This window comes from Hemitrygon akajei, unplaced genomic scaffold, assembly GCF_048418815.1.
Source record: "Hemitrygon akajei unplaced genomic scaffold, sHemAka1.3 Scf000216, whole genome shotgun sequence".
Lineage (NCBI taxonomy): Eukaryota > Metazoa > Chordata > Chondrichthyes > Myliobatiformes > Dasyatidae > Hemitrygon > Hemitrygon akajei.
This window is the reverse complement of record NW_027332100.1, coordinates 1-72,089: the sequence shown is the minus strand read 5'-3', so window position 1 is coordinate 72,089 and position 72,089 is coordinate 1. Positions and strand designations below refer to the sequence as shown.

At 43.7% G+C, this 72,089-nt stretch overlaps 2 pseudogenes; one reads left to right on the top strand and one right to left on the bottom strand.

Moving 5' to 3' along the window:
- The first annotated feature begins 38,742 nt into the window (after positions 1-38,742).
- LOC140724436 (uncharacterized) lies at positions 38,743-39,408 on the top strand (annotated as a pseudogene).
- Positions 39,409-46,073: 6,665 nt separating this feature from the next.
- Positions 46,074-67,085, bottom strand: LOC140724435 (uncharacterized; annotated as a pseudogene).
- Between the last annotated feature and the right edge of the window lie 5,004 nt (positions 67,086-72,089).

Genomic DNA, 72,089 nt, shown 5'->3' with positions numbered 1-72,089 from the left:
TTAAAGAAGTTACACGCAGGTTAGATTCAGGAGAATCGTTGGATTTGTGTACTTGGATTTTCAGAAGGCCTTTGAGATGGTTCCGCTCATGAGGCTGTTTAACCAGTTAATATTCAATGACATAAGACCATAATTGTAGGAGTGGAATTAAACCATTTGTTACACCGAGTGTGCTTCGCCATTCCATCATGGCTGATCCAATTTTCCTTTCAGCTCCAGTCTTCTGTCTTCCACCCACATCCACTCATGTCCTGAACAATCAGGAATCTGTCACACTGTGCATTAAATATACAGAAACACATTTGTCTGCACTGATGACAGTGGTAAAGAATTCCACTGATTCACCACTCTCTGGCTGAAGGAATTCTTCCTCATCTCTATTTTAAAAGGATTGCCTTCCATAACATCCTCTCCACACCCACTCTATCAAGGCCTTTCACTATTCCATAGTTTTCAATGAGGCTACTCCTAATTTTTCTGAATTCCAGTGAATACAGACCCAAAGCCATCAAACATTTTTCAGACGGCACGCCATCCAATCTTGCAATCACTTTCGTGAAACTGATCTGAGCCATCTCCAGTCAAACAAGGGGCCGGAAACAGCTCATTACACTCCAGGTGAGACCCCACCAGTTCTTTATAAAGTGTCCGCATTATCTTCTTGCTTTTATATTCTGGTTCTCTGGAAATCCACGCTGACATTGCACGCCTTCTTCACCGCAGACTCAACCTGCAAATTCCCCTTTATGGACTGCTACACAGGACCTCCCGTGTCCCTTTCCCACTGAGTTTCTGTTTGTATTTTCCCTCCGTTTAGAAAAGAATCAATGTTTTCATTTCCCCTACCAATGTGCATGACCAGAGACGGTACTAACTTCCATCTGCCATTTCTTTACCCATTCTCTTAATTTATGTCGGTGCTTCTGTAGCCTCTCTACTTACACAAAGCTCCCTGCCCATCCACCTCTCTTCATATCGCCTGCAAACATTGCAAATAAAAGCGATAAATTCCATCATTGAAATCATTGGCATAAAACGTAAGAAGAATCGGTCCCAACATGGAGCCCTGTGGAACCCCACTCTTCACCAGCAACCATCTTTTCGATTATTTGACACTTGTCCCAGGTTTATGGAAACTTAGTCGGCTGTGTACGTTCACGTGCTGATTTAGCTCAGACAATAAAAGCACTTATCAATAAATACAAACTCCTTCTGTACCTAACTGATCATTATTGCTGATGGGTAATCCTTGTAACACATTCTTTCAATTGTGACAGCTACATCTGACATCATCCGAAAGTCAGCACATAGCAGCATTAAACAATGAGGCCGACACAGCAGTACTGATGTCAGTCTCCATAACGCCATGATAGTTCACACGAATAGAGTGGCTGGAAAGTTCACACGAATTGAGAAGTAGGTGTGTGAGGTTTGCTCGTGCCTCAGGGTTTAGCAGCCGGAGCTGAGAACAAAAGGGGAAAAAATAATACCATTGATAATAATTTACCTGTTTAAAGACAGGATATAAAATTGTAGCATCATGCATCCCACAGCTATTCGACACTCACTTAGATAATCACAATATAATTACAGAAGAGCAGAAAGTATGCCGTGAGGGTGTGAAAATATGTACAGATAACTGATGATAGATTCTGTAATTCTAAATCAAGCCCGAATGAATATGTGAAAGCTTTCATGTGGTTATGTTGACTATAAAAATCATTCAATTCTGCCCCACACTAGAGAAACATGTCATTTGGACTGGACAACCACAGAACATTAAACACAATGAAAGGTGCAGTAGAGCGAGTAGAGCAGCAAGGTCCGATACTCCCGATGGATGGAAATGAAACAGATAAACACCTGGGATATCAAAATGCAAACGAATTGGATCATAGTGTGATAAATGGAAATAAATCACTTCAGGGCTTAAGAAAATGCGCCAGAAAGAGCTCAATAGTGAAAATATTACAAAGGCAACACACAGGTTTGCTGCAAATACATTATATTTGTTTGTCAAAACCTATCTGGAAAACTGATAAAGAAAAATTACAACTGAAATGAAAATTTTAGAAAACACTACATGCACTTGAGAGCAGGTACCTCGGACAGAGGCGGAAGAGAATTAACAGACGTAATAAGTTTATACACCACCCAGATGAAACTCAGAAAGGTAACTTTTCATCAAGGAAGACAAGCTTTAGTAATCAACGCGAACATGTGGAATTCTGATATGGAGACCACACCATTAAACTTAAATGAAAGTACAATATGATAGATAGATAGATAGATAGATAGATAGATAGATAGATAGATAGATAGATAGATAGATAGATAGATAGATAGATAGATAGATACTTTATTCATCCCCATGTGGAAATTCAACCTTTTTTTCCAATGTCCCATACACTTGTTGTAGCAAAATCTAATTACATACAATACTTAACTCAGTAAGAATATGATATGCATCTAAATCACTGACTCAAAAAGCATTAGTAATAGCTTAAAAAAGTTCTTAAGTCCTGGCAGTTGAATTGTAAAGCCTTATGGCATTGGGGAGTATTGACGTCTTCATCCTGTCTGAGGAGCATTGCATCGATAGCAACCTGTCGCTGAAACTGCTTCTCTGTCTCTGGATGGTGCTATGTAGAGGATGTTCAGGGTTTTCCATAATTGACCGTAGCCTACTCAGCGCCCTTCGCTCAGCCACCGATGTTAAACTCTCCAGTACTTTGCCCACGACAGAGCTCGCCTTCCTTACCAGCTTATTAAGACGTGAGGCGTCCCTCTTCTTAATGCTTCCTCCCCAACACGCCACTACAAAGAAGAGGGCGCTCTCCACAACTGACCTATAGAACATCTTCAGCATCTCACTGCAGACATTGAATGACGCCAACCTTCTAAGGAAGTACAGTCGACTCTGTGCCTTCCTGCACAAGGCATCTGTGTTGGCAGTCCAGTCTAGCTTCTCGTCTAACTGTACTCCCAGATACTTGTATCTGGGAATATAGGGAAAATAATAAAATTGTCACTTCAGAACTGAAAGTTATCCGATGGAAGAACATGACCTTCCACGGAGGACATCCCCAAGATCTGAACAGAGTCGATGTCGACAAGGAAACGTCGAAGGTTTGGCTCAGAGTTGGAGTCCTTTTCCCAGGAACGGGGCAACACAAGGTGGTGAACTCTGAACCAATATAAAATACAGAAGAACAACAAGTTCAAGACGACAATGTCACGAGAAAGCAGAAACAATCGATCGCAGCACAGGATCCTGCAAGAGATTAACTCAGTTTGATTACTGATATAGGTGAAATCAGGTGGCAAGCGTCATTCACCAAATTCTTGCTTTAAAATGCTAACTCCTAAAAGGCAGCGTACGTTACTACAAATAGAACCTAATCCAGTTTTAGAGTCGGAGATCTACAATTACATTAAGGCTGGTCCATTATTACAAATAGGGCCAATACGTGACGCCCGTCCGTCAATCACCCCTCGTACCTCATCCTCAGCACGAACACTCCGGTTCCCACCCCCGACAAATTAGTTTAAACCCTCCCGAACTGCTCTAGCATACATTGTCTAGTATACATTGTCCCAATAGTAATATTCACAACTGGTCTCATCCCAAACACACTATACAGTATTTTTAAACAGTTCGGCCTTCACAGCAATATTTATGTAAGTCTCGAGAAAGCCACAATAATAAACAACTCTAGAATGCTCCTAAAACTCCCCGCAATTAAGAAAATAAGTGCCCTCGGCTGTGGACATGCCGCACGTTTGACCAGCTTGAGCTGAGAAAAAAAAACTTAAATAGTAATCAGAATGAAAAGCTTCATTATGCGTGTGATAGACGGGGTTGGTAATGTTGATTAACTCCCACTACACAAAACATCTCTCAATGGCGTGTTTCTCACACAACCTCTGAGTTGTCTAGCGCGTCTGAACAAGCCCAACTCCTGACCTTCACATGAGGTTTAACTACTAAGCCCGGCGGAACAATTTCTATGGACAGGATGAGGAGCAAAGGCGGCTCACCATGGCTTCGGACGGATGGGGCTTGTCAGCCGGGGTTGGCACTCATCATGTGATGGAAAATTCTGTACTCAAACCTACGACAAAACCCAGTCCTGGGGAAAGCTTCGGTAGCAAACTATGGGGAAATGTTGGGAACAAACAACTACGTGGCAACAACGTGCTCTGCGTGTCCTGTTGCAATGGCTTTGCATATTGGCTTGTGTATCAGGGAGACAACTCGGTCGCATCAGCCATGGTCAACACTGGCCAACGGAGTGAATCATGAACAATGGAAATCAGAAAATAAATAAATAAATAAATAAATAAATAAATAAATAAATAAATAAATAAATAAAAGTAGATAGGGAGTCAGATATACAGGGAAATAGATAACTTGATAGATGAATACATCACATCAATATTACGAGAACATGACTTTCAGAGCCATTGAAAGTGTGTCCGTGGTTGTGGAATCTGTTCAGTTTTGCGGTGAGTGAAGTAATCCGCGTTGTTTCAGGTGCCTGATGGTCGGAGTGAAGAATTGTTCCAAAACTTGGTCTTGTGTCTCTTTCCGATGGCAGCCGGGATAAAAGAGAATCACCTGGAAGGTGGGCGCTCCTGATTACGCCATCTGCTTCCTTGTGACGTCACACGTTGTAGATGTGTCGCTAGTTTCCTGTGTTTTCATCTGTCGGGTGTGTGGAGCTTTTCCTGTGATGGGATGGGATGCATCCACTACCTTGTGCAGGTGTTTCCGTTCTGCAGCATTGGTGTTCCCATACCGGGCCGCCATGCAACCGGATCAATACTGCACAGTGCGGAGATTTACAGTGCAGTCCAAGCCCAGATTAGCAAACCAATGGCAAACGGCTCCTTATTCTATAACTCAAAATCAAATTTCAACATGCTTTCATTTTCACAATCTTCCGGCGTGTTGGTTCCACCGCATTTGGGTCTGTCGCGGTCTGTCACGGGTCGGGTGCCTGAGAACTGGATGGTTGCTAATAAATTCTGTTACCTGAGAAAGATTCTGGGACTAAGTCCTTGAACATGACGTCAGAAGTGGGAACATTATTAGCAGATTAGCTGAGGGATCGAATATGTAAATATTTGGTTACACCGGGTCTGATTAGGTCTGTGCGTGTTACGTAGTGCCTCACCAATCTTACAAAGTTTTTCGGGGAGGTGACCAGGAAAGCTGATGAAGGAATTTCAGTGGCTCATGTCCGTCTAGACTTTAGAAAAAGCCTTTGTCAATGTCGGGCCTGAGAAGTCGGTCCGGAATGTTCCGTCTTTTGGCACTGTCAATGTGGTAGTAAATTGGATGCAACATTGGCTTACTGCAGGGGTTCCCTTCCTCGTATCCACGGACCCCTCGGTTAATCGTAGGGCTCCATGTAATAAAAATATTGGAAACCCTGTCCTAGAGGCAGAATCCAGAGGGTGGTAGTAGGTAGTGGCCTCTCTAACTGTAGTTTCTGGTGTACCGCAGGGATTGCACTGGGTCCATTGTTGTTTGTTAAAGATATCAACGATCTGACTGACAATCTGATAAATTCACTCTGCAGATTTGCGAATGATACGGATATTGGATGAGTGGTAGACAGCGAGAGTGGCCGATGGTCTTGAATACAGGTAAGTGTGTGGTGAATAATTTTGGGAGGACAAACCGTAGTAGGACTTACACTGTAAAAGGTGGAGGTGTGGGGCATTGAGTACTGCGGTATGACAGAGGGACCTGAGAAGACTGATCCATAATCCCTTGAAGGTGGCGTCGCAGGCAGATAGGGTTGTAAAGAGAACTATAGGCACATCAGCCTTCAGACATCGAAGCAACCAGTACAGGGGCTGTGATGCTATGCTGAAGCTGTATAAGACGTTGGTAATGCCTAATATCGAGTATTGTATGTGTTCTGGTCACAAACTTGCATGAACGACATCAATAATCTTGAAGGAGTACATAGAAAAATTAGAAGGATGATGCCGACACATGAGGCGGGGAGTTGGAGGGAAGGATTGAGTAAGTTAGGAATAGTTTCGCATTCCTCCAAGCGTTGGAGGAAGAGGGAAGGTTTATACGAGATGTTCCAATTTATGAAGGGTATAGATAGCGTAAATACAAGCAGGTATTTTCCACTGAGGTTTGACTGGAGTAGTGAGTTACGGGTGAAAGGTGAAATATATCAGGGCAATATGCGGCGGGACATCATCTTGAGGCAGCGAGAGTGTGGAACGGGCTTCCAACGGAAATGGCGGATGCAGGACTGATTTCAACATTGAAGAGGAAATTGGATCCGACATGAATGGGAGGGTTATGGACGGCATGGTCCAGGTGCAGTGTCCACGGGACTAGGGAGAGGATCGGTTCGACGCCGGAGGATGAGCCGAAGAGCCTGTTTCAGTGCCGTACTGCTCGATGACTCTGTGATCAAATGCCACTGCGGGATGTTCCCCAGCGGGGTAAGGGTACTCCCGTCAGGGTGGGTGTGGCGAGGCATCAATATGGGACCACTGACCATTTCTCTCATAGTCTGCTGTAGGCAGAAATAATTACCGCACTCTTGTGCAATTCTAGTCAGTCCGTGAAGCAATGATTTGGCAAAACAACATATAATATTCCAGAAAACAACTTGGAATTAGCTTCTGAATTTGGCGGCTCTTGATTTGGCCTTGAGTAAGCTCAGAAACTCCGGTGACTGAATCTCTGAGCGACCGGCACGATGGTGAAAGAACTTATCATGTCGGCAGCATCAGGAGAGGAATATGGACAGTTGCCTTTTCGGGTCGAGACACTTTAACTTTAATCTTCATAGAATCCATGGTGTACAGATCTTCGAGGAGGGGATCGCTGCGCACAATTAACCATTTTATTCTCATGCACATAGAAAGCGGTTCGACAATTAGTGCCAGAATCCTCCCTGATTTACCATCAATCCGCTTTCCCCGGCACTCAGATATTTGCGCGGCTCTAATCTGAAGCCAGTGCACGCCCGGAAGCTCAGTTACAGATGCTGGTTCATAATGCTGCGTTCTTTCCAATGCGTCTCTCCTTGGACCGTCACTCTGTTCCTGATGTGCTGTAGCGGAAGTGACGCAATTGGCCTGTTGTAAATGATGATATATGAAATATCAAAGAACCCCCGGCTCCCTGTTTCTCCATGTTTCTCTATCTAAACAGGAGAACAGCGTGCTTCAGGAATAGCTCGGTTTAATTATCCTGATGCTTTACTATGTCCGTGTAACATAGAAACACAGAAACATACAAAATAGGTGCAGGAGTAGGCCCTTCGGCCCTTCGAGCCTGCACCGCCATTCAGTATGATCATGGCTGATCATCCAACTCAGAACCCTGTACTCGCTTTTTCTCCATACCCCTTGATCCCTTTAGCCAAAAGGGCCATATCTGACTTCCTCTTAAATATTGCCAATGAACCGGCCTCAACTGTTTCCTGTGGCAGAGAATTCCACAGATTCACCACTCTCTGTGTGAAGAAGTTTTTCCTCATCTCGGTCCTAAAAGGCTTCCCCTTTATTCTTAAACTGTGACCCCTCAATCTGGACTTCCTCAACATCGGAAACAATCTTCCTGCATCTAGCCTGTCCAATCCCTTTAGAATTTTATATGTTTCAATAAGATCCCCCCTCAATCTTCTAAATTCCAGTGAGTATAAGCCTAGTCGATTCAGTCTTTTTTCATATGAAAGTCTTGCCATCCCAGGAATCAATCTGGTGAACCTTCTTTGTACTCCCTCTATGGCAAGAATGTCTTTCCTCAGATTAGGGGACCAAAACTGCACACAATACACCAGGTGCGGTCTCAGCAAGGCTTTGTACAACTGCAGTAGAACCTCACTGCTCCTGTACTCAAATCCTTTTGCTCTGAATGCCAACATACCATTTGCCTTTTTCACCGCCTGCTGTACCTGCATGCCCACCTTCAATGACTGGTGTACAATGACACCCAGGTCTCGTTGCACCTAACCTTTTCCTAATCGCCCACCATTTAGATAACAATCTGTTTTCCTGTTCTTGCAACCAATGTGGATAACCTCACATTTATCCACATTAAATTGCATCTGCCATGAATTTGCCCAGTTACCTAACCTATCCAAGTCACCCTGCATCCTCTTAGCATCCTCCTCGAAGCTAACTCCGCCGCCCAGCTTCGTGTCATCTGCAAACTTGGATATGCTGCATTTAATTCCCTCGTCTAAATCATTAATATATATTGTATACAACTGGGTTCACAGCACTGAGCCTTGCGGTACCCCACTAGTCACTGCTTGCCATTCTGAAAAGGTCCCGTTTCCTCCCACTCTTTGCTTTCTGTCTGCCAACCAATTCTCTATCCACATCAATACCATACCCCCAATACCGTGTGCTGTAAGTTGACACAATAATCTCCTGTGTGGGACCTTGTCAAAAGCCTTTTGAGAATCTAAATATACTACATCCGCTGGCTCTCCCCTATCCACTCCACTAGTTACATCTTTAAAAAATTCTATAAAATTCGTCAGACGTGATTTTCCTTTCACAAATCCATGCTGACTTTGTCCGATGATTTCACCTCTTTCCAAATGTGCTGTTATCACGTCTTTGATAAACGACTCTAGTATTTTCACCAACACCGATGTCAGACTAACCAGTCTATAATTCCCCGGTTTTTATCTCCCTCCTTTTTTAAAAAGTGGGGTTACATTAGCCACCCTCCAATTCTCAGGAACTAATCCAGAATCTAAGCAGTTTTGAAAAATTATTCCTAATGCATCCATTATTTCTTGGGCTACTTCCTTAAGCACTCTGGGATGCAGACCATCTGGCCCTGGGGATTTATCTTCCTTTAATCCCTACAATTTACCTAACACCACTTCCCTACTAACATGTATTTCCCACAGTTCCTCCATCTCACTAGACCCTCGGTCCCCTACTATTTCCGGAAGATTGTTTATGTCCTCGTTAGTGAAGACAGAACCAAAGTAGTTATTCAATTGGTCTGCCATGTCTTTGTTCCCTATGATCAAATCACCTGTTTCTGACTGTAAAGGACCTATATTTGTCTTGACCAATCTTTTTCTTTTCACATATCTAGACAAGCTTTTACAGTCAGTTTTTATGTTCCCTGCCAGCTTTCTCTCATATTTTTTCCCTTTCCTAAATCAGCCCTTTGTGCTCCTCTGCTGGACTCTGAATTTCTCCCAATCCTCAGGTGTGCCTCTTTTGCTTGTTAATTTATATGTTTTTTCTTTGGACTTGATACTATCCCTATTTCCCCTTGTCACCCACGGGTGCACTACCTTCCCTGGTTTATTCTTTTGCCAAACTGGGATGAACAATTGTTGTAGTTCATCCATGCGATCTTTAAATATTTGCCATTGCATATCCACCGTCAACCATTTAAGTATCATTTGCCAGTCTATTTTAGCTAATTCACGTCTCATACCTTCAAAGTTACCCTTCGTTAAATTCAGAACCTTTGTTTCTGAATTAACTATGTCACTCTCCATCTTAATGAAGAATTCCACCATATTATGGTCACTCTTACCCAAGGGGCCTCGCACGACAAGATTGCTAACTAACCCTTCCTCATTGCTCAATACCCAATCTAGAATGGCCTGCTCTCTAGTTGGTTCCTTGACATGTTGGTTCAGAAAACCATCCCGCATACATTCCAAGAAATCCTCTTCCTCAGCACCCTTAACAATTTGGTTCACCCAATCTATATGTAGATTGAAGTCACCCATTATAACTACTGTTCCTTTATTGCACACATTTCTAATTTCCTGTTTAATGCCATCCCTAACCTCACTACTACTGTTAGGTGGCCTGTACACAACTCCCACCAGCGTTTTCTGCCCCTTAGTGTCGTGCAGCTCTACCCATATCGATTCCACATCCTCCAGGCTAATGTCCTTCCTTTTCTATTGTGTTAATCTCCTCTCTAACGAGCAATGCTACCCCATCTCCTTTTCTTTCCTGTGTATCGCTCCTGAATATTGAATATCCCTGGATGTGAGCTCCCATCCTTGGTCACCGTGGAGCCATGTCTCTGTGATCCCAACTATATCATATTCATTAATAACTATCTGCACATTCAATTCACCCACCTTGTTATGAATGCTACTCGCATTGACACACAAAGCCTTCAGGCTTGTTTTTACAACACTATTAGCCCTCATACAATTATGTTGAAAAGTGTATTTATGCCCCATTACGCAGTTCATCTCTGTTTAGCAGCTTAATGCGCACTTTTACCCTGAATCAATTTCTTTCTGAAGTTCAACTTCGAAAATCATCTAGTAACTCTGTAACATATTTAATATCGTTACTGCTACCTATTTGCATTAAAAAAGATGTTGATACAATGTTTTCTGTTTTTCTCTGTCTGGTACAGCAGCGGACAATGTCTGTAATGCTGGGGTCATTGGTTTGCATTTCGCGCCGCATACTCGCCAACATCTGTGTTTGCGACTGACTCCGGTAACAGTGCAAACAGTGAGGGTCTGCGCCAGAAATCATTCATGTTAATGTCCAGTAAAAAATAAATCTCCGCAAGCATAGTGACAGTGAATCACATGAAAGGTGCGTCGTCACGGGGAAGTAACAAGACAGAGACTCCACTCGCAATGTGAGAGTGGAATCAGCGCTGATGAGGTGGACTCACCCACAGGATTACAGACTCCTGTCGTCACCAGCGATGCGCAGATAATGTCCTGTCATTACACGGAGTAGTATGACAACATCGCATTTGGTGTTGCCATCCCAGCATCGGCCGTCTCTTGAGGCTTCATGACAGGTGTTGCGTTCAGTTCAATGAAATCAAGCGTGTTATTTCCCCACTGGCATTACGGTTCGTCAGAGCAGAGATATTTTTGCTAACTAGCGGTAGTTAGCACCAGTGACTGTACAAGTTATTTTCACTATTAGTGACCGATTTTTCTATAAAAAGTACGTCATTCTGTGCTTCAGCTACATTGAGGACGGAAACATCCAGACGCGGTGGACTCTCAACAACGTGTGATCCGTGAAGAGTTTTACCCAGTAGGCGCGAAAGAAATTCGCTCTCTGGGCGTTGTTATAACTGTTTGAGTTTATTTACTGGCTATTTACAACTTTTATGAAATTTTGAAATTGACAACATTCCAAACAGAACACCCTTGGATCAACAATGTTTCCAGACAGGGATATTTGTTACACAGTCATTGTAATTGTCGGTATCCCGGGTAAGTACCTTTGCATTACTTATACGGAAGCAGAGACCTCACGCCGCTCTCAGCTACTGATGAGTGAGTGAGTGAGTGAGTGTGTGTGCCTGTCTGTGAACTGCTGATTGTGCATCGGTGAACAGTGGCAGGCATGCAATGATGTTTGTCCAACGGAGCAAATTATAAGAGGTTAGCGCGATGTGCTGGGGAATTAGCTCAAATGGTAGAGCGCTCGCTTAGCATGCGAGAGGTAGCGAGATCGATTCTCCATTGACATTTTGTATTCAGAGGATTCGTCGCATCAAATCCCTGAACTTGGAATGCACAAAAGATGCGGTTGGCGCAGAGCGAGGGGAAAGTGTCTCAGTCAAAGGGCCGGGAGAAAATGTCGTAGGTTTGCTGCGTTGAAAGCAGATAGGAGGAAAAGCTGACTGGCAGCTGGTGTTTCAGTAATGCATGAGATACAGGCGACGATTCAGGCACAAATCAGGTGAGTGGTTAGAAGGACATTGCCCTGGTTACTGGGTGAAAAGAGAAAGCTGAGTAACCTTTGATTTGAACGGGCAAGGACGATCAAAGAGCTGTGTTGGAATCGTAGTGTCCCTAGAATTGTCAGAAGCGCGGTGATAGGCGTCATCCCGTGGCCTGTGGCCCCCAGTGCTGGAAGGACGAGATAGTTGCCATAGGCCGGCTTTTGCCATAGGTCGACAGATGCCAGGCTGAAATCTGCATAATGATTGTCGGTAGGAGCCAACGTGAAGAAACTTGGTGTCGCTTTTCCTTCGATAACTCAGTTAGTAGAGCGGAGGACTGTAGAGGAAATGGAGTCATCCTTAGGTCGCTGGTTCGATTCCGGCTCGAAGGATCAGGACTTCTTTTACTGCGCCCATCATCAATTCCATACCACAGCCTCGCCATGATTGAAATTCCCCCGCGGACGTGGCATTTATGGACAAGCAGCTGGAATTTCTTTTATACCATGTTAACATCATTTTGAAATTATGCTAAAATCTTTCGAAATCTTTGGTAATATAATGATGAATTTAACTGTATTAATGAATATAATCCATAAATGGCTAAACGCTAAACTAACCACATTTACATTGAAACATTTTAGCTTCAGCGTACGTGCATTGTCATTGTTTCAAGTTACAACACTGTCACAAATGGTCACAATGAAGACAGAATGGAAGTCGGTCGCTCACTGTTCAGAAACCACCATCGCCGTCCCGTCAGAACATTTCACTGTTGCATCCTCCCTGTCAATTGTGACTGTCTGACAGTGTTTACGTGTGTTGTGTGTTATGTTTTGTCATCGTTTCATTTGCATATTACAGATTCTAAAAAACATTACAAGTGCCGAGCACTTTTAACACCGGGTAACAATGTTCTGCTCAGAGCAATGGTTTGTCCCCGAAGCAGTAAAATAAAACAGAGGGAAGTTTGCGGTGCAAGATCTTGTTTCCAAAATCTGACCTTGTAATCGAATAGTAACTCAGACTTTCGGAAAGAAGCGTAGATTCGCACTTCAATTACACTCCCCCTCTCCTTGGAGATACCGCGCTTGGAGTTCTGTGAACAGTCTTGGTCGCCCTGTTATAGGAAAGGCAGAAGTCCGCTGAAAAGAGTGCAGACAGTATTCACAATGATGCTGCAGGGACTCTCGGTGTTGAGTTACAGGGAGAGGTTCGCCCGAGGGGCATTTTATTGAGGGCAGAAATGTAGCTGGATTCCGAGCGACGTTTCCTCACATAGAAGTTGCTCTGTGTATTGAACAGCCTGAGAAAGGAAATCGGAGCAACAGAGTCGTTAACAATATTTAAAGTACACATGGACAGTTTGACGAGTCTGATCCAATCACGGACAACGGTATCAGGTGGCCACGTCGGTCGGCATGGAGATACTGGGCCGAAGGACGCGTTTCTGTGATCTATCATTCTTGGACTCTACTCATCGCTGCTGCATCGGTGAACGTGAAGAGATTAATGTGAGCATGCGCTACTGTAAAACGCTGTATGCTGCAGTCACGTGTTCAAACAAAGTATCTTTTTATTTCCACTGATATTGTCCAGCAGAGATTTAATTTCAAGAGAACAATTGACGGCTGTGTTTCTACAAAAAATACATTTGAATTTTTTGATTCTTATTTTTGGCCATTTTTGCTTCACTGCAGTTAACCTTGTGGCGATCATCATTCTCAGCCGAGGAAACTGCGGTCTCTCCAAATGCGTCACGCGTTACCTGGTGGCGATGGCTGCGGCGGATGTAATGGTGGTGATTATCGAAGTCCTGTTCTACCAGATGCGTCAAGCATACGGATTTCACAGATTCCTGGACACCGCTCCGTTCTGCCTTGTCCACTATGTCCTGTGTCACGTGGCCGTTGACTGTTCCGTGTGGTTTACTGTCGCTTTCACTTTCGATCGCTTTGTGACCATTTGCTCCGCCAAATTTAAAACAATATACTGCATTCCCAGAATTGGGGGTTTGGTGATTGGCGCAATATCGATCGGTTTCTCTTTGAAGAACATCCCATTTTATTTCGTATACCTGGAAAGAGCAGCGTTGTTGGTGAGGGGTGACTGGATCTGTTTCAGTAGGTTCGTACTTCTTTTCTCGGGATCGTTTGAGGGGTTTTATTGGGTGGACCGTCTGCTGAATCCGCTACTTCCTTTTTTCCTCATTTTGACCCTCAATGCTCTGACCGTCAGACAGATACTGGCGGCGAGCAGAGTCCGCAGGGGACGGAAGGGACGGGGAAATTGCGGGAAACAGGGGGATCCGGAGATGGAGAGTCGGAGACAATCCATCATTCAGCTCTTCAGCCTGTCGGCGAGTTTCCTTCTCTGTTGGTCGACAACCACTCTGGTCTTCATTCTCATGCGATGCCTCTACACAGACCTGGAAGTGTCAATCCGGCTTTTTCAGGCACAGTTTTGGGGTTCTGTGATTCAGAATTTCAGCAGCTGCACAAATACATTTATCTACGGAGTGACCCAGACCAGATTCAGAGAGCAGGTGAAAGCTCTTCTGCTCTCCCCCATTATCTCAGCTTTGAATTTTTTTAGAAGTCTGTACCGCTCAGATGAACGCGTCAAATAATGTTCCAATATCGGAAGTAATCGCACACCTGATCCACAGGGATGGTAATAAATTGAACTCCCTGAAATCGTTATTCTCAGTGATTACATTTCTTCCCAGCAGGACTGCATCGCCTTTCATTCAGACTCTCCTTTCCCATTATTGATAACGGCGTTTGATTACATCCCTCCCGTAGCAATGTATGTTCCTTTGCAGATTAAATCACCCGGGTATCTAATACCGGGTATCTAATATTGAAAACACATATATCCATTCTCGAGGTGGGTATTACCTAAAAGTTTGCAGAGTGCTGGTCGTGGCTCCCGAACCGGACACCCAACGTTCATTCTCTCTCTCTCTTGTTCGGTGTTTTCGCTAAATTCATTTCTGCAGGGTGATTGTTTTTTTCTTTCTCTGTCTGGCTAAAGCTCTCTAGTTTCGGCACAAGTCGAAGCCCACAGTATGAATGAGAAATCATTTTGCTTCGGCCCAACTTCGCTCTAATTTGACAACACATCGGGGCACATTTCCCATTGGCCTGACAGTATTTCCACACAGTGAATACAGGCTGTCCTTGCTACAGCAGGTTTGCAGCACTGGCCCTTCACAGTAATGGTGTCGAACATGGGGAACGATCAAAAGCAAGTTTAAAGACCTTACGCTTTGTTCCTTACACTGATTCTAAAATGTATACATTCACATTGAGTTCGAACCATTACTGCCCTGATCATTCAAGCTAATGTCCTGCTTTATATATTCCGGGTTTCATTGTTTCCCAGGGCTGTTGGACTGTGATGATATTGAACTGTGACCCCTTTGCAGTGCCACGTGTCGCACGCAACTGGGTTGTAAACAATTCCTGTGAATTGAAGGCTCCGAGTCTGTATTCGCGGGGGTTCCGAAGAATGAGGCGGGATCTGATTGAAACATTTCGAATGTTGCAATGCCTCGATAGAGTGGAGTTGAATGGGCATTTTCCAGTAGTGGGGGAGATTAGGAGGGGAGGGCACAGAATTGAGAGACGTCAATTTACAACACAGATGAAGATTTTTTCCTTTAGCCACGCACGGTAAGTCTGTGAATCGATTGGCACAGTCGACGGTGCAGGTCAAGACACTGGATGGATTTAAGCCGGAGTTTTATAACTTCTTAGTTAATCAGGGCGTCAAAGGTTAGGGGCGCGAAGGCAGAAAAATAACAATAAATCAACTATAACGGAATTGCGGTGCGCATTCTACTGGCCGAATGGCCTAATTTTTTCAAGGGTTTTATGGTCTTATTACATTTATTCTGATTCAAAGACACATCACACCGGTTTCTCAAGCTTTCAACGCCTGTTCTTAGATTTTAAAATGTAAGTTCAAAGTCAGAATCATCTGGCGACTTTCTGTCTGGTTTTCCTGCTGGACTGAATATATTCATCATCATTCTCCAATTTCAAAAGAGCGCGATACGTCTGGAAATTCAGCCGTCTGTCCTTGTCCCACTGACACGTTGACAGCTGTATATTAAAATCAGCACGAACAGTACAGATTATCTATTAACGAACGATCAATTAACTATGTTTGACTCTACCTACCCAGGATTAACTGAATATAAAGCTGACGTGCTGATTTTGATCTCTGCCCGGTTTGCAGCATTTAAAGACACTTTCCGGAGAAACGTCCCAATCAGCGGAGCGACTTCATATCTCGATCGAGTCCCCGCTATTGAAATTGCTCCTTCGTCTAATTCGGGATTTCTGGAAAAATACTACGCAATCCGAATTGGTGTATCACTGATAAAGCGTTAAGTCAATGAGAAGTCGTTTTTAATCACTGAAACTTCAGAAACGTCTCGAAATTCCTGCACCTGTCGTGCCTCTTTGTTTCCGTTACTTTTTCCTAGCGAAAGTTACAGAAAGGGTGGGGTTGCCGTGTGTTTCAGTTTAGTGATCCCCATTTGAATGTTTTAAATTTGATATGCAGCAAAATCCTGAATTCACTTCCACTTGCAGGTACCGGCAGAGTTTGATTACTGATTTAAAATTCAGGCCGATTCCTTTGAATATCTCGTTCCTGACGTGAGTAATCTGTCTCTGACTGACAAAGTCGTGTCCCTTGTTTGTATTGCTTAAGAAAATAATTCTGAAATGCCGAAGCTACTGGAAGATGTTGGGTCTCTCGCGGCGCCTTTTCTAATTCTACCTGCATGATCCGACGGTGAAATGAGCCAGACACAATCGGTTATGGTGCTTTCTAATGGCCCAGTGGGGTTAAATGTCTTTTAGTGAAGACAACACATTCAATGTTACATAATTAGAGCAAAGAATCGTTCAGTGGTGATGCAGCCCCGCTCTCTGAGTTTACCCGTAGGTGTAGTGTTTGGAAGTAGGGAGTGTCAGTGCGATTCCAATAAATGTAAACTCATTTCATTACAGTGTTTTCCGAGATTAAAACGGACGAAAGATAAAACCAGAAGAATGTAGAAGAATAACTAATAGCAATGGAGATCTGATCTCATAACCGGCATTGTGGACAGAGGAAATGAGTTAAATCCAGATTTTACGGAGTTGATCGCTCTCCTGCAGTTCCGTTTCCAGCCCCTCGCTCTCCAATGCCATCGTTTAACCCCTTCACACATTTCCCCTATCGCGTGCTGCAGGATCGCTGACACAGTCGGCAACAACCACAAATATCAATTGTAAATGAACGGAATAAATTGCTTGTACATGCCAGTCGGCAGTGAGAGAGGTCTCGTTGTTGTTGCTCAGGAACAGGCCGGACTATAGTTTTACAAACGTGAACCAAATGAAATGTACAACCACATGTCGCTACGGGACTAACTTCCCAGACAAAGTGAGAGGAGGGACTTTATTCTGTTGATTTGTTTCTTCGAATTCAAATTTCCAGCAACGTTCTTAGGCTATGAAAGCATTCCCCATGCTCAATGCTGACTATATGACGGGAAGTCATTTCCACCATATTTCACGAATATCGCGGTCAGAGGCGATGTATAGATGTTTATATTCCGTGGAGTGAAGGTTTTAGAAGGAAGTTCGTACAACTGATGCACTTCTTGTCGAATTACAGGTTCCACACACAGAATTCTGGAGGAACTCAGCAGGCCAGTCAGTATCTATGGGAAAGAGTACAGTCGACGTTCCGGGCGGGAAGCTCTTGCTGGTCTGTTCAGGAATATCATATTGAACGGATGTGATAAAACGTGCCGGTCGCCTGTGATCACACTGGACGAAAGGTCATGCGTTACTCCACCTATTCCTGAAGGGGGCAGTCACGGGTCATTTATTATTATGAAGCTGCCTGGTTTTCATCTTAGATACTATCTTCAGTCGGATTAATGTGTGCCCGGCAATTTTGCTTCAGAAAGGTCAATCACAGTGTTATTTTTTTTATTATTTATGTTGACTTCTTATCTTGACAATCAAACGATAAACTTGCAACATAATTGCTAAGAGTGCTTGCTATCAGTGATACGGGTGATTTGGCGAGAGGGGTGAGATTATCCATGGAAGACGGGAGGCTGTGATGGAATCTGCCGGGATGATATAGAAGTTTTGAAGAGCATCCAAATGCTAAGAACGTTGGCTTTCAGTTATATGGACGATTTGGAGAGTAGAACTTACAATAAATTATCCTTGGAAGAAAGAAGATGTGGGGAGTCTGCCGGGATGATATGAGAATTTGGAAGTCAGAATCAGAGTGGGTGTAAGGACTGTGGACGGTCGGTACCGGAAGAATACAGTGACTGTGGCTCGAAGAATCTGACCGAGAATCAAAACACATTCCACACAGAGGATGGAGATACGGGGAAGGGGCTCAATTTGAATTCACTGGGACAATTGCGATATATTAGAACAAGGTTGTTTTAAAAATCGCTTCTTAGTAAGACGGGAGAGCCCTTCAGTGAAGCAGAAGATGCGTAAGCTAATGCATCGGGGCAGTTACTGACTCCCAAAAGCTGCTGGATAATCGGGTTGCCATGGAGATTTGATATCGTGCAATTACGGGGAGCGCGACTCTGCAGAATCAAGCCCTGAAATGTTGCTGCTTCTCCGGACCGGTGAAGGATTCACACTGGACTTCCTCAGATGTCAGTAGCGTTTCCTAATTTTTATAATCACTAATGGAGAGCGGGAAAACTTTGGGAGGACATAACCATGATATAGAGGAAGGTTAATGGGAAATATAGCAGGTGAAATAAAATACTGAAGACCGTGACTCCCGATAATAAAACACGCCTCTTGCACGACACTCTCACACTGACTACGCGTGTCTCCAAGTAGCTACAGATACTGATCTTCGGAATCTCTCAGCCCCCACAGACACCACAACTCCTCCTCTAACCTCTTCCGATCACCCAGCGCCTTCCGGACGGGCTGTACCCACATCCCTCCACCAGAGACCGTTCCCCCTCAGCTCGCCTGCTCATTAAACACACCCCCCAATAAACACACGTCTCCCCCTATAACCTGTCCGAATGAGCCCAGTCCTCCAACACAGAAACCCCCCGAGACCATTCCATCAGCACAGGCCCTTCGCATTGAAATCACCGACACCCTCCCCACACGTTTTACATACATCCAAAGACCACACACCACCTCACTGTACCCTCCTTCTGAATCTTCCTCTTCACCATCGACACCCGGCAATGTCTCTGATCCTCCCCATCAGCTTGTGCCAGTGGGTGTTCCACCCAGACTAATGGGCAGGCTGAGAGGACGGACCCGGACTTGGAGCAAGCCCTTCTCTGCCTTTGTCCGGGAATCTGTCCTCTTGGAGTGACCATTTAATCCGGGCCGAGTTCGCCCACAATACCCTACAGCATTCACCGCCGGGTATGACCCCATTCGCATGTCGAATTGAGTTTCTGCCCGCTCAGTCTCCTGATCAGAAATTAGATGTCGGGGTCCCCTCCGCCGAGTAATTTGTTCAAAGGTGTCTCAAGGACAAAGACTCAGAAAGGAAGTTCAGCCGGGCTGCGCGCCAAGGCCAACAGACACAGGCGGCTTGGCCCGTCTTTCAATATTGAATTAAAGATCGTCCACTCAAAATTGAATGGCGGAAACTAGCCCCTCCCTTTATCCGTCTCTCTAAAGTCGTGAGGGAAACTGCCCCGGCAACATACACATCACATCTTCCCCGTTCTCTAAAAATTCATCCCGCCCTACATGTATGGGGATTTAAACTTGTACGTTGTCCCTACTTGGCCCCGAATCGGAAGCCACACATGCCTCTCCCTCCGCCCCTCTCCCCGCCCCTCACCACTGGGGATCATTTCACTAGTATGGGAGGGATGTGGTCCGGAGGAACCAGGGATATTTTGGATCCTGTCCTTAATTCAGAATTCCAAAGGACATTCCGGACAGTACTGGGCCATCAGATGCCGGCCATGGTGGGATGGGATTTGCCGCACCCTCGGGTCGGCGGTAGAGTATTCTCAGCTCTCTGTTTTTTCCCTTTGCTGTTTTTGTAATCCTCTGCTTAGTTGCTGCCTGAACTGCAGAGTTCCTCCAGCATTTTGTGTGTGTGCGTCTCTGTATTTGCAGCAACTGCAGAATCTCCTGTGTTTTATATCTGCCTTTGCAAGAGGATTGTACTTTGGCATTAGATACACTTTGATATTGAGTATGTGAGCCGCTTTCTGCGTTAAAGCAGCTGCCGAGTTTTCTATACACAAAAAAAAAACTGAGGTTTGGACATGGAACTGGCGCCTGCAGAAACTTTTAATGGCACAGTGATTACCCATAAAGCTCTACATTTAAAATTTCGCCTTCGCTGAAGCATCGATCATATGCGCAGGCGCGATGGTTGTGACGATGGCGAATTTCACGCATGCGCACAGTTCACAAAAGGCCTCGGGGGCACGGCTGCTGGATCGGACGCAGGTAAGCGTTATCTGCGGGCGACTGTCCTAAACACCGACTGAGGGGCAACTGCTGTGAGTTTCCCACACCGTACCCCGCAATCCCGGGATAGCCCTGCTCACCTCTCTCTCAGCCCCGCAATCCGTACACGGGCCCCGGGGAGCTTCCGGCTGATGAGGGAATGGGAACCAATGGATCTCTCAGACAGAGCTGAGCTCCAGCTATCTAAATGCAAGGATTAGGAACTGGGAGAAAGGGAACCAAATCTTTTACATCACTAGCTGAGAAAATCACCTTTGTTACACTTCTAATCACAAACTCTGCAGATGCTGGAAATCCAAGCAACACACACAAAATTCTGGAGCTAATTCAGCATTAGTACTCTTTTCCATAGATGCTGCCTGGCCTGCTGAGTTCCTCCAGCATTTTGTGTGTGTGTTGTTTGTTCTACCTCCTTTTGTTCTCGACTTTTCTACCCGTGACGACATGTTTTGACCCATTCTCCCTGGGAAATTAATGATATCAAACACCTTTGCCCTTGGGCTACAAGTAGCTTTCACATCACAAATGTGCCAGACTCCAGTGAGACAGACTACTGCCCTTCCCTTCATATTCAGTGGCATTGCATTCACTGAGTTCACCACCGTCAGTCATTGGGGGAGGGTTCAGAGAGAATATTTATGTACAATATGGAAACTGGTGTTACCTGTGTGTTGTGGAGATGCAAAAGCTGCTGGAGAATTTGCAGGTGGGAAGAAGTGGAGTGATATTTGGAAAATGTGACTTTTTTAAAGCATAATTTAGCAAGCGAACCACATATGGACAAAGTGCAAGCCTTCATTACCCATTACAGGCCTGCTACATAGGTTCTGTGAGAGTGCAGATGAACTGGATCGAACCCAGAGGAGATCCAAGTTCTTACCTCTCTATATAAAATTCACTGTGCACATGTCACTGGGTAAAAGAATGCACAGTACATGATTTATGTGCACACTGGTCATTACAAATTAGAGGGGACATTGGTTGGAAGGTGAGGAGACATCCAGTGTCCCTGATGCCCTCACCTACAAGATGTGTGTCCAGTTGCACTTTAAGGAGTTGGAGCTCGAAATGGATGAATTCTGGATCATCCAGGGTTGGAGAGGGTGATGAATATGACATGTAGAGAGGTGAGTTACTCCCAAGGTGCAGGACACAGGAAATGGGATGAGAGTCAGGAAGGGGAATGAGGTTAAATAGCCATTGCAGAGTACTCTCGTGCCCATCCCCCCAAAACAACAGGTGGACCATTTTAGAAGCTGTTGGGCGGGATTACCTGGCAGAGGAAAGTCAAAGGGGTGATAGGGGATTCGTTAGTTAGGGGAACACAACAAGAGGGGACTAATATCCTAGTGGTTAGAGTTGCTAGTGGTAGGGTGGGGGTGAGGGCTAATGTGGTTAAAATAAGTTGTAGGAGGGAATGGGAGCCAGAATGACAGAACAGATAGTGGAGAGGGTGAATTGAATTGAATTGTCTTTATTGCATCGATTCTCCCTATACATTACGTCTCCATCTAAATGTGCAATGTGTCATATATAGTCATTTATGATAAATAGTTTGTACATAAGATAGTTAATATAACATACAAATTCAACTGTATCAGCAGGAATTAATCAGTCTGATGGCTTGGTAGAAGATGATGTCCAGGAGCCTGTTGGTCCTTTTGCTGTGGTACCATTTCCCGGATGGTAGCAGCAGGAACAGTTTGTGGTTGTGTTGAATTTAGTCCCCGATGTCCTTTGGGCCCTTTTTACACACCTGTCTCTGTAAATGTCCTGAATAGAGGGAAGTTCACATCTACAGATGTGCTGGGCTGTCCGCACCACTCTCTGCAGTTTCCTGCAATTAAGGGAAGTACAGTTCCCATACCAGGCGGTGATGCAGCCAGTCAGGGTGCTCTCAATTGCGTTCCAGTAGAAAGTTCATAGTATTTGGGACCCCAACCCAAACTTCTTCAGCTGTCTGTGGTGAAAGAGGTGCTGTTGTGCTTTTTTCACAACACAGCTGGTACGTTCACACGAGGAAATCTGCAGATGCTGGAAATTCAAGCAACACACACAAAATGCTGGTGGAACACAGCAGGCCAGGTAGCATCTATAGGAAGAAGCTCTGTCGACGTTTCTGGTCGAGACCCTTCATCAGGGCACCATGTGATATCCTCGGTGGTGTTTATGCCAAGGAACTTAAAGCTACTCACCTTCTTAACCACAGATTGATTAATGTCAATAGGGGTTAGGCTGTCTCCATTCTTCCTATAGTCCACAATCAGCTCCTTTGTTTTTGTGTGACAACGAGGGAGAGTTTGTTTTCTTGACACCAGTCAGATGTTGTTCAGACCTCAGACAGAGTCAGCAATGAAATGGTTGAGCATGTTGCGATGAATGTGCTGAGCTGTGTATATCACAATGCAAGAAGCATCGTAGGAAAGCCCAATGAGCTCAGGACAGGGAATTATGATATTGTAGACATTATTGGGACTTGTTTACACCCAACAGTCTGAGGGATTTAGAGGAACAAAGTTGTAGATAGATTGTAGACCATGTCAATAAGCGTAGGTTGATTCAGTAAGTGATATTAACTTTCCATATATTGACAGGGACTCCCATACTGTAAAAGGACTAGATGGGGTAATGTTTGTCAAAAGTGCCTTTAATCAGTACGTAAAATTCCCAACTTAGAAGTGTGCAATAAGCTGTTAGGAAATGATCCAAGGCTCGTGACAGAATTTAGTGATCATAGTGCCATGAGATTCAAAATAAAGATGGAAAAAGAGAGGTCTGGGCCGCAGGTTGAGATTCTAAATTGGAGAACGGTCAATTTTGATAGTATCAGAAAGGATCTAACAAGTGTGGTTTGGGACAGGCTGTTCCCTGGCAACAGAGTACTTGTAAGTGGGAGGCCTTCAGAAGTGAAATTTTGAGGGTGTAGAGTTTGTATGTGCCTGCCAAAACAAAAGTTGAGTGATAACTGGTGCAGGGAACCTTGGTTTTCAAGAGATATCGAGGCCCCGGATATTTTGTTCCTCTAAATCCCTCAGACTGTTGGGAGCTACCAAGACCCATTAATGACTACAATATCAGGATTCCACACACTGAGCTCATCTGAGTTTTTTTAGTTGTCTGCTGTTGGTTTCTACAAGTTTTTGCTGTATTATGTGCCCTCTCTCTGGCTTTATGCTGGCTTTGGCTTCTCATTTTAGCTACGTTTGTGTCCTCCTGTCTTTCTAATATTTCCACTTCTGTGGAATCACTCAGCTCCCAAATTGCTCCCAGAAACTCCAGCCATTGTTGCTCCGTTGTCACTCCTATCTTTCCCTTCCAAACAAGTTTGGCCAGCTTCTCTGTCATAGAAACATGGAGAAGTTCAGTACGGAAATGGGCTATTTAGCCCATCTAGTCAATGCTGAAAAAACATTTAAGCTGTCTAATGCAACTACCTGCACTGGGACCATCACCCTCCATACCCCTACCATCCAGGCTCCCATCCAAACTTCTTTAAATGGTAAAACCGAGCTCATATTCACCACTTGTACCGGCATCTCATTCCACACTCTCACAACCATTTCAGTAAACAGCTTTTCCACATGTTCCCATTAAATATTCACCTTCCCCACTTACCCATGACCTCTGGTTGTAGTCCCACTGATCCTCCGTGGAAAAAGCTGCTTGCATTTAACCTATCTATACTCTCATAATTTTCTATACTTCTAACAAATCTCCAATCCAATGTATAATTTCCTTCTTTATGTTTAGAGCCTTTTTTAGGTGTATAAAATGATGAGGGGCATTGAGTGTGTGGATAGCCAGAGGTTTTTTCCCAGGTTTGAAATGGCTAACACAAGGGGGCATAGTTTTAAGGTGCTTGGAAATAGATACTGAGGGATGTCAGGGGTAAGATTTTTACACAGAGAGTGGTGCGTGCGTGGAATGCACTGCCAGCAGCGGTGGTCCAGACAGATACAATGGGGTCTTTTAACAGCCTCTTAGATAGGGACATGGAGCTTAGAAAAACAGAGGGCTGTGTGCTAGGGAAATTCTAGGCAGTTACTAGAGTAGGTTACATGGTTGGCACAACATTTTAGGCTGAATGGTCTGGAATATGCTGTAGATTTCTATCTTCTATTTTGAACAGTGAAGTAACTACTCTTCTTTAATCTGTATAGGGTCCATGATTTCAATGCCACTTTTCCACCCTCCCATGGACTCTTTGATCATCTCCTGAGTAAACAGAGATGGAAAAATATTTCAGAATTAAGATATCCACCATCTGCTTTGGTTCCACACGTGGATTGCCATTCCGGTCTTCCAGAGGACCAACTTTGTGCCTTGCAATCCTTTTGCTCTTAATCTATCTCTAGAATCTCAGAGAATTATCCTTCATCGTTTCTGCGACAGCAACCTCATGCCTTCTTTTAGCCATACTGGTTTATTTCTTATGTGTTCTCTTGCATTTCTTATACTCCATAAGATTCTGCCTGCCTCTCCCTTTGCCATAAAGCAGACTGTCCCAATCCACAGTTGCCAGATCCTAGTATCTTAATTCCAGGTGTTGATCCATGCCCTGAACACATCTGCCTTTCCTACGCTGCTCCTTGTATTGAAATATACAGGGCTCAGTATATTCACTGCATCATGCTCAACTTTTTCATTCCTGACTTTGAGGACTGAACAACAACCATCTCCACAAACACTCCACTCTCTGTTCAGTTATTCAGGCTCCCATTCCCCCTGTAACTTTCGTTTAACCCCCCCCCCCCCACCTTACCACCACCTGCCAGCATGCAGCTCTATCACCCCTTTGGCTTTCCTCTCCCAGATCAATAAAAAGGAGGTGCATACCAGGTACAGGCAGATGGGAACAAATGGGGTACTTATGAAATACAGGAAATTCAAGTGAACACTGATGAAAGAAATAAAAGAAGGCATGAGGTTGCCCCAGCAGACAAGGTGAAGGAGAATCATCAGGGATTCTGCAGATATGTTCAGAGCAATAAAGATTACATGGGAAAAAAATTAATCCTCTGCAAGATCAGAATGCTAATCCATATGAGGAGACAAAATAGATGGGGAGATTTTTTCTGCATCTGTATTTACTCAGGAGATGGACACAGAGTTTATAGAAGTGAGGCAAAGCCGCATCAACTTCATGGACCTGGTGCAGATGAAAGAGGTGGAGGTGTTTGCTGCCTTAAGGCAAATTAGCGTGGATCAATCCCCAGGGCCTGACAAGTTGTTCCCCGAGACCCTGCGGAAGGCAAGTGCAGAAATTGTGGAGGCCTTAGCACAGATATTTAAATCATCCTTAGTGACAGGTGAGTTACTGGAGGATTGGAGGACAGCCGATGTTGTTCCGCTGTTCAAGGAAGGCTCTAAATATAAACTAGGAAATTGTACATTAGTGAGCTTGACATCAGTAGTGAGAAAGCTATTGGAACGTATGTGCAGGAACCAGATAAAAGTATTTGGATAGATGTGGACTGATTAAGGATAGGCAGCATGGCTTTGTGCATGGTAGGTCCTGTCCAACCAGTCTTATAGAGTCTCTCGAGGAAGTTATCCGGAAAGTGGATGAAGGCAAGTCAGTGGATGTTGTCTACATGGACATTAGCAAGGCACTTGACAAAGTCTCATAAGGGAAGTTGGTCAAGAAGGTTCAGTCATTCAGCAGTCAAGATGAGACAGTAAATTGGATGATGAAACCTTGGCAACTCAAGTCATCTCACCTGAAATGTTGTCCTACACCCACTGATGGATTTTGTAAATCTTTTCACAGGTTAAAAACGAGAAGGAATTTGTCTCCAGGAATCTCAAACACAGCACGCCAGTTTTGCCGTCTCTGTCTAGAGGTTTAAGAAATGGAGCAAGGGATTCAATCGACCATCCTTCCTGTTCAGACTGTGGGGAAGGATTCACTCGGGCAATTGACCAACTGGCACGCCCATCATTTTACACAGGAGAAAGGCCATTCACCTGCTCAGACAGTGGGAATGGATTCACTCGGTCATCTTAACTGAAGGTAAGTTCACACTGGGCAAGGCCATTCACCTGTTCTGTGTGTGAGAAAGGATTCAGTCAGTCTTCCCACCTGTGGACACACCAGTCAGTTCACACCGGGCAGAGGCTGTCATCTGCTGAATTTCGGGGAAAGGATTCACTCAGTCGTCTACCCTACTGGTACATCAGCGAGTTCACACTGGGAAGAAGCCATTCATCTGCTCAGTCTGTGGGAAGGGATTCACTCATTCATCCCACCTACAGAGTCACCAGCGAGTTCACACTGGGGAGAAGCTGTTCACCTGCTCAGTCTGTGGGAAGGGATTCACTGAGTCATCCAATATACAGAGACATCACCGAGTTTACACTGGGGCGAGACCATTCAACTGCTCAGTCTCTGGGAAAAGATTCACTCAGTCATCCACTCTTCAGTGTCATCAGGGAGTTCACACTGGGGAGAAGACGATCACCTGCAAAGAATGTGGGAAGGGAATTAATTGGTTATCCTAACTACAGAGTCATCAGCGAGATCACACTGGAGAGAGGCCATTCATCTGCTCAGAATGTGGGAAAAGATTCACTCAGTCGCCCCAACTACTGGCACATCAGTCAGTTCACACTGGGGAGTGGCCATTGTTATGATTCCCTAGGTTTCGTTTGCCGTGGACTGTCATTTTAAGAGAGAGAGAGAGAGATTAAGAAGGCGAATCAGTCTGACTTGCAGCTTGTTTACATCGCTCTCAGCTTGTTTAGTTTTAACCGAGGACACAGACACTCAGAGTCAGACGGAGATGAAGGAAGAAAAATGGAAAGATCAAAACCAGGGAACTCGTGGCCAAGGGTCACTGATTGCAACCTTCCTATGCCCACAAGGGTGGGTTAATGATCGATTCAGCGTACATCAATTGTGTGGATGTCACCTCGTTTGATCCATAGGAGTCGATCTGATTTAGGGTATCCTATGAAGACCACTGATGTGTTAACCCTTGCCTGGGTGTGGTGTGGTAATTCAATTGAAGATGTTACCCCTTGTGACAAGTCACTTTCGGTGATAATTCGTATGTGGATTTGAAACGAAGACGGATAAAATCTACAGCAACTGTTGTCTCGTTTTACCACAATGAAACCTGTGGAATTCGACATAATTGCCTTCTCTCAACATTTACGCTGGATTACAAATATCTCTCTCATCACCTGCTCCATGGTTGAACTGAACTTTTATACTTTGCCGTCTCAAGACTCCAAGCCGTGTTTCTCCCGAGCTCAATTGTTTTGGAGTTATATTTACACACACACACACACACATATATATATATATATATATATATATATATATATATATATATATATATATATACACATAACAATATATCTTTTGTTTATCTTGCTTGTTACTATATTATAAGTAGATTCTAATAAAGATAGTTTTAACTTCAAAAAACAGACTCCAGGTGTAGTCTATTGCTGATGGTTCATTTCTAATGCGTTATGATTCATAACAAAATTGGGCCTGCGTCCGAGATATTAACAGTTTTGGGGGCATTGTCATTAATTATTGACTTCATTGAGAAGTCCCTTTGATTAATTTGTGTGTGGAAAATCAGCAGCAATGGATGTTGATAGATGTCAGGAAGTGCCAGCCTCTGAGGCATTAGAGGACGCCAGAAGGATTGAGTTGTTGAGTATTGCTAGAAGGTTAAAACTTGCTAAGGTGAAATCGACAATAAGGACGGCACAGATGCAGAGGATAATAGCTGAACATTATGTATCTGAGGGTGTGTTTAAAGTCGAGGAGTTGGAGGTGTTTCCTGAAAGTAAACCTCGTGAGCTTGTGCTCCAGTACAAGTGAGAAAAATTAAATATAAAGGCTGCGGAAGGCAGGGGCAGTTTGAGGCTAAGGAGGCAGAAAAACAGATGGGCGAAGCAGAAAGGCAGAGGCTGTTTGAGCTGGAAAAGATAGAGAGATTGCAGCAAAGGGGTCTAGCGTTAGACTCTAGTGATAAGTTTAAGGCCAGTCGGGAAGTTAAATTGGTACCTCCATTTGACGAGGCAGAGGTTGATATATACTTTCAGCATTTTGAGAAGGTTGCTGAAAGTTTAAAGTTGCCAAAAGATGGTTGGCCTTTTCTCTTACGAAGTATAATTAAGGGGAAGGCTCAGCAAGCCTATTCTGCTTTGACAGTTGGTGAAGCAGCTGATTATGACATAGTGAAACAGTCTGTTCTCAAAGCTTACGAGTTCTTCCCAGAATCATACAGGCAAAAGTTTGGAAATTTGAAGAAATCTGTGAAACAGACTTATATGGAACTTGCTTATGAGAAGTTTGTGTGTTTTGACCGCCGGTGCACATGTAAAAATATAAATGATGATTGTAACAGCTTGAAAGTGTTACTTTTAATTGAAGAATTCAAAAGGTGCATTCCTGATTACATAAAGACCTATTTAGATGAATAGGATGCTGCCACTTTGCAGGAGTCTGATAGAATAGCAAATGAGTTTGTTTTTACTCATAAGGTTAAGATTATCCCGAATAAGAGCTTCCAAAAGAGTAGCAGGGATCACCAGGGTAAACCAGAAATTAAAGCTGGGACTAGTGACAAGAGTAAGGATGAAGGGAAGCAGTTGAAGGAGAAATATTCTGGTCTCACTTGTTACTATTGTAAGAAAGCTGGTTATATTACGGCTAATTGTTCCATCCTGAAGAAGAAAAAGGAGAAGGATTCATTCCCAAATGCCTGTGTTCAGTATGTTGAAGCACCTATCAACCCACAGGGTTCTGAACATTCTGTTTCAGGCTCAGTTAAGGTCTGAGAGGTCTGACCCAGTTAAGAAGGGATTCGATCATTTTATGTCAGATGGGTTTGTATTAGTAAAGGAAGGGTCAACCCCGGTACCAGTGAAAATTCTTCGAGTTACTGGGGCTTCTCAGTCACTTATATCAGACAGCATTCTAAAGTTTGGTGATGAGACTAACACTGGTGAGGTAAATCTTATTAAAGTCATTGGGGGCGACATGGTTTCCGTGCCATTGCACAAGGTAACTTTACTGTTAGGGTTGGTTTCAGGACCTGTTAAGATCGGATTATGCTCCAGTTTACCAGAGGAAGATGTTACTTTGCTGTTAGGGAATGACCTGGCAGATGGTAAAGTTGTTCCTGCAGTGCAGTTAACAACTAACCCAACCACAGATGACCCACAGATGGATTTTAACATTTATCCTTCCTGCACAGGAACTCGAAGTATGGCTAAAATGTCTGCCGACGCAGACGAGCTTATCGCAGAACAGAACCAAGGCCCTGAGTTTGAAGCTTTAAAAGAAACAGCTTTCTCAGATGATGAGATTAAGAAAGTGCCAGTAGGGTATTATCTCAAGGATGTAGTGATAATGAGGAAGTGGAGGCCACATGCTATACCAGCGAGTGAGGCATGGGCAATTGGTCACCAAGGTGTAGTTCCTAAAGTTTATAGCACTGAAATTTGAACTTTGGCCCACAGTCTGCCCTCAGGTGGCCATTTTGGAGTGAATAAAACTGTAAAGATTATGTAATAATTCTACTGGCCTAATCTGAGGAAAGATGTTGTGACCTTTTGCAGAACCTGTCACATTGGTCAAGTTGTCGGTAAACCTAATCAGGTCTCCACAGTGCCCCACTGCAGTCTATATATAACTGCATTTGGTGAACCCTTTTCAAAATTTATAGTGGATTGTGTTGGCCCATTGCCAAAGACTAAAGCTGGCCATCAGTATCTGCTAATTATTATGTGTACTGCATTCAGATTCCCAGAGGCAATACCTCTCAGAAATATTAAAGCTAAAACTGTGGCGAAGGCTCTTACCAAGTTTTTTTTTACTTTATTTGATTTGCCTATAGAAATCCAGTCTGATCAAGGAAGCAATTTTACATCGAGATTATTCCAGCAGGTATTTTATGTACTGGGAGCTAAGCAAATTACATCGTCTGCGTAACATCCAGAATTACGATGGGTTCTAGAAAGATTTCTGTCTACCCTCAAAACAATGATTAAGACACAATGTGTTCCACAATGTCTCTCTCTCTCACTCCGTGCCTTGGAAAGGCTTGAAAAATACATCATCGGACGCATGCACGCACACGCCAAAAAAAGACATTGTGTTGAAAATGGAAAACATTGAGATGAAGGAATATATTTGCTTTTGTTCGCAGTAAGAGTGTTGGTACAGGAATCATTGGCCTTTACTCCATTTGAATTTGTATTTGGTCATAGAGTGAGGACAGCTTTGACCTTGTTAAAGGAACAGTGAATTGATGGGGATGTGCATGTTAACTTGTTAGACTAAGTTTTGAAGTTCAACAATGAACTACTCCAGGCCTGTAGTCTAGCGAGGCAAAACTTAAAGATTTCTCAAAACAAAATGAAGTGTTGGTTTGATAAGTGGGCTTGCAAAAGAAAATACCAGGTGGGGGATAAGGTGCTTACCTTATCTCCAATGCTGACAAATCCACTTCAGGCAAAACTCAATGGACCCTGTGAAATAGTCTCTCAAATTAATAATGTGAATTATGTTATCAAAACACCCGACCGATGTAATCTAACACAGGTGGTACAGATAAATATAATAAAGCCTTATTTTGACAAGCTGGCACCATCTGTGAGTGTTGTTGTCAAAACATATGAATCTGGCAACCCTGTGAATGAAGCAATTGACTTGTCTGAGACTTTTCACAAGCCAAACATTGTCCCAGTTAAGCTAATGAACTCTGTTGTTCCAGAAAACATTGCTAACAGGTTGGCTCACGTGCAGCCAAAGCAAAAACAACAGCTGAAGGAATTAATTCTGCAGTTTAAAAATTTATTTTCCGATATTCCCAAGCAAACCACGGTCGCAATACATGATGTAGATATTGGTTAAACCGATTAAACAACACCCATATCCCATGAACGTAGAAAAGTGTAAATAGGCTGAGCAAAAAATTGAATATATGCTGGAAAATGGTATTGTTAGCCCTTCAGCATCAGATTGGAGCTCACCCTGCGTTATTGTGCCCAAACCTGATGGTAGTGTTAGATTTTGCACTGATTATAGGAAGGCAAATACAGTAACAAAAACAGATGCCTATTCTATCCCTAGGGTTGATGATTGCATCGATAAGGTTGGAAAAGCTGAGTTTCTTACAAAGATTGATCTGTTTACAGGATATTGGTGTGTTCCATTGACAGACAGAGGTAGAAAAAAATTCTGCATTTGTGATTCCATCTGGGTTGTATGAATACAATGTTTTGCTGTTTGGAATGAAAACTGGTCCAGGAACATTCCGGAAAATGAATGATTCTGTAATTCGAGGGTTGGAACACACAGATGCCTATATTGATGACTTAGTCACAGGGAGTGACACTTGGGAAGAGCATATCTCTGCAGTATAAAAGCTGTTTGACAGGTTTTCCCAGGCCATCCTTACAGTTAACTTAGCTAAGAGTGAATTTGGCCATGCCATTCTGACCTGTCTTGGTCAATGCAAGTTGGCTCCTGTTCGGGCAAAAGTCCAGGCAATTTCTTAAATTCCTATTCTGACTGCTACGAAGGCTCTTAGAAGGTTTCTGGGAATGGATGGATATTATCGTAAGTTCTGTAAGAACTTTGCTGCTATCGCTCTTCCTCTGACTAACCTGAAGAAGGGTGAAAAGATTGTTTGGACCGAGCCTTGACAGGAGATCTGACAGGAAATCCAGGATTCAGCTACAAAAGACAGGGTGAAGGCCGAGGTCTCTGAGCTCCTTGTGGATACTTCATGCCTTTGTATGGCTACTGCTCTGCCCATGACTGCAAGGAACTGCAGAGAACATCAGAGAAACAAGCCTCCACTCCATGGACTCTCCCTACACTCCCCCTCCCTCGGAAAAGCAGGCCATGTACACAAAAAAACCTCATAACCTGGACATTCTTGCTGCAAACCCGCTCCCACATTGGCGGAGAGATACAAAAGCTTTAAAGTGCGTAACACCAGGCTGAAGGACGGCTTCCTGTCTGTGGTTATAAGCCAAATGAATGATAAAATGGACTCGACCTCACAATGTAACTCGACGTGACCCTGCACCATATGTCTATCTGTACTGCACTTTCTCTGCAGCCATAATGCTTTGTTAGTTATTTTTTGTTGTATATCAGCTCAATGTACTATCGTAATGTATCGATCTGTGTGGATGGTACATCAGGCAAGATTTTCACTGTAGCTCAGTACGTGATGATAATAAACGAATTCCCCATTTTAACTGTGTGGAAATATTAGACAGACTGAGCTTCTGCTCTGGAACCTCAGAAGGAAACTGAACTGTTGTCATTTCTGTGGAAAGCAAATATCTGGAAAATGCATCATTCTCACATTACGGTCTGCAGTAACTGGGATCAGGTGACCAGTGGTTGGTCTCCCATATCAATATCAGAATCAGGTTTAATAGTACGGCATATGCCAGGAAATTCGTTGTTAATTGTTAATTCTTAACAAAAGATTTTAACAATTGTGATTTAAAATAAGAATATATATAGCACAAAAGTAGAAAAAATGAAAATGTAATAAACTATTTTAATTGTGTGGAACGATTTGTTTGACTGGGTTGTTCCTTTGGAAATTCTGAAGTGAAGCTGAATTAAACTTTACACATTTATGAGAAGCTCAGAGAAATATAAATGGCTAAATTCTCACATAAATGGGTCAGACACCCAGAAACGTTGGCAGCACTTCCGCACGTCGAAACAGTGGAATGAAACATGCAGAAAATATTACAGAAAAAAAACATTGTCCGCCCACAACGAGAGGATGTGACAGATCTGGATCTCACTGACTACTCTGAAGGGGCAAAAGGTGAAGCTACACGTACACGTTGAGCAGTGACCCGCAGATGCTGCAGATCTGCAGAAAAACGTGAACGGGAAACGGGATCAGGTGACGGGTGGACGGTCTCCCAGCTGAACCGGTGACTCTGCTCCTCTCCCCTCACACACTGCCCGACCCATCCGCCGCATTCCCCACATTATTCCATATTTATACCAGATACATGTCAAATTTTCCACACCATATCTACACCGATCCCTTTCCCTCCACCCCCAGGTCACAGAGTAAAGGGCTCGATTCCCATCCCGGTCCGACACATTATTCAAGCCCAAACAGGAAGTGTTCACGTTTCATTTAAATTAGTTCTGTGTTTATAAACACTAATTTATATTCATATTCCTCCGGCTTCAGTGGAGAGGAACACTGAAACATCAAGTGAGAAACAGCAGGAGGTGGCCATTCGGCCCCTCTAACCATCAGCAAGATGGCGGCAGCTCTCCAATCTCAGCCACGTTTCTGTCCGATCCTCATTTCCTCGATCCCTTCGGTCTCCACAAATCTGCCGGCCTCTTTTCTACGTGAGGATGATCACTGAGTCTTCACCGGCCTCTGTGGGGGGGATTTACAGATATTCACCACCCTCGGAATGGAGACTTTTCCCCTCATCACAGTTCCAGACAGTCCACCCCCTTTTTCAGAGACTGGGATCCCTGGTTCAACCAGTAATGATGTTGTGCATTTCAATGTGTTCACCTCTCAGTCCTCGATTCTCTAAATGACATTTAGAGTTATCACATTTGATCTTTCTTCTAGTTATGACCCCACCACTCCAGGGATCAGTCAGGTGAATCTTCATTGCACTCTGTATAACAAATACTCTCTAACCTCTTTGTTCATCCTCTATGGAATTAATTTCCATCTTCTGCAGCCCCGTGTTGCCGCAACTACTCACCTCCCACCCTTGTCACTATTTTCACCTTCCACCTCCCCCCTCACCTGGATCCACCTCTCACTCCCCAGCTCTTGCCCCATCCCCACCCCTCACCCCTTTTCTCTGACTATTTCCCGACCACTCTCAGTCCAGAGGGAGGGTCTAGGCCCGAAATGTTGACGGTCCATTTCCCTCCACAAATGCTGCCCGACCCACTGAGTTCCTCCGGCAATTTGTTCTTTGGTCTGTGTAACCCGTGATAGTATGCGGAGAAGGTTTTTACGCCATATTGCAGGGATAGGGTTAGGGTTATTGGACTTTTCGGTGAGACAACAACATTAATCACGGGTTTCATCACTGAATCCAGTGTTGTGGGATGTAAAGTCCCCTGTTATGTGTCCAGCTGTGTGGTGTTGTTGGTGGAGTGGGCAGCGTGGTTTGTCTCGATTCGGGTCACAACACCAGAATTTCCAGCGGGGTCCACACATAGTGTATTAGTCAACAGAAAACCTCCCGTCCCTGCAGTCTTGGTCTCCTGGTACACTCAACACCCTGACAGTGTGGACCATAGATACCCCTTCCTCTCAGAGTCAGGGAATCACTCAGACAGCTGATCGCTGAGAGGAATTGTATTTATTGGTCATTAAAGGTCACCCAGATTCGTTTGGACTGATTTGATGTGGAGTTCACAGTGTCACAGTGAAACGGCCGGGCTGCCGAACTCTCTCCGTTGTCCAATCATCCTTCCAGGTGAGGCGACACTTCATCTGTGAATCTTCCGGGGTCACCTGTTGTGTCCTCTGCTCTCGGTGCGGCCGCCTCTACACTGGTGACACAGTCTTCTCCACAGTTGTGCCGGGTTGGAATGTTTTTTAACGGGTGTCGATATTTTTCTTCCCTTTTGTGCGGGAGGGGTGGGGTTTGGGGGTTGATGATCGGGATGCCGTCCTTTTTGATGCGGGGGGGGGGGGAGGTGTGGAGGGAGTTTCATTTATTTTCTCTCTGAACGACTTTCATGTTTTCTTTGTTTCGTGGTTCTCTGGAGAAGAAAAAAAAACTCAGCGTTATTTATGAATACCTGCTTTGATAATAAATTAACCTTTGAACTATCCACTCCGAGCGGGACTTAGTTAGTCACTCAGATAGGAACAGTCTGTGAATGCTCCCACCCAATTCACCAATTCCCCTGACACCACAGATATATTTGTCCAGATACTCCCCACACAAGACAGGCTGGAGCCAAAAATATTTACTACATGACAGACCCTAAAGACAAATTACAAAATAGTCATAATGGCTTACACACAGAACAGACTGAAGCTGTCCTATCTCTGCACATGAGTGCACAAGCAGATAAGCATCCTGAAACACTAGCTAGCTACCCTGAGGAAGAAATATGGCTCAGCACGGCTTAGGACATTGGTTGATCATCAGAAGTTTCTTTCAGAAAAACAGGCTGCTATTGTTTAACGAAGTGTTAACCCTTGTACATACTTTATCATTCCCTCCTTTAGCTCATTACATTATGAACAAATCAGTAACCTTTTACAGAGAAAGCAACCAAGTACAGCATTGACATCTCAGAGGGTAAAAACGGCATACGTCAGTAATTATAACAATGATATGTACAACCATTTGGACATAATGCGATATCATGCCCCACATATTACCGACAGGTCTTCGAAGATCACCATTTCGACCCTTCGGTGAACCCGTGTAAATCCTGCCCTACTCTCTTGATGCTGTCAGTCTCCTTGGCAGTGTGCTCGGAGAGGGATGTAACGTTAGTAGACTCATCAGGGATATAGGTGCAGTATTCTGTGTCAGTAATAGCACCTGTTCCCTCTTTCTCAGCTGGGATAAACTCTAAAGCCGTACGATTCTGTCGGACTGTTTGCCAGATTGCAATCATTTCAGTGGATATTTCTTTTACTTGGGCCTGTGTTTCTGTCAGGGCCCCTGCAGTATTGTGGCCAGCTCCTCAAGTGCTTGTAGCCAAATTGATTATCTCTCGTGAATTCCTGGCTACTCCATAGGAGAGAAAAGCGATCATCCAAAATCGCTCAGTCTCAGTTATTCCTCTCGGCTGCTGGGCACCTGCAGTTATGGCCAGGATGCATGTTTCCCAGTATAGGAAGTTCCGTTTGGTGGGGGCCTGCGATACCATCCCTGAAAACACCGACAGCGACAGTCATCTCTGACTGGACCACAGTTCCTCACTCTCTTCCCCAGGTGTTACTTGAGGAAGCCCAGGCTGAGAGTTCCTCACTCTGGTTGAGCAGGATTACTGACATTGGAATCATAGTTTTAACCAGCAGGCCCCTAGTTCTATCAGTTTTGCAAGGTCTGACAGACAGACAGAAAGGTGTTAACATGGGGTCCCCCATTCCTGTAACGGTTTAAATGAACCAGCAGCAAAAGGCCAGACCTGGAGTGTGCTTTTGATGTTAAAACCACTGTCTTTATTCGTATCCACTTATAATATAACAAATTAAACAGAATACCCAAAAGATAAAAGTGTTATGATTACACATATGTGTAAATATAACTCCCAAACCACTGAGCTCAGGGAATATCAAGCTTAAAGTCTTCAGATGGTAAAGTATGAAATTCAATTCATCCACGGAATCAATGACGAGAGAGAGATATTTGTAATCCAAGGTGAATGTCAAGAGAAGGCAATTACGTTGAATTCCACAAATTCCACAGTGGTAAAACAAGATAACAGTCGCTGTAGGTCTTATCCGTCGTTGTTCTAAATCCACATACGAATTATCTCCAAAAGTAGCTTATCACAGGAGTACTGTCTTCAGAAGGAACTACCACCCAGGCAAGGGTTAACACACAGGTAGATTCCGCAAGGTACTCCCAATCCAGACCCAACACACACAGTACTATCGACAGTGATCTCCACAGAATATCCCTTCTCACGTGTTTACCACATAACACACCCGAATCCACCTAAGGGTTAACAAAAGTGGTAGCCACGAGATAGTCCAACAAAATCCCCAGATGGATTATACGAATCATCACCAACAGTGATTGGTCACAGGGGTACCTCTTCAAGTGAATTACCACACCCAGGCAAGGGTTAGCACAAGTGGTCCTCACAGGATACTCCCAAACCAACAGATCTACTCCAATGGATCAAACAAAGTGACAATCACACATTCGGTATACGCTGGATCAATAGTCAACCCACCCTTGTGGGCATAGGAGAGTCCAAACAGTGGCCTTTGTCCTCTAGGAACCTTTGTTTCGAACTTTCCATCTTCTTTCCTTCTCTCTGGCTGATTGTGTTTGTGACTAACCTTGCTTAAATAAAACAAACTGCGAGCTATGTAAACACAAGCTGCAAGCAAGTGTAAACACGCTGCATCGTCAAATAGTTCCGCCCCTCTCCCTCTCTCTCAGTAAGAATCAAACAGGAGCCGGGAAAGCCAGGCTGGTATATACAGGAATTTAGAAGGAGAATTTAGAATTTAGTCTTTTCTCCCCGTATCGCCTTTTTAGTTATATTCTGTTGCTCTTTAAAAGTTTCCCAAACCTCTGGCTTCCCTCTCATCTTTGCTATGTTACACATTTTTTTGATTTTTATACTGTCCTTGACTTCCCTTGTCATCCACGGTCGCCCCCTACTCCCTTCAGCTGGCTTTTACCACTGAGATGGTGCGGGACTACAACCAGAGGCCATGGGTTAAGGGTGAAAGGTGAAATGTTAAGGTGAACATGGGAGGAAACTTCTTCACACAGACAGTCACCCGGGTGTGGAATGAGCAGCCAGCACAAGTGGTGCATGCGAACATGTTTTCAACATTTAAGCGGTTCGTGTAGGTACCTGGATGGTAGGGGTGTGGGAATGGGCAGTTTAATTAGTTCAGCACAAACCAGATGGCCCAAATGGCCTGTTTCTATATTGTAATTTTCCACAAGAACCTGAAGTAATACTAATATTTAATCTGTCTTTTTAACAGCTGTGCAGACCAACCATTCACCTTGGCAGGGATTTTTTATATTGCGTTAAAATTGTGGAACTTTAAGTTAATAATACGTGACAGAAAATCCCAGAGCACGTCAAGAAAGACAATTTGCATGAGAGTGTTTCAGTTACTGTGGGGCCAGGTACCCATGCAGCTCAGCAGGAACTGGGAATAATAGCAATGGAGAGAGTCAAACTGAGCCAGGGTACAAATTGGTGATGGCAGAAATGCCCCATTGTTATAGAAACAGGAAGAGAATCGGAGAATTGATGGTCATTCCAGATACCAGCACTCTACCCAGTCACGAGATGATTTTTCTGTCCAACTTGTGTTGAACCACATTGTAACAGTGAGGAACAGCCAGATCAAAACTTGGCGACTCAAGCAATCTCATCTGAAATGCTGTCCTACAGCCATTGATGGACTTTGTAAATCATTTCACAGGTTAAAACGAGAAGGAATTTGTCTCCAGGAATATCAAACACACCACGCCAGTTTTGCTGTCCCTGTCCAGATATTTAAGAAGTGGAGCAAAGCATTCAATCGACTATCCTTCCTACTCAGACTGTGGGGAGGGATTTATTCGGTCATCTGACCAACTGGCAACCCGTCAGTTTACAAAGAAGAAAGGCCGTTCACCTGGTCAGACAGTGGGAATAGATACACTCGGTCATCTCAACTGAAGGTACATCAGCAAGTTCACACTGTGCAAGGCCATTCACCTGTTCTGCGTGTGAGAAAGGATTCAATTGGTCTTCCCACCTGCGGACACACCGGTCAGTTCACACCGGGCAGAGGTTCACTGGTGATCTGCTGAATTTGTGGGAAAGGATTCACTCAATCATCCGACGTAATGGCACACCAGCGAGTTCACACTGGGGAGAAGCCCTTCGTTTGTTCAGAATGTGGGAAGCGATTCACTCGATCTTCCACCCTACAGATACATCAGCGAGTTCACACTGGGGAGAAGCCATTCACTTGCTCAGTTTGTGGGAAGGGATTCATTCAGTCATCCCACCTACAGAGTCATCAGCGAGTTCACACCGGGGAGAAGCCATTCACCTGCTTAATCTGTGGGAAGGGATTCAGTCAGTCATCCAACCTACAGAGTCATCAGCGAATACACACTGGGGAGAAGCCATTCACCTGCTCAGTCTGTGGGAAGGAATTCAGTCATTCATTCAGCCTACAGAGACATCAGCGAGTTCACACTGGGGAGAAGCCATTCACCTGCTCAGTCTGTGGGAAGGAATTCAGTCATCCATTCAACCTACAGAGACATCAGCGAGTTCACACTGGGGAGAAGCCATTCACCTGCTCAGTCTGTGGGAAGGGATTCACTCGGTCATCCAACCTCCAGAGTCACCAGCGAGTTCACACTGGGGAGAGGCCGTTCACCTGCTCAGAATGAGGGAAGCGATTCACTCGGTCATCCCAACTACTGACACATCAGTCAGTTCACAACGGGGCGTGGCCGTTGTTATGAATCCCTAGATTTCGTTTACTGTGGACTGTCATTTTAAGAGAGAAAAATTAAAAAGTTAAATCAGTTTGACTTGCAGCTTCTTTACATCGCTCGCAGCTTGCTTAGTTTTAACCGAGGACACAGACACTCAGTCAGACGGAGACAAAGGAGGAAAAATGGAAAATTCAAAACAAGGGAAATAGTGACCAAGGGTCACTGATTTCAACTTTGCTATGCCCATTAGGGTGGGTTAATTATCGATTCAGCGTACTCAAATGTGTGGTTGTCACCTCGTTTGATCCGTAGGAGTGGATCTGATTTGGGGTATCCTGTGAAGACCACTCATGTGTTAACCCTTTCTGGGTGTGATGGGGTAATTCACCTGAAGACGATACCCCTTGTGACAAGTCACTTTCCGTGATAATTCGAAAGTGGATTTGGAATGATGAGGGGTAAAATCTACAGTGACTGTTGTCTCGTTTTACCACCATGAAACCTGTGGAATTCGACATAATTGCCTTCTCTCAATATTTACGCTGGAATACAAATATCTCTGTCATCACCTATTCCATGGTTGAACTGAACTTTCATACTTTGCCATCTCAAGACTCCAAGCCTTGGTTCCCCCGAGCTCAAAAGTCTGGGAGTTATATTTACACACATATATGGACATAACACATTTGTTTATCTTGTTTAAATTACTATATTCTAAGTAGATTCTAATAAAGATGGTTTTAACATCAAAACGGACTCCAGGTGTAGCCTATTGCTTCTGTTCGTTTCTAAAGCGTTACAATTCATCACAAAATTTGGGCCTGCGTCTGGGATATGAACAGATTTGGGGGGCGTAGTAATTAATTATCGATTTAATTGGGGAAATTCCTTTTGATTTATTTGTGTGTGGAAAATCAGCAGCAATGGTTGTTGATAGATGTCAGGAAGTGCCAAACTCTGAGGTATTAGAGCACATCAGAAGGGTTGAGTTGTTGAGTATTACTAAAAGGTTTAAACTTGCTAAGGGAAAATCGACAATGATGAGGGCACAGATGCAGAGTGCAATAGCCGAACATTATGTATCTGAGGGAGTGTTTAAAGTGGAGGAGTTGGAGGTGTTTCCTGAACGTAAACCTAGTGAGATTGAGCTCCAGTACAAGTGAAAAAATTAAATGCGGAGGCTGCGGAAAGGCAGAGGCAGTTTGAGGCTAGAGAGGCAGAAAAAGCAGAGGGAGGAAGCAGAAAGGCAGAGGTTGTTCGAGCAGGAAAAGATAGAGAGATTGCAGCAAAGGGGTCGAGTGTCAGAGTCTGGCGATAAGTTTAAGGCCAGTCGGGAAGTTAAATTGGTCCCTCCGTTTGACGAAACAGAGGTTGATAATTACTTTCAGTATTTTGAGAAGGTTGCTCAGAGTTTAAAGTGGCCAAAAGAGGGTTGGACTATTCTCTTACAAAGTGTAATTAAGGGGAAGGCTCAGCAAGCCTATTCTGCTTTGACAGTTGATGAAGCAGCTGATTATGACAGTGAAACAAGCTGTGCTCAAAGCTTACGAGTTGGTCCCAGAATCATACAGGCAAAAGTTTAGAAATTTGAGAGAGTCTGTGAACCAAACTTATATGGAACATGCTTATGAGAAGGTTGTGTGTTTTAACCACTGGTGCACATATAAAAATATAAATGATGATTTTAACAGCTTGTAAGAGTTGGTTTTAATTGAAGAATTCAGAGGGTGCGTGCCTGATGACATAAAGAGATATTTAGATGAAAAGGATGCTGCCACTTTGCAGGAGTTTGCTAGATTAGCAGATGAGTTTCCTTTAACTCATAAGGTTAAGTTTATCCCGAATAAGAGCTTCGAAAAGAGTATCAGGGATCACCAGGGTAAACCAGAAATTAAAGCTGGGACTAGTGACAAGAGTAAGGATGAAGGGAAGCAGTTGAAGGAGAAATATCCTGGTCTTACTTGTTACTATTGTAAGAAAGCAGGTCATATGATGGCTAATTGTTGCCTCCTGGGGAAGAAGAAGGAAAAGGAGGCAGTCCCGAATGCCTGTGTTCAGTATGTTGAAGCACCTGTAAACCCACAGGGTTCTGAACATTCTGTTGATGCTCAGATAGGAAAAAGGAAAAGGAGGCAGTCCCGAATGCCTGTGATCAGTCTGTTGAAGCACCAGTAAACCCAGTGGGTTCTGAACATACTGTCTGAGGCTCAGATAGGAAAAAGGAAAAGGAGGCAGTCCCGAATGCCTGTGATCAGTCTGTTGAAGCACCAGTAAACCCACAGGGTTCTGAACATTCTGTTTGAGGCTCAGATAGGAAAAAGGAAAAGGAGGCAGTCCCGAATGCCTGTGATCAGTATGCTGAAGCACCAGTAAACCCACAGGGTTCTCAACATTCTGTTGAGGCTCAGTTAACGACTGAGAGGTCTGACCTAGTTAAGAAGAGATTTGATTATTTTATGTCAGAGTGGATTGTCTTAGTAAAGGAAGGGTGAGCACCGGTACCAGTGAAAATTCTTCGAGTTACTGGAGCTTCTTAGTCACTTATATTAGACAGCGTTCTAAAGGTTGTTGATGACACTAACACTGGTGAGGTAAATCTTATTAAAGGCATTGGGGGCGGCGTGGTTTCTATGCATTTGAAAAAGGTAACTTTACTGTCAGGGTTGGTTTGGGACCTGTTAAAATCGGATTATGCTCCAGTTTACCGGTGGAAGATGTTACTTTGCTTTAGGGAATGACCTGGCAGATGGTAAAGTTGTTCCTGCAATGCAGTTAACAACTAAGCCAACCACTGACGACCCACAGATGGATTTTATCATTTATCCTTCCTGCGCAGTAACTCGAAGTACGGCTAAAAGGTCTGCCAACGCAGACGGTTCTGTGCAGCATGATTCTGATACCCATGATAGCCAAAATCGGGATTCCGGTTATGATGACTTGTCAGAGCCTTTTCTGCCTTCATTATTTCAACAGGATTCAGGTAGTAAGTCTGACGAGAAAGTCTTATCCCTGTCTAGGAAGGAGTTTATAGCAGAACAGAACCGAGACCCTGATATTGAAACTTTAAAAGAAACAGATCTCTCAGATGATGAGATTAAGAAAGTGCCAGTAGGGTATTATCTCCTGATGGAGTGTTAATGAGGAAGTGGAGGCCACCCGCTATACCAGCGAGTGAGGAATGGGCAATTGTTCACCAATTTTTAGTTCCTAAAGTTTATAGGGCTGAAATTTTAACTTTTGCCCACAGTATGCCCTTAGGTGGCCATTTTGGAGTGAATATAACTGTGAACAGGTTTATGAAATAATTTTACTGACTTAATTTGAGGAAAGATGTGACCTTTTGCAAACCTGTCACACTTGTCCATTTGTGGGTAAACCCCTGCAGGTCACCCCAGTGGCCCCACTGTAGTCTATACCTGCATTCGCTGAACCCTTTTCTAAAGTTATAGTGGATTGTGTCGGCCCATCGCCAAAGCCTAAAGCTGGCCATCAGTAACTACAAAGTATTATGTATACTGCATCCAGATTCCCAGAGGCAATACCTCTCAGAAATATTAAAGCTAAAACTGTAGCGAAAGTTCTTACCAAGTTGTTTTATTTTTCACTTTTTCTGGATTGCCTAAAGAATCCAGTCTGATCAAGAAAGTTATTTTACACATGGATTATTTCAGTAGGTAGTTTATGAACTAGGAGCTGAACAAATAACATCATCTGCGTACCATCTGGAATCACAAGGGCTGTAGAAAGTTTTCATTCTCCACTCAAAACAATGATTAAGACATACTGTGTTGAAAATGGAAAGACTGGGATGAAGGAATATATTTGCTTTTGTTCTCAGTAAGAGAGTCAGTACAGGATCACTGGGCTTTAGTTCACTTGAACTATTTGGTTGTAGACTGAGGGGACCTTTGACTTTGTTAAAGGAAAAGCGGATTGATGGGGATGCACATGTTAACTTGTTAGACTATGTTTTGAAGTTCAAAAACTAACTACACCAAGCATGTAGTCCAGTGAGACAAAACTTAAAGATTTCTCAAAACTAAATGAAGTGTTGGTTTGATAAGCGGGCTTGCGAAAGAAAATACCAGGTGGGGGATATCTTATCTTATCTTATTTTATCTCCAATGTTGACGAATCCACTCCAGGTGAAACTCAATGGACCGTATAAAATAGGCTCTCAAATTAATGTTGTGAATTATGTTATTAAAACACCCGACTGACGTAAACTAACACAGGTTGTACACATAAATATGATAAAGCCTTATTTTGACAAACAGGCACCATCTGTGAGTGTTGTTGTCAAAACATATGAATCTGGTAACCCTGAGAATGAAACAATTGACTCGTCTGAGACTTTTCACAAGCCAAACGTGGTCCCAGTTAGGCTAATGAACTCGGTTGTTCTGGAAAACATTGATAACAAGTTGGATCATCAGCAGCCAGAGCAACAACAAAACCTGAAGGAATTACTTCTGAAGTTTAAAGATTTATTTCCTGATGTTCCCAAGGAAACCATGGTCGTAGTACATGATGTAGATATTGGTCAAGCTAAACCTATTAAACAACACCAATATCGTATGAAAGTAGAAAAGTGTAAATTGGCTGAGCAAGAATTTGAAAATATGCTGGGAAATGGTATTATTAGTCCTTCAGCATCAGATTGGAGTCACCCCCCGTTATTGTGCCCAGACCTGATGACAGTATTAGATTTTGCACTGGTTATAGAAAGGTAAATGCAGTAACAAAAACAGATGCCTATCCTATCCCTAGGGTGGATGAATGCAACGATAAATTTGGAAAAGCTAAATTTCTTACAAAGATTGATCCGTTGAAAGAGTATTGGTGTGTTCCATTGACGGACAGAGGTAGAGAAATTTCTGCGTTTGTGACACCTTCTGGGTTGTATTTGCCTTTGGACATTGTTTTGCCTTTTGGAATGAACAATGGTCCAGGATCATTCCAGAGAACGACTGATTTTGTAATTCGAAGATTAGAACACACAGATGCCTGTATTGATGACTTAGTCACACGGAGTGACACTTGGGAAGAGCATATCTCTGCAGTAGAGAAGCTGTTTGATAGGCTTTCCCAGGCCAGCCTTACATTTAGCTAAGAGTGAATTTTGCCATGCCACTGTGACTTATCTTGGCTATGTTGTAGGTCAAAGCAAGTTGGCTCCTGTTCAGGCAAAAGTCCAGGCAATTTCTCAAGTTCCTATTCTAACTGGTAAGAAGGCTCTTCGAAGGTTTCTGGGAATGGATGGATATTATCGTAAGTTCTGTAAGAACTTTGCTGTTATCGCTCTTCCTCTGACTAATCTCCTGAAGAAGGGTGAAAAGTTTGTACAGACCGAACCTCGCCAGTAGGCATTTGATCGATTGAAAGCCGTTTTTATGTTATTCAGCTCTGCTCTGACTTTACAAAGCCATTTTCTATAGCTGTGGATGCCAGTGATGAAGCTGCCGGGGCAGTGATATTACAAAAAGATGATGATGATGTTGAACAGCCTGTAGCTTTCTTTTCGAGAAAATTCAATGAGCATCAAAGAAATTATTCCACCTTAGCGGGCTCACTTTTGACACGTAAGAAAAACTTGGACAGATATATGAATCAAAGGGGCTTTGAGGGATATGGCTCAGGTGCAGGTCAGTGGGACTAGGCAGAAAAAATGGTTCGGCACAGCCAAGAAGGACCAAAAGGCCTGTTTCTGTGCTGTAATGTTCTATGGTTCTTAGCGAAAGAGTTGTTGTCACTCATCTTGGCTTTGTGGCATTTTGATCTCAATGTTTGTCCTGAGAAGAAACCTCTTGTAGTTTATACTGATCACAATCTGTTGGTGTTTTTGATTCAGGTAAAGGGCAAAACCAGATGATTGTTAAACTAGAGTCTGATTTTGCAAGAATATGGTATTGTGATAATGCATATGAAAAGCACGGACGATATCATTGCCGATTGTCTTTCCAGATGCTGATCTTAGAGTTTAAATAGTGAAGCAGAATCTGGTATTTGCATACGATTCTGCAATGTATTACATGATAACCATACATGCATTATTTTACATACTGTAGCTTGCAGTTAAAATTTTTTCTCTTTTACAGCAAAAATATTTTTTGAGGGGAGGGAAAGTGTTATGAATCCCAAAGTCTCGTTTGCTGTGGACTGTCACTTTAAGAGAGTGCCTGAGTGAGGTGGGGACTAACAATGACGTCAGCCGCTGACTTTCTCAGCTCACTTTTGATTTTTACAGAGAGAGGGAGAGAGAGCGAGAGAGAGAGAGAGAGAGAGAGAGAGAGAGAGAGAGAGAGAGAGAGAGAGAGAGAGAGAGAGAGAGAGAGAGAGAGAGAGAGAGAGAGAGAGAGGAGAGAGAGAGACAGACAGACAGACAGAGAGAGAGCGAGAGAGAGAGAGCTCAAGGAGGCGGGACTGTCTGACTTGCAGCTTGTTTACATTACTTGCAGTTTGTTTCGTTTTAAGCGAGGACACAGACACTCACAGACAGAAGGACGCAAAGAAAGAGAACAAAAGGATTTAGACAAGGAAGCTAGTGGCCAAGGGTCACTGTTTGGAACTCTCCTGTGCCCACAAGGATGGTTTGATTATCGATCCAGTGCACATCGAATGTGCGCCTGTCACCTCAAATAATCCACAGGAGTGGATTTTGTTTGGGGAATCCTGTGGTGACCACTTACGTGTTAACCCTTGCCTGGGTATGTGGTGTGGCGATTCACTTGAAGGCGATATCCCTGTGACAAACACGAGGAAATCTGAAATTCAAACAACACACACGAAATGCTGGTGGAACCCAGCAGGCCAGGCAGCATCTATACGGAGAAGCGCTGTCAACGTTTCGGGCCGAGATCCTTCGTCAGGACTAACTGAAAGGTAAGATAGTAAGAGATTTGAAAGTAGTAGGGGGAGGGGAATTGCGAAATGTAGGGACTGTAATGCAGTAGGGACTAGTGGGGTACCGCAATGCTCAGTGCTGGGACCCCAGTTGTTTACAATATATATTAATGATTTAGACGAGGAAATTAAGTGCAGCATCTCCAAGTTTCCAGATGACACGAAGCTGAGCGGCGGTGTTAGCTGTGAGGAGGATGGTAAGAGGATGCAGGGTGACTTGGATAGGTTAGGTGAGTGGGCAAATTCATGGCAGATGCAATTGAATGTGGATAAATGTGAGTTTATCCAATTTGGTTGCAAGAATAGGAAAACAGATTATTATCTGAACGGTGGCCGATTAGGAAAAGGGGAGGTGCAACGAGACCTGGGTGTCATTGTAAACCAGTCATTGAAGGTGGGCATGCAGGTACAGCAGGCAGTGAAAAAGGCAAATGGTATGTTGTCATTCATAGCAAAAGGAGTTGAGTACAGGAGCAGGGAGGTTCTACTGCAGTTGTACAAGACCTTGGTGAGACCACACTTAGTATAATGTGTGCAGTTTTGGTCCCCTAATCTGAGGAAAGACATTTTTGCCATAGAGGGAGTACAGAGAAGGTTCACCAGATTGATTACTGGGATGACAGGACTTTCATATAAAGAAAGACTGGATCGACTAGGCTTATACTCATTGAAATTTGGAAGATTGAGGGGGAATCTTATTGAAACATATAAAATTCTAAAGGGAATGGACAGGCTAAATGCAGGAAGGTTGTTTCCGATGTTGGGGAAGTCCAGAATGAGGGGTCAGAGTTTAAGGATAAAGGAGAAGCCTTTTGGGACCGAGATGAGGAAAAACTTCTTCACACAGAGAGTGGTGATTCTGTGGAATTCTCTGTTTCTCAGGAAACAGTTGAGGCCGGTTCATTGGCTATAATTGAGGAAGTTAGATATGGCCCTTGTGGCTGAAGGGATCGGGGTATGGAGAGAAAGCAAGTACAGGGTTCTGAGTTGGATGATCAGCCATGATCATACTGAATGGTGGAGCAGGATTATGGGGCCGAATGGCCTACTCCTACGCCTATTTTCTATGTTTCTATGTTTCTAAAACCAGACTCGAGTGCAGTCTGTTCCTGCTGGTTCGTTTCTAAAGTGTTACTGTTCGTAACAAAATGCTAGAATCTATCCTGCCATACCCTATGATCGTAGTTTAAAACTCTTACCCCACCAGGTGCTGCATTCAATTAAACCTCTTGTCGTTCTAGCTCAGAGAAACTGATTCTTGGAAAACTCAGTGAGATAGAAGGTGCAAGATAATACTTCACAATGAAGTCAAATGTTACAGGAAACTTTACTGATACACTGTACATCTTTGCCTCAGTCAAAGTAAGAATTATAAAGCTCAATTGTTTAATCACATATTGTGTACCATTTGTTATTTTGGGGTACAGTACTGATTTGTAACATGGAACACATCACGCAGCATCCACCCAATTGAGATTTCTTAAGTTTGGCCGGGTGGGGAGGGACTATCACCTCCTATATTAAGCTGCTAGCCGAAGCGAAGGTTACATAAGGTTAGATGAATAAGCGAATCTCTTCCCAAATTCACAGTAGGTGAACAGCCTCTCCCCAGTGTAAAGTCAGTGATGCACATTTGGTTGATTTGGCTGAGAGAATCTCTTCCCAAAGTCCGAGCAGGTGATCAGACTCTACCCAATGTGAATTCGCTGGTGTCCCCGTAGTTGAAATGACCTCATGTTTCCTTTTAGGGATATCGTCTTCAAGTGAATCGCCACACCACATACCCAAGCAAGGGTTAACACAGAAGTGATCTCCACAGGATAGCCCAAACAAAATCCACTCCTGCGGATTATTCGAATCCCTTCCCACAGTCGGAGCAGGTGAACGGCCGCTCCCCGGTGTGAACTCGTTGGTGTGCCAGTAGGTCGGATGACCGAGAATCCCTTCCCCCAGTCTGAGCAGGTGAACGGCCGCTCCCCGATGTGAACCCGTTGGTGTGCCAGTAGGTCGGATGACCGAGAATCCCTTCCCCCAGTCTGAGCCAGTGAACGGCCGGTCCCCGGTGTGAACTCGTTGGTGTGCCAGTAGGTCGGATGACCGTGAATCCCTTCCCCCAGTCTGAGCAGGTGAACGGCCGCTCCCCGATGTGAACTCGTTGGTGTGCCAGTAGGCCGGATGACCGTGAATCCCTTCCCACAGTCTGAGCAGGTGATCGGCTTTTCCCCAGTGTGAACTCTCTGATGTACCTTCAGTTGAGATGACCAAGTGAATCCCTTCCCACAGTCGGAGAAGGTGAACGGCCTCTCCCTCGTGTGAACTGACTTGTGTACCAGAGGGAGATGGAGAACATGCAAACAACTAAATATTTCAGGGATGGGGTAAGAAGGGGAGGAGGGGCATTAACGGAAGTTAGAGAAGTCAATGTTCATGGCAACAGGTTGGAGGCTACCCAGCCGGTAGATAAGGTGTTGCTCCTTCAACCTGAGTTTGGATTCATTTTGACAATAGAGGAGGCCATGGATAGACATATCAGAATGGGAATGGGACGTGAAATTAAAATGTCTAACTTCCGTTAATGCTCCTCCTTCCCTTCTTACCCTATCCCTGACATATTTAGTTGTTTACCTGTTCTCAATCTGCCCCCCCCCCCATTTCTTTCTCCAGAGGCCTCCCGTTCCATGATCCTTTCCCTTCTCCAGCACTGTATTACTTTCACCAATTACCTTTCCAGCTTTTAGCTTCATCCCACCCCCTCCAGTCTTCTCCTATCATTTCGCATTTCCCCTCCGCCCACTACTTTCAAATCTCTTACTATCTTTTCTTTTGGTTTGTCCTGACGAAGAGTCTCGGCCCGAAACGTCGGCAGCGCTTCTCCCTGTAGATGCTGCCTGGCCTGTTGTGTTCCACCAGCATTTTGTTTGTGTTGTTTGAATTTCAGATTTCCTAGGAGATATCGTCTTCAAGTGTATCGCCACACCACATACCCAGGCAAGGGTTAACACGTAAGTGGTCTCCACAGGATTCCCCAAACAAAATCCACATTCGATGTGCACTGGATTGATAATCAAACCGCCCTTGCGGGCACAGGAGAGTTCCAAATAGTGACCCTTGGCCACTAGCTTCCTTGTCCAAATGCTTTTGTTCTCTTTCTTTGCGTCCTTCTGACTGTGAGTGTCTGTGTCCTCGCTTAAAACGAAACAAACTGCGAGTAATGTAAACAAGCTGCAAGTCAGACAGTCCCGCCTCCTTGAGCTCTCTCTCTGTAAAAATCAAAAGTGAGCTGAGAAAGTCAGCGGCTGACGTCATTGTTAGTCCCCACCTCACTCAGGCACTCTCTTAAAGTGACAGTCCACAGCAAACGAAACTTAGGGATTCATAACACTTCCCCTCCCCCCCCAAAATTTTTTTGGCTCTCTTTTAACTGCAAGCTACAGTATATAAAATAATGCATGTATGGTTATTATGTAACACATTGTAGAATCTTGTAGAATCGTATACAAATACCAGATTGTGCTTCACTATTAAAACTGTAAGCTCAGCATCTGGAAAGACAATCGGCAGTGATATTGTCCGTGCTTTTCATATGCGTTATCACAATACCATATACTTGCAAAATCAGACCCTAGTTTAACAATCGTCTGGTTTTGTCCTTTACCTTAATCATAAACACTAACAGATTGTGATCAGTATAAACTACAAGAGGTTTCTTCTCAGACAAACATCGACATCAAAATGCCGCAAAGCCAAGATGAGTGACAACAACTCTTTCTCTAAGAACCATAGAACATTACAGCACAGAAACAGGCCTCTTGGCCCTTCTTGGCTGTGCCGAACCTTTTATATGCCTAGTCCCACTGACCTGCACCTGGGCCATATTCCTCCAAGCCCCTCTCATCCATGTATCTGTCAAATTTTTTCTATAATGTCAAAAGTGAGCCGGCTAAGGTGGAATAATTTCTTTGATGCTCACTGAATTCTCTCGAAAAGTAAGCTACAGGATATTCAACATCATCATCATCTTTCTGTAATAACACTGCCCCGGCAGCTTCATCACTGGCATCCACAGCTACAGAAAATGGCTTTGTAAAGTCAGGTGCCCTGAGCACAGGTTAATGACATAAAAATGGCTTTCAATCGATCAAATGCCTCCTGACAAGGCTCGGTCCAAACAAACTTTAGACGCTTCTTCAGGAGATTAGTCAGAGGAAGAGCGATATCAGTAAAGTTCTTGCTGAACTTTATCCAACCATTCCCAGAAACCTTCTAAGAGCCTTCTTACCAGTCGGAATAGGAACTTCAGAAATTGCCTGGACTTTTGCCTGAACAGGAGCCAACTTGCTTTGACCTACAACATAGCCAAGATAGGTCACAGTGGCATGTCAAAATTCACTCTTAGCTAAATGTAAGGCTGACCTGAGAAAACCTGTCAAACAGCTTCTCTACTGCAGAGATATGCACTTCACAAGTGTCAGTCCCTGTGACTAAGTCATCAATATAGGTCTCTGTGTGTTCTGACCCTCGAATTACAGAATCAACCGTTCTCTGGCATGATCCTGGACCATTTTTACATTCCAAACGGCAAAACATTGTATTCATACAAACCAGAACGTGTCACAAACGCAGAAATTACTCCACATCTATCCATCAATGGAACACACCAATACCCTTTCAACAGATCAATCTTTGTTGGAAATTTAGCTTTTCCAACTTTATCGATGCAATCATCTATCCTAGGGATAGGATAGGCATCTGTTTTTGTTACTGCATTTACCTTCCTATAACCAGTGCAAAATCTAATACTGCCATCAGGTCTGGGCACAATAACGGAGGGTGAGCTCCAATCTGATGCTGAAGGACTAATAATACCATTTTCCAGCATATTTTCAATTTTTTGCTCAGCCAATTTACACGTTTCTACTTTCATACGACATGGGTGTTGTTTAATAGGTTTGGCTTGACCAATATCTACATCATGTACTACGACCGTGGGATCATCGGGAAATAAATCTTTAAACTTCAGAATTAATTCCTTCAGCTGTTGTTGTTGCTTTGGCTGCAGATGAGCCAACTTGTTATCAATGTTTTCTGGAACAACCGAGTTCATTAGCCTAACTGGGACCATGTTTGGCTTGTGAAAAATCTCAGACGAGTCAATTGTTTCATTTTCAAGGTTACCAGATTCATATGTTTTGACAACAACACTCACAGATGGTGCCTGTTCGTCAAAATAAGGCTTTATCATATTTATGTGTACAACCTGTGTTAGTTTACGTCAGTCGGGCGTTTTAATAACATAATTCACATTATTAATTAGAGAGCCTATTTCATACGGTCCATTGAATTTCACCTGGAGTGGATTCGTCAATATTGGAGATAAGATAAGATAAGATATCCCCCACCTGGTATTTTCTTTCGCAAGCCTGCTTATCAAACCAACACTTCATTTTGTTTTGAGAAATCTTTAAGTTTTGTCTCACTCGACTACACGCTTGGTGTCGTTTATTTTTGAACTTCAAAACATAGTCTAACAAGTTAACATGTACATCCCCATCAATCCACTGTTCCTTTAACAAGGTCAAATGTCTCCTCAGTCTACAACCAAATACAAGTTCAAATGGACTAAATTCCAGTGATCCTGTACTGACTCTCTTACTGAGAACAAAAGCAAATATATTCCTTCATCACAGTCTTTCCAATTTCAACACAGTATGTCTTAATCATTGTTTTGAGTGTAGAATGAGAACTTTCTACAGCCCTTGTGATTCCAGATTGTACGCAGATGATGTTATTTGTTCAGCTCCTAGTTAATAAACTACCTACTGAAATAATCCAGGTGTAAAATTACTTTCCTGATCAGACTGGATTTCTTTAGGCAATCCAGAAAAAGTGAAAAAAAAAACAACTTGGTAAGTACTTTTGCTACAGTTTTAGCTTTAATATTTCTGAGAGGTATTGCCTCCGGGAATCTGGATGCAGTACACATTATACTTTGTAGTTACTGATGGCCAGGTATAGGCTTCGGCAATGGGCCAATACAATCCACTATAACTTTAGAAAAGGGTTCACCGAATGCAGGTATAGACGACAGTGGGGCCACTGGGGTGACCTGGTGGGGTTTACCCACAACTGGACAAGTGTGACAGGTTTGCAAAAGGTCACATCTTTCCTCAAATTAGGCCAGTAAAATTATTTCATAAACCTGTTTACAGTTATATTCACTCCAAAATGGCCACCTAAGGGCATACTGTGGGACAAATTTAAAATTTCAGCCCTATAAACTTTAGGAACTAGAACCTGGTGAACAATTGCCCATTCCTCACTCGCTGGTATATGACGTGGCCTCTACCTCCTCACTAACACTCCATCCTTGAGATAATACCGTACTGGCACTTTCTTAATCTCATCATCTGAGAGACCTGTTTCTGTTAAAGCTTCAGTCTTAGGGTCTCGGTTCTGTTCTGCTATAAACTCCTTCCTAGACAGGGATAAATCTTTTTCTCATCAGACTTACTACCTGAATCCTGTTGAAACAATGAAGGCAGAAAAGTCCCTGACAATGCATCATAACCGGAATCCTGATTTTGGCCATCATGGGTATCAGAATCATGCTGCACAGATCCGTCTGCGTCGGCAGACTTTTTAGCCATACTTCGAGTTACTGCGCAGGAAGGATAAATGTTAAAATCCATCTGTGGGTCGTCAGTGGTTGGCTTAGTTGTCAACAGCACTGCAGGAACAACTTTACCATCTGCCAGGTCATTCCCTAACAGCAAAGTTACATCTTCCACCGGTAAACTGGAGCATAATCTGATCTCAACAGATCCCGAAAACAACCCTGACTGTAAAGTTACCTTGTAGAACGCCACAGAAACCACACCGCCCCCAAAGCCTTTAATAAGATTTACCTCACCAGTTTCAGTCTCGTCACCAAACTTTAGAACGCTGTTTAATATAAGTGACTGAGAAGCCCGTGTATCTCAAACAATTTTCAGTGGTACCGGGGTTGAACATTCCTTTAACAGCACAATCCCATTTAACATAAAATGATCGTATCTCTTCTTAACTAGGTCAGACCCCTCAGTCCCTATCTGAGCCTCAGCAGAATGTTCAGAACCCTGTGGGTTTACAGGTGCTTCAACAGACTGAACAGAGGCATTTGGGACTGCCTCCTTTTCCTTTTTCCTTATCTGAGCCTCAGTCAGAATGTTCAGAAACCTGTGGGTTTACTGGTGCTTCAACAGACTGATCACAGGCATTCGGGACTGCCTCCTTTTCCTTCTTCTTCCCCAGGAGGCAACAATTAGCCATCATATGACCAGCTTTCTTACAATAGTAACAAGTAAGACCAGAATATTTCTCCTTCAAATGCTTCCCTTCATCCTAACTCTTGTCACTAGTCCCAGATTTAATTTCTGGTTTACCCTGGTGATCCCTGCTCCTCTTTTGGAAGCTCTTATTCGGGATAAACTTAACCTTATGAGTTAAAGCAAACTCATCTGCTAATCTAGCAGACTCCTGCAAAGTGGCAGCATCCTTTTCATCTAAATATCTCTTTATGTCATCAGGCGCGCACCCTCTGAATTCTTCAATTAAAACCAACTCTTGCAAGCTGTTAAAATCATCATTTATATTTTTATATGTGCACCTGCGGTCAAAACACAAAAACTTCTCATAAGCAAGTTCCATATAAGACTGGTTCACAGACTTCCTCAAATTTCTAAACTTTTGCCTGTATGATTCTGGAAAAAACTCGTAAGCTTTGAGCACAGCCTGTTTCACAATGTCATAATCAGCTGCTTCATCAACTGTCAAAGCAGAATAGGCTTGCTGAGCCTTCCCCTTAATTACACTTCGTAAGAGAAAAGGCCAACCCTCTTTTGGCCACTTTAAACTTTGAGCAACCTTCTCAAAATGCTGAAAGTATTTATCAACCTCTGCTTCGTCAAATGGAGGTGTCAATTTAACTTCCCGACGGACCTCAAACTTATCACTAGGGTCTAACGCTAGACCCCTTTGCTGCAATCTCTCTATCTTTTCCAGCTCGAACAGCCTCTGCCTTTCTGCTTCCTCCCTCTGTTTTTCTGCCTCCTCTCTTTTTTTCTGCCTCTCTAGCCTCAAACTGCCTTGACAATCCGCAGCCTCCGCATGTAATTTTTTTCACTTGCACTGGAGCTCAAGCTCATGAGGTTGACGTTCAGGAAACACCTCCAACTCCTCCACTTTAAACACACCCTCAGATACATAATGTTCGGCTATTACACTCCGCATCTGTGCTCTCCTCATTGTCGATTTCCCCTGAGCATGTTTTAACCTTTTAGCAATACATAACAACTCAAACCTTCTGGCGTCCTCCAATGCCTGGCACTTCGAGACAGCTATCAACATCCATTGCTACTGATTTTCCACACACAAATAAATCAAAAGGAATTTCCCCATTGAAATCGATAATTAATGACTACGCCCCCAAATCTGTTCATATCCCGGATGCATGCTCAAATTTTGTTATGAATTGTAACGCTTTAGAAACGAACACCAGCGATAGGCAACACCTGGAGTCTGTTTTTTATTGTTAAAAACATCTTTATTAGATTCTACTTATAATATAATAACTTAAACAAGATAAACAAATGTGTTATGTATATATATGTGTGTAAATATAACTCCCAGACTATTGATTTCGGGAGAAACAAGGCTTGGAGTCTTGTGACGGCAAAGTATGAAAGTTCAGTTCAACCATGGAATAGGTGATGAGAGAGATATTTGTAATCCAGCGTAAATGTTGAGAGAAGGCAATTGTGTCGAATTCCACAGGTTTCATGGTGGTAAATCGAGACAACAGTTGCTGTAGCTTTTACCCGTCATCATTCCAAATCGACATACGATTTATCACGGAAACTGACTTGTCACAAGGGGTATCGTCCTCAAGTGAATTACCCCACAACACCCAGCAAGGGTTAACACATTAGTGGTCTTCACAGGATACCCCAAATCAGATCCACTCCTACGGATCAAACGAGGTGACATCCACACATTTGAGTACGCTGAATCGATAATTAACCCACCCTTATGGGCATAGGAAAGTTGCAATCAGTGACCCTTGGACACTAGTTCATTGGTTTCGATCCTTCCATTTTTCCTCCTTCGTCTCCGTCTGACTTTGAGTGTCTGTGTCCTCGGTTAAAACTAAACAAGCTGCACGCGATGTAAACAACGTGCAAGTCAAACTGATCTAATTTTTTAATTTCTCTCTCTTAAACTGGCAGTCTACAGCAAACGAACTCTAGGGATTTATAACAACGGCAACTCCCCATTGTGAGCTGACTGATGTGCCAGTCCTTGGGATGACAGAGTGAATCCTTTCCCACATTCTCAGCAGGTGAATGGCCTCTCCCCAGGGTGAACTCGCAAGTGACTCTGTAGGTTGGCTGACCGAGTGAATCCCTTTCCACATTCTGAGCAGGTGAACGGCTTCTCCCCAGTGTGAACTCGCTGATGACTCTGTAGGCGGGATGACTGAGTGAATCCCTTCCCACAGACTGAGCAGGTGAACGGCTTCTCCCCAGTGTGAACTCGCTGGTGTCTCTGTAGGTCGGATGACCGAGTGAATCGTTTCGCACATTCTGCACAAATGAAGGGCCTTTCCTCAGTGTGAACCCGCTGGTGTGCCATTACGAACGATGATTGAGTGAATCCTTTCCCAAAAATACAGCAGATCACCAGCCTCTGCCCGGTGTGAACTGACTGGTGTGTCCGCAGGTGGGAAGACCAATTGAATTCCTTCTCACACACAGAACAGGTGAATAGCCTTGTCCAGTGAGAACTTGCTGATGTACCTTCAGTTAAGATGACCGAGTGAATCTATTCCCACTGTCTGAGCAGATGAACGGCCTTTCTCCTGTGTAAAATGACGGGCGTGCCAGTTGGTCAGATGACCGAAGAAATCCCTCCCCACAGACTGAGTAGGAAGGATGTTCGATTGAATCCCTCGCTCCACTTCTTAAATATCTGGACAGATACAGCAAAACTGGCGTGCTGTGTTTGAGATTCCTGGAGACAAATTCCTTCTCGTTTTAACCTGTGAAATGATTTACAAAGTCCATCAATGGCTGTAGGACATTTCAGATGAAATTACTTGAGTCGCCAAATTTTGATCTGGCTGTTCCTCACTGTTACAATGAGGTTCAACCCAAGTTGGACAGAGAAATCATCTCCTGACTGGGCAGAGTGCTGGTATCTGGAATGACCATTAATTCCCTGATGCTCTTCCTGTTTCTATAAGAATGGGGCATTTCTGCCATCTGCAATCTGTACCCTGGCTCAGTTTGTCTCACTCCATTGGTATTATTCCCTCTTCCTGCTGAGCTGCATGGGTACCTGGCCCCACAGTAACTGAAACACTCTCATGCAAATTGTCTTTCCTGACGTGCATCTGGAATTTTCTGTTACGTATTATTAACTTAAAGTTCCTCAATTTTAACGCCATATAAAAAATCCCTGCTGAGGTGAATGGTTGGTCTGCACAGCTGTTAAAAGGATTTAGAGTGAATATTAGTATTACTTCTTGTGGAAAATTGCAATACAGAAACAGGCCATTTGGGCCATCTGGTCTGTGCTGAACTAATTAAACTGCCCACTCCCACACCCCTACAATCCAGGTACCTACACGAACCTCTTAAATGTTGAAAACATGCTCGCATGTACCACTTGTGCTGGCTGCTCATTCCACACCCGGATGACCGTCTGTGTGAAGAGGTTTCCCCTCATGTTCACCTTAACCTTTCACCTTTCACCCTTAACCCATGGCCTCTGGTTGTAGTCCCGCGCCATCTCAGTGGTAAAAGCCAGCTAAGGGGAGTAGGGGGCGACCGTGGATCACAAGGGAAGTCAAGGACAGTATAAAAATAAAGGAGAAGATGTATAACATAGCTAAGATGAGAGGGAAGCCAGAGGATTGGGAAACTTTTAAAGAGCAACAGAAGATGACTAAAATGGTAATACGGGGAGAAAATACTAAATTCTAAATTCTCCTAACTTCCTGTGTATACAAGCCTGACTTTCCCGGCTCCTGTTTGATTCTTACTGAGAGAGAGAGAGAGAGAGAGAGAGGGGGCGGAACTATCTGACTATGTAGCATATTTACACTTGCTTGCAGCTTGTGTTTACATAGCTCGCAGTTTGTTTTATTTAAGCAAACACGGTCACAAACACAGTCAGCCAGAGAGAAAGAAAGAAGATGGGCAGTTAGAAACAAAGGGCCGAGTGGCCAAAGGACACTGTTTGTACTCTCCTATGCCCACAAGGTGGGTTGATTATTGATGCAGCGTATACTGAATGTGTGATTGTCACTTTGTTTGATCCATTGGAGTGGATCGTTTGGTTTGGGATTATCCTGTGTACATCACTTGTGTTAACGCTTGCTTGGGTGTGGTAATTCAGTTGAAGAGGTTCCCCTGTGACCAATCACTGTTGGTGATAATTCGTATAATCCATCTGGGGATTTTGTTGGAGTATCCCGTGGCTACCACTTCTGTTAACCATTAGCTGGATTCGGGTGTGTTATGTGGTAAACACTTGTGAGAAGGGATATTCTGTGGAAATCACTGTCAGTAATACTGTGTGTGTTGGATCTGGATTGGGAGTACCTTGCGGAATCTACCTGTGTGTTAACCCTTGCCTGGGTGGTAGTTCCTGCTGAAGACAGTACTCCTGTGATAAGCTGCTTCTGGTGATAATTCGTATGTGGATTTAGAACAACGACGGATAAGACCTGCAGAGACTGTTATCCTGTTTTACCACTGTGGAATTTGTGGAATTCAACGTAATTGCCTTCTCTCGACATTCACCTTGGATTACAAATATCTCTCTCTCGTCTTTGATTCCGTGGATGAACTGAATTTCATATTTTACCATCTCAAGACTTTAAGCTTGGTATTCCCTGAGCTCAGTGGTTTGGGAGTTATATTTACACATATGTGTATTCATAAAACTTTTAGCTTTTGATTGTTTTGCTTAATTTGTTATATTATAAGTAGATACGAATAAACCAGTGGTTTTAACATCAAAACCACTCTCCAGGTGTGGTCTATTGCTGCTGGTTCATTTAAACGGTTACAGGAATGTAACAGAGGTATTCGTGTTTATGTCTTTCTGGGGAGCCACATGTTAACACCTTCCTGTCTCTCTGTCACACCTTGCCAAACAGGTGGAACTAGGGGCCTGCTGGGTAAAACTATGATTCCAATGTCTGTAATCCTGCTCAACCAGAGTGAGGAACTCTCAGCCTGGGCTTCCTCAAATAACACCTGGGGAAGAGAGTGAGGAACTGTGGTCCAGTCAGAGATGACTGTGGCTGTCGGTGTTTTGTGGGATGTTTCTCAGGCCCCCACCAAACTGAACTTCCTGTACTGGGAAACATGCATCCTGTCCATAACTGCAGATGCCCAGCAGCCGAGCGGAATAACTGAGACTGAGCGATTTTGGATGATCGCTTTTCTCTCCTTTGGGGTAGGCAGGAATTCACAAGAGATAATCAATTTGGCTACAAGCACTTGAGGAGCTGGCCACAATACTGCAGGGGCCCTGCCAGAAACAGAGTCCCAAGTAACAGAAATATCCACTGAAATGATTGCAATCCGGTAAACAATTGTACAGAATCGTATGGCTTTCGACTGCGGAGGATGCGGAGCAGCCGGTGTCACCAGTGTCGAGGCGGCCGCATCGGGAGCAGCGGACACAACAGGCGACCCCGGAAGATTCACAGGTGAAGTGTCGCCTCATCTGGAAGGATGTTTGGGCAACGGAGAGAGTTCAGACCTCCGGCCCTTTCACTGCGACACCCCGAACTCCACATCAAATCCGTCCAAACGAATCTGGGCGAACATTAATGACCAATAAATATAATTCCTCTCAGCGATCAGCTGTCTGAATGATCCCCTGACTCTGAGAGGAAGGGGTATCTATGGTCCACACTGTCAGGGTGTTGAGTTTACCAGGAGACAAAGACTGCAGGTACGAGAGGTTTTCTGTTGACTAATACACTGTGTGTGGACCCCGCTGGCAATTCTGGTGTTGTGACCCGAATCGAGACAAACACCACGCTGCCCTCTCCACCAACAACACGGCACAGCCGGACACATAACAGGGGACATTACATCCCACAACACTGGATTCAGTGATGAAACCCGTGATTAATGTTGTTGTCCCACTGGAATGTCCATTAACCCTAACCCTAACCTTGCAATATTGTGTAAAACCCCGCTCCCCACACTAACACGGGTTATGCAGACCAAAGGACAAACTGCCGGAGGAACTCAGTAGGTCGGGCAGCATCTGTGGAGGGAAATGGACCGTCAACATTTCGGGCCGAAACCCTCCCTCTGGACTGAGTGTGGACGGGAAATAGGCAGAGAAGAGGTGAGGGGTGGGGATTGGGTAAGAGCTGGGGAGTGAGAGGTGGATCCAGGTGAGGGGGGAGGTGGAAGGTGAAAATAGTGACAAGGGTGGGAGGTGAGTAGTTGCGGCAACACGGGGCTGCAGAAGATGGAAATTAATTCCATAGAGGATTAACAAAGAGGTTAGAGTGTATTTGTTATAGAGAATGCATTGAAGATTCACCTGACTGATCCCTGGAGCGGTGGGGTCACCATATGAAGAAAGATCAAATGTGATAACCCTTTCATTTAGAGAATCGAGGACTGAGATGTGAACACATTGAAATGGACATCATTACCGGTTGAACCAGGGATCCCAGTCTCTGAAAAAGGGTGTGGACTGTCCCGGACTGTGATGAGGGGAAAAGTCTCCATTCCGAAGGTGATGGATATCTGTAAATCCCCTCCACATAGGGCGGTGAAGACTCAGTGATCATCCTCGGGTAGAAAAGAGGCCGGCGTGGAGGTGTGGAGACCGAAGGGATCGAGGAAATGAGGATCGGACAGAACTGTGGCTGAGATGGGAGAGCAGCCGCCAAGTTGTTGATGGTTAGAGGGGCCGAATAGCCACCTCATTCTATTTCTCAATTGATGTTTCAGTGTTCTTGTCCACTGAAGCCGGAGGAATGTGAATAGAAATGAGTGTTTATAAACACAGAACTGATTTAAATGAAACGTGAACACTTCCTGTTTGGGCTTGAATTATGTTTCGGACCGGGATGGGAATCGAGCCCGTGACTCTGTGACCTGTGGGTGGAGGGAAATGGATCGGTGTAGATATGATGTGGAAAAGTAGACATGTATCTGGTGTAAATATGGAATAATGTGGGGAATGCGGCGGATGGGTCGGGCAGGGTGTGAGGGGAGAGGAGCAGAGTCACCGGTTCAGGTGGGAGACCCTCCACCCGTCACCTGATCCCGTTTGCTCCACGTTTTTCTGCAGATCTGCAGCATCTGCGGGTCACTGCTCTACGTGACCGTGTAGCTTCATCTTTCCCCGTTCAGACAAGGCAGTGAGATCCGGATCTGCCACGTCCTCTCATTGTGGGTGGACAATGATTTTTGTTCCTGCAATATTTCCTGCTGTTTCATTCACTGTTTCGACGTGCTGAAGTGCAGCCGATGTTTCTGGGTGTCTGACCCATTTATGTGAGAATTTAGCCTTTTCTATTTACCAGAGCTTCTCATAAATGTGTAAAGTTTAATGCAGCTTCACTTCAGAATTTCCAAAGCAACAACCCAGTTAGTCAAATAGTTCCACACAATTAAAATAGTTTATTACATTTTTATTTTTTCTATTTTTGTACTATATATCTATACTTATTTTAAATCACTATTGTTAAAATATTTTGTTAAGAATTTCGTTCTACTGCTACCGCAGGGACAACGAATTTCATGGTATATACCGGTGCTATTAAACCTGATTCTGATATTGATATGGGAGACCCACCACCGGTCACCTGATCCCAGTTACTGCAGATCGTAATGTGAGATTGAAGCCCTTTCCATATATTTGCTTTCCACAGAAATGACAACAGTTCAGTTTCCTTCTGTGGTTCCAGAGCAGAAGCTTAGTCTGTCTAATATTTCCACACAATTAAAATGGGGAAATTTGTTTATTATCATCACGTACTGAGCTGATGATCTTGCCTGATGTACCATCCACACAGATCGATACATTACGACGGTACATCGAGCTGATACACAACAAAAAAATAACTGTAACAAAGCATTATGGCTGCAGAGAAAGTGCAGTGCAGATTGACATATGGTGCAGGGTCACGTCGAGTTACATTGTGAGGTCGTGTCCATTTTATCATTCATTTGGCTTATAACTGCAGACAGGAAGCCGTCCTTCAGCCTGGTGTTACGCACTTTAAGGCTTTTGTATCTCTCCGCCAATGTGGGAGCGGGTTTGCAGCAAGAATGTCCAGGTTGTGAGGATCTTTGAGTACATAGCCTGCTTTTCCGAGGGAGGGGAAGTGTAGGGAGAGTCCATGGAGTGGAGGCTTGTTTCTCTGATGTTCTCTGCTCTCCAAAGTTTTCTGCAGTTCCTTGCAGTCATGGGCAGAGCAGTAGCCATACGAAGGCGTGAAGTATCGACAAGGAGCTGAACCCTCGGCCTTCACCCTGCCTTGTGTAGCTGGATCCTGGACGTCCTGTCAGATCGCCGGCAGGTGGTAAGACTGGGCTCCATCTCCTCTGTCTCTCTGACCCTCAGCACACATACCCCACAGGGTTGTCACTTTGACCCTCTCCTTTACTCTCTGTGCACCCATGACTTGTGTTGCCACCCACAGCTCCAATCTGCTAATTAAATTTGCTGACAGCACTACATTGATTGGCCTAATCTGAAATACTGATAACAATCAATCAAGTGCCTCCTGACAAGGCTCGGTCCAAACAAACTAATCTCCTGCTTCAAGAGATTAGTCAGAGGAAGAGCGATAGCAGCAAAGTTCTTACAGAACTTACGATAATATCCATCCATTCCCAGAAACCTTCTAAGAGTCTTCTTAGCAGTCAGAATAGGAACTTGAGAAATTGCCTGGACTTCTGCCTGAACAGGAGCCAACTTGCTTTGACCTACAACATAGACAAGACAGGTCACACTGGCATGGCCAAAATTCATTCTTAGCTAAGTTAATTGTAAGGCTGGTCTGGGAAAGCCTGTTGTTTAGCAATATAGGTGTTGTTTAATCGGTTTGGCTTGACCAATACCTACATCATGTACCGCGACAGTGGTTTGCTTGGGAACATCGGGAAATGAATCTTTAAACTTCAGAATTAATTCCTTCAGCTGTTGTTGTTGCTCTGGCTGCAGATGACCCAACCTGTTATCAATGTTTTCCAGAACAACCGAGTTCATTAGCCTAACTGGGACAATGTTTGGCTTGTGAAAAGTCTCAGACGAGTCAATTATTTCATTCTCAGGGTTGCCAGATTCATATGCTTTGACAACAACACTCACAGATGGTGCCTGCTTGTCAAAATAAGGCTTTATTATATTTATCTGTACCACCTGTGTTAGTTTACATCGGTCGGGTGTTTTGATAGCATAATTCACATTATTAATTTGAGAGACTATTTCATACGGTCCATTGAGTTTCGCCTGAAGTGGATTTGTCAACATTGGAGATAAGATAAGCACCTTATCCCGCACCTGGTATTTTCTTTCGCAAGCCCAATTATCAAACCAACACTTCAGTTTGTTTTGAGAAATCCTTAAGTTTTGTCTCGCTAGACTACAGGCCTGGAGTAATTCATTGTTGAACTTCAAAACTTAGTCTAACAAGTAAACATGCACATCCCCATCAATTCACTGTTCCTTTAACAAGGTCAAACATCCCCTCACTCTATGACTAAATACAAATTCAAATGGACTAAAGGCCAATGAATTCCGTACCAACTCTCTTACTGCGAACATAAGAAAATATATTCCTTCATCCCAGTCTTTTCCATTTCAACACGGTATGTCTTTTTTTGGCGTGTGCGTGCGTGCGTCCGATAATGTATTTTTCAAGCCTTTACAAGTCATGGAGAGAGAGAGACAGTGTGGAACACATTATGTCTTAATCCTTGTTTTGAGGGTAGAGTGAAATATTTCTAGAACCCATTGTAATTCTGGATGGTACGCAGACGATGTAATTTGTTTAGCTCACAGTTCATAATCTACCTGCTGGAATAATCTAGTTGTAAAATTGCTTCCTTGATCAGACTGGATTTCTCTAGGCAAACCAGATAAAGTAAAAAAAAAACTTGGTAAGAGCCTTTGCCACAGTTTCAGCTTTAATATTTCTGAGAGGTATTGCCTCTGGGAATCTGGATGCAGGAAACATAATAGTTAGCAGATACTGATGGCCAGCAGTAGTCTTTGGCAATGGGCCAAGACAATCCACTATAGATTTTGAAAAGGGTTCACCAAATGCAGTTATATATAGTCTGCAGTGGGGCAATGTGGAGACTTGTTTAGGTTTACCCACAACTTGACCAATGTGACAGGTTCTGCAAAAGGTCACAACATCTTTCATCAGATTAGGCCAGTAGAATTATTTCATAACCCTGTTTACAGTTTTATTCACTCCAAAATGGCCACCTGAGGGCAGACTATGGGCCAAAGTTAAAATTTCAGCCCTATAAACTTTAGGAACTACAGCTTGCTGAACAATTGCCCATTCCTCACTCGCTGGTATAGCAGGTGGCTTCCACTTCCTCATTATCACTCCATCCTTGGGATAATACCCTACTGGCACTTTCTTAATCTCATCATCTGAGAGAGCAGTTTCTTTTAAAGCTTCAATCTCAGGGTCTCGGTTCTGTTCTGCTATAAACTCATCTGCGTCGGCAGACATTTTAGCCATACTTCGAGTTCCTGAGCAGGAAGGATAAATGTTAAATCATCTGTGGATCGTCAGTGGTTGGGTTAGTTGTTAACTGTACTGCAGGAACAACTTTACCATCTGCCAGGTCATTCCCTAACAGCAAAGTAACATCTTCCACCGGTAAACTGGAGCACAATCCGATCTCGACAGATCCCGAAACCAACCCTGACTGTAAAGTTACCTTGCACAACGGCACAGAAACCACGCCGCCCCCAATGCATTTAATAAGATATACCTCACCAGTGTTAGTCTCATCACCAAACTTTAGAACGCTGTCTGATATAAGTGACTGAGAAGCCCAGTAACTCAAAGAATTTTCACTGGTACCGGGGTTGACCCTTCCTTTACTAATACAAACCCATCTGTCATAAAATGATCGAATCCCTTCTTAACTCGGTCAGACCTCTCAGACCTTAACTGAGACTGAAACAAAATTATACAGAACCCTGTGGGTTGATAGGTGCTTCAACATACTGACCACAGGCATTTGGGACTGACTCCTTTTCCTTTTTCTTCTTCAGGATGGAACAATTAGCCATCATATAACCAGCTTTCTTACAATAGTAACAACTCCGACCAGAATATTTCTCCTTCAACTGCTTCCCTTCATCCTTACTCTTGTTACTAGTCCCAGCTTTAATTTCTGGTTTACCCTGGTGATCCCTGCTCCTCTTTTGAAAGCTCTTATACGGGATAATCTTAACCTTATGAGTAAAAACAAACTCATCTGATATTCTATCAGACTCCTGCGAAGTGGCAGCATCCTTTTCATCTAAATAGGTCTTTATGTCATCAGGAATGCACCTTTTGAATTCTTCAATTAAAAGCAACACTTTCAAGCTGTTACAATCATCATTTATATTTTTACATGTGCACCGGCGCTCAAAAGAAACAAACTTCTCATAAGCAAGTTCCATAGAAGTCTGTTTCACAGATTTCTTCAAATTTCCAAACTTTTGCCTGCATGATTCTGGGACCAACTCGTAAGCTTTGAGCACGGACTGTTTCACTATGTCATAATCAGCTGCTTCATCAACTGTCAAAGCAGTATAGGCTTCCTGAACCTTCCCCTTAATTACACTTCGTAAGAGAAAAGGCCAACCCTCTTTTGGCCACTTTAAACTTTGAGCAACCTTCTCAAAATGCTGTAAGCATATATCAACCTCTGCCTCGTCAAATGGAGGTACCAATATAAATTCCTGACTGGCCTTAAACTTATCACTAGAGTCTAACGCTAGACCTCTTTGCTGCAATCTCACTCTTTTCCAGCTCAAACTGCCTCTGCCTTCCGCAGCCCCATCTTTAATTTTTCTCACTTGTACTGGAGCACAAGCTCATGAGGTTTACTTTCAGGAAAAACCTCTAACTCCTCCACTTTAAACACTCCCTCAGATACATAATGTTCAGCTATTATCCTCTGCATCTGTGTCCTCCCTATTGTCGATTTCACCTTAGCAAGTTTTAACCTTCTAGCAAGACTCAACAACTCAATCCTTCTGACATCCCCTAATGCCTCAGAGGTTGGCGCTTCCTGACATCTATCAACATCCATTGCTGCTGATTTTCCACACACAAATAAATCAAATGGACTTCCTCAATGAAATTGATAATTAATGACAATGCCCCCAAATCTGTTAATATCTCGGACGCAGGCCCAATTTTGTTATGATTCATAACGCTTTAGAAATGAACCAGCAGCAATAAACTACACCTGGAGTCTGTTTTTGAAGTTAAAACTATCTTTATTAAAATCTACTTATAATATAGTAACAAGCAAAATAAAGAAAAGTTAACATTGTTACATGAATATATATGTGTAACTATAACTCCAAAACTATTGGGATCGGGAGAAACAAGGCTTGGAGTCTTGAGATGGCAAAGTATGAAAGTTCAGTTCAACCATGAAATAGCTGATGAGAGAGATATTTGTAATCCAGTGTAAATGCTGAGAGAAGGCAATTATGTTGAATACCACAGGTTTCATTGTGGTAAAACGAGACAACAGTTGCTGTAGATTTTATCTGTCTTCGTTCCAAATCCACATACGAATTATCACCAAAAGTGACTTGTCACAAGGGGTATCATCTTCAAGTGATTACCACACCACACTCAGGCAAGGGTTAACATATCGGTAGTCTTCACAGGATACCCCAAATCAAATCCACTCCTATGGATCAAACGAGGTGACATCCACACATTCGATGTATGCTGAATTGATAATTAACCCACCCTTATGGGCATAGGAAAGTTGCAATCAGTGACCCTTGGCCACTAGTTCCGTGGTTTCGATCCTTCCATTTTTCCTCCTTCATCTCAGTCTGACTCTGAGTGTCTGTGTCCTCGGTTAAAACTAAACAAGCTGTGAGCGATGTAAACAAGCTGCAAGTCAGACTGATTCGCCTTCTTAATCTCTCTCTCTCTCTTAAAATGACAGTCCACGGGAAACAAAACCTAGGGAATCATAACAACGGCCACTCCCCAATGTGAACTTGCTGGTGACTCATAGGGTGGATGAATGAGTGAATCTCGTCCCACATTCTAAGCAGGTGAATGCCTCTCTCCAGTGTGAACTTACTGGTGTATCTGTAGGGTGGATGACTCAGTGAATCCTTTCCCAAATTCTGAGCAGGTGAACTATTTTTCCCCAATGTAAACTGACTGGTGTACCAGTAATTGGGATGACCAAGTGAATCCCTTCCCACAGTCTGAGCAGGTGAAGGCCTCTCTCCAGTGTGAACTCGCTGATGACTCTGTAGTGTGGATGACTGTGTGAATCCCTTCCCACAGACTGAGCATGTGAATGGCTTCTCCCCAGTGTGAACTCGCTGGTGACTCTGCAGGTGAGATGAATGAGTGAATAACTTCCTGCAGACTGAGCAGCTGAATGGCCTCTCTCCAGTGTGAATTCGCTGATGACTCTGCAGATTGGATGACTGAGTGAATCCCTTTCCACAGACTGAGCAAGTGAACGGCTTTTCCCCAGTGTGAACTCACTGGTGTGCCATTAAGTCAGATGTCTGAGTGCATTCTTTCCCAGAAATTCAGCAGATGTCAGCCTCTGCCCGGTGTGAACTGACTGTTGTGTCTGCAGGTGGGAGGTGGGAAGACTGACTGAATCCTTTCTCACACACAGACCAGTTGAATGGCCTTGCCCAGTGTGAACTTACCTTGAGATGACCGAGTAAATCCATTCCCACTGTCTGAGCAGGTGAATGGCCTTTCTCCTGTGTAAAATGACGGGCGTCCCAGTTGGTCAAATGCACGTGTGAATCCCTCCCCACAGTCTGAGCAGGAAGGATGGTCGATTGAATCCCTTACTCCACTTTTTAAACATCTAGACAGAGACAGCAAAACTGGCATGCCATGTTTGAGATCCCTGGAGACAAATTCCTTCTCATTTTTAACCTGTAAAAAGATTTACAAAATACATCAATGTGTGTAGGACAACATTTCAGGTGAGATTACTTGAGTTGCCAAGGTTTGATCATCCAATTTACTATCTCATCTGGAATGCTGAATGACTGAACCTTCTTGACCAAACTCCCTTATGAGACTTTGTCGTGTCTTGCTAAAGTCCATGTAGACAACATCCACTGCCTTGACCTCACCATCTATTTTGTTTCCTCATATGGATTACCATTCTGATCTTGCAGAGGATTAATTTTTTGCCATGTAATCTTTTTTACTCTTAACATATCTGCAGATTCCCTGAGGATTCTCCTTTACCTTGTCTGCTGGGGCAACCTCATGCCTTCTTTTATTTCATTCATAAGTGCTCACTTGAATTTCCTGTATTTCATAAGTACTCCATTTGTTCCTATCTGCCTGTACCTGGTATGCGTCTCCTTTTTGTTTGATCTGGGAGAGGACAGCCAAAGGGGTGATAGAGCAGCATGCTGGAAGGTGGGGGTAAGGGGGGGGGGGGGTAAACGAAAGTTGCAGGGGGAATGGGAGCCTGAATAACTGAACAGAGAGTGGAGTGTTTGTGGAGATAGTTGTTGTTCAGTCCTAAAAGACAGGAATGAAAAGTTGAGCATGATGCAGTGAATATGCTGAGCCCTGAATATTTCAATACAGGGAGCATTGTAGGAAAGGCGAATGTGTTCAGGGCATGGATCAACACCTGGAATTAATATACTAGGATCTGGCAACTGTGGATCGGACAGGCTGCTTTATGGCAAAGGTATAGGCAGGCAGAATCTTATGGAGTATAAGAAATGCAAAAGAACACATAAGAAATAAACCAGTATGGCTAAAAGAAGGCATAAGGTTGCCCTCACAGAAAAGATGAAGGATAATTCTCTGAGACTCTAGAGATAGATTAAGAGCAAAGGGATTTCAAGGCAAAAAGTTGGTCCTCTGGAAGACCGGAATGGCAATCCACGTGTGGAACCAAAGCAGATGGGGGAGATCTTAATTCTTAAATATTTTTCCATCTCTGTTTACTCAGGAGATGGACAAAGAGTCCATGGGAGTGTGGAAAAGCGGCATTAAAATCGTGGACCCTGTACAGATTAAAGAAGAGAAGTTACTTCACTGTTCAAAATAGAAGATAGAAATCTACAGCATATTCCAGGCCATTCAGCCGAAACTGTTGTGCCAACCATGTAACCTACTCTAGTAACTGCCTAGAATTTCCCTAGCACACACCTTCAGTTTTTCTAAGCTCCATGTACCTATCTAAGAGGCTGTTAAAAGACCCCATTGTGTCTGCCTGGACCACCGCTGCTGGCAGTGCATTCCACGTACGCACCACTCTCTGTGTAAAAATCACACCCCTGACATCCCTCAGTATCTATTTCCAAGCACCTTAAAACTATGCCCCCTCGTGTTAGCCATTTCAATCCTGGAAAAATACTTCTGGCTATCCACACACTCAATGCCCCTCATCATTTTATACACCAAAAAAAAGGCTCTAAGCATAAACAAGGAAATTATACATTGAATTGAGGATTTGTTAGAAGTATAGAAGGTTATGAGGGTATAGATAGGGTAAATGCAAGCAGCTTTTTCCACTGAGGTTGGGTGGGATGACAACCAGAGGTCATAGGTAAGTGGAGAAGGTGAATATTTAATGGGAACATGTGAAAAAGCTCTTTACTGGAATGGTTGTGAGAGTGTGGAATGAGATGCCAGCACAAGTGGTGAATATGAGCTGGGTTTTACCATTTAAAAGAAGTTTGGATGGGAGCCTGGATGGTAGGGGTATGAAGGGCGATGGTCCCAGTGCAAGTAGTTGCATTAGACAGCTTAAATGTTTTTTCCAGCATTGACTAGATGGGCCAAATAGCCCATTTCCGTACTGAACATTTCCTCCATGTTTCTATGTCAGAGAAGCTGGCGAAACTTGTTTGCAAGGGAAAGGTAGGAGTGACAACGGAGCAGCAATGGCTGGAGTTCCTGGGAGTAATTCAGGAGCTGAGTGATTCCACAGAACTGGAAATATTAGAAAGACAGGAGGACAGAACCATGGCTAAAATGAGAAGCCAAAGCCAACATAAAATCCAGGGAAGGCACATAATAGAGCAAAAACTATAGGGAAACTTTTAGAAACCAACAGCAGACAAATAAAAAAAACTCAGATGAGCTCAGTGTGTGGAATCCTGATACTGTTGTCATTAATGGGTCTTGGTAGCACCGAACAGTCTGAGGGATTTAGAGGAACAAAATATTAGGGGCCGCAATATTTCTTGAAAAGCAAGGTTCCCTGCACCTGGAAATTTTCAACTTTTATTTTGGCAGGCACATACAAACCCTATACCCTCAAAATTTCACTTCTGAAGGCTTCCCACTTACAAGTACTTTGTTGCCAGGAAACAGCCTGTCCCAAACCACACTTGTCAGATCCTTTCTGATACCATCAAAATTGACTTTCCCACAATTTAGAATCTCAACCCATGGTCCAGACCTCTCTTTTTCCATATTTCCTTTGAACCTCATGACACTATGATCACTAAATTCAGTCACCAGCCTTGGATCATTTCCTAACAGCTTATTGCACACTTCTACATCAGGAATTCTACGTACTGATTAAAGGCACATTTGACAAACTTTAGCCCATCTAGTCCTTTTACAGTATGGGAGTCCCAGTCAATATATGTAAAGTTAAAATCACTTACTGAATAAACCTATGTTTATTAACATGGTCTACAATCTCTCTACAAATTTGTTCCTCTAAATCCCTCAGACTGTTGGGTGTAAACAAGTCCCAATAATGGCTACAATATTATAATTCCCTGTCCTGAGCTCATCTGGCTTTCCTCTGATGCTTCTTGCATTGTGATATACACAACTCAGCACATTCATCGCACCAGGCTCAACCATGTGATTGCTGACTCTATCTGAGGTCTGAACAACACCTGACTGGTGTCATGAAAACAACCTCTCCCTCACTGTCACAAAAACAAAGGAGCTGATTGTGGACAACAGAAGGAATGGAGACAGACTAACCCCTATTGACATTAATCAATCTGTGGTTAAGAAGGTGAAGAGCTTTAAGTTCCTTGGCATAAACACCATCGAGGATATCACATGGTGCCCTGACGAAGGGTCTCGGCCAGAAACGTCGACAGTGCTTCTTCCTATAGATGCTACTTGGCCTGCTGTGTTCCACCTGCATTTTGTGTGTGTTGCTTGAATTTCCAGCATCTGCAGATTTCCTCATGTGTACGTACCGGCTGTGTTGTGAAAAAAGCACAACAGCACCTCTTTCACCTCAGACAGCTGAAGAAGTTTGGGATGGGGTCCCAAATACTAAGAGCGTTCTACAGGAACACAATTGAGAGCTCCCTGACTGGCTGCATCACTGCCTGGTATGGGAACTGTACTTCCCTTAATTGCAGGAACCTGCAGAGAGTGGTGCGGACAGCCCAGAACATCTTCAGATGTGAACTTCCCACTATTCAGGAAATTTACAGAGACAGGTGTGTAAAAAGGGCACAAAGGATATCAGGGACCAAATTCACCCCAACCACAAACTGTTCCTGCTGCTACCATCCAGGAAACGGTACGACAGCAAAAGGACCAACAGGCTCCAGGACATCATCTTCCACCAGGCCATCAGACCGGTTAATTCATGCTGATACAATTGCATTTGTATGTTATATTAACTGTCCTATGTACAAACTATTTATCATAAATGACTATATATTACAGATTGCACATTTAGACGGAGAGGTAATGTAAAGGTTTCTACTCGATGTAATAAAGTCAATTCAATTCAATTCACCCTCTCCACTATCTGTTCGGTCATTCTGGCTCCCATTCCCCCTACAACTTATTTTAACCACATTACCCCCCTCACCCCCCCACCCTACCACTAGCAACCATTACCACTAGGATATCAGTCCCCTCTTGTTCTGTTCCCCTAACAAATCCCCTATCACCCCTTTGACTTTCCTCTACCAGGTAATCCCCACCCCAACAGCTTCTAAAATGGTCCACCTGTTGTTTTGGGGGGATGGGCACCAGAGTACTCTGCGATGCCAAGTCACCCCCAACCACAAAGTGTTTCAGCTTCTACCAACCGGGGAAACGGTACTGCAGCATAAAAGCCAGGCCCACAGGCTCCTGTACAGCTCCTTCCACCAGGCCAACAAGTTAATTTATGCTGATACAGTTGTGTTTTCTGTCAAAATGACTGTCCTATGTACAAACAATTTATTGTAAATTATACATTGCACATTTCGATGGAGAAGTAATATAAAGCTTTCTACTCATGTATATGAATGATATAAGTCAATTCATTTCACCCACTTCACTATCTGTTCTGGCATTCTGACTCCCCATTCCCCCCCTGCAAATTTAGTTTCATCACACACTAGCAACAGCAAGCCTTACCACTAGGATATTAGATCTCTGCTAGTCTTAATTCCCAAACTAACAAATCCCCTATCAACCATTTGACATTCCTCTGCCAGGTAATCCCCCCAACAGTTTCTAAAGTGGTCTATCTGTTGTTGTATGAGATGGCAACAAGAGTACTCTGGAATGG